This window comes from Sinohyriopsis cumingii, chromosome 11, assembly GCF_028554795.1.
Source record: "Sinohyriopsis cumingii isolate HCF-2022 chromosome 11, ASM2855479v2, whole genome shotgun sequence".
Taxonomy (NCBI): domain Eukaryota; kingdom Metazoa; phylum Mollusca; class Bivalvia; order Unionida; family Unionidae; genus Sinohyriopsis; species Sinohyriopsis cumingii.
Genome location: NC_142971.1, coordinates 23332171 through 23404259, shown reverse-complemented (window position 1 = coordinate 23404259; position 72089 = coordinate 23332171). Strand labels below are relative to the sequence as shown.

Below are 72089 nucleotides of genomic sequence, written 5' to 3'. Positions count from 1 at the left end.
TAAGTCTACTACTCATTTCAACAGCTGCATTGTAATAAGGTCAGTGGTGTACATGAGTACAATTTTTCAGTTCTACAAGTAACACAAGTAGATCATTAAGTGCCGGTGTATTCTGGAGTAGAGTGCCTTGCCCAAGGACACACCATCGTAGTCAACCCGGACTAATTCGATGGTAACACGAGATATGACAGGCTCCTCAACATGTCTTGATGTTATCGGTATCATAGCAATAGCTGTCATCGACGATGTGACCTTTGACCTGATAAAACTCCAGCCACACAAATAAACTCCTAGAAAGACCGTAACAGAAATCAATAAAACCACAAATCAAGATGGCATTAGCATTGAATATAAATGAACTTTATTATGGAATAAATAATTCTTTCCTAGAAATCACATCAGTGCGTAGCTGTACGTAGTTATCACATATCAAGTACTTGAAGAAGACGCAAACTGGGATCCAAAACATTATGTTTCCTTTACACGAATTAAACGGTAGGTGAGGTAAGTAGAAAGTCATATGAAGACGGAAATAGGGACAGAGTAGAACAAATTATACTGTATGCACTGGCTTGTAACTGTACAGACCCTGATTGCATAACGCGCCGGCAGATCTGGCTCTGTGCAGTTTGTTATGAGTATTCAGTCGAACAATCGACATAGACCCTGATAGGCAGGCGTAGTATGCTTTGGTTGATCAGAATCTTTTTTATTTGTAGTTTGACTCGACCAATAAGCAAGTACAATCCGTACCTTAAAACCTAAATACCAATTTCTATCATATGTTTTGTTATGCAGTAAATTACTATGACGATATCAGAAAAATATAAAACTACACAATAATATGACGATTTATCATATTTTATTATTATAAACATGATTATCTGTCAAAGGTATATTTTCAGTTATCAATTCCAACTGTTTGAATTTTAGATGTGCATTTTTTTTGGGGGGTGGGGGGGGTGGGGGGGTGTATATTTCATTTTCCAACAAGTACTTGTTTGTTTTGAGAATCAAAATAGCGTTAAATGAACACGTCACTTGCAACAATAACGGGCAGAGAGAGAGAGAGAGAGAGATGGACACGTCATTACCAACAAGAGAGTATTCAATCGTGATTCAGTGTCGACGCGAAAGGGACGGGGTACAAATGCTCCTGAGAAAAAGGCGAAGGAAGGCAGAGAGCATGGTCGGGAGCATTTTCTTTCTTTCTTTTTTTTTTACAGCTGAAATTTTCTTCATATTTCACCATTGCTTTAGTATAACGGGGGCAATTCTTCACAAAACTTATATTTGGGGTGTGGGTAACTGATATAAAAACTGCTTTCTGTAGTAAAGTAGGGGCGCCACGAAAGAATATTTCTCGCGTGTGCCTCAGACTACTGGGTCGAATTCTGATGATGTATATGAGCATTGCCTTTCATCGCATTTTAAGCCAAGGTATTGCCTTCAGGCAATGTAAATGATACATTTTAAACCAAGGTTTTGCCTTCAGACGATGTAAATGATACATTTTAAACCATATTATGCCTTCAGGCAATATAAATGATACATTTTAAACCAAGGTATTGCCTTCAGGCAATGCAAATGATAGATTTTAAACCAAGGTATTGCCTTCAGGCAATGTAAATGTTACATTTTAAACGAAGGCATTGCCTGCAGGCAATGGAAATGATACATTAAAATCTCAGGTCATTTTGTACCTTAATCTTTTTTTTTACTCAGGATAGACATTTATTTAGGGAAGATAGTTATTTTTTCAGAATAAGTTATGGGGATGGTGTGTGTGTGTGTGTGTGTGTGTGTGCTGAGGCGGAGAGGGCAAGAATAACAACGTTGTGATGAAGACGCAACATTTTAACAGCAGTACAGGATCATTTCATATCAAAGGAAAATCATTTCATCCCCATAATTACAAAGAATACTTTGATGAGCGATATCGATGCATATTAATTATCTGGTCATATGTTTAGCTCAGGACCGAATATTTTGGGCTGATTGTACTAGAGTCAATAGCAAATCAAGGTATTTAACTGCAGAGATTTTTCCGAAATCAGGTGTTTGTTTTTTTTTAAATCTTCTCTTAAATGTTGATGTCTCAGTACACATTATAAATGTCAACATAGTTCTTAGCTAAAAAGTTTGGATTATTAGTTACGGAATAAAAGACAAATTTGTATGAGTTTGATTGCTATGACTTTCGTCCCTTGTAGACTGTAATAAACAGCTACATTTCCTACACAAAATGTACCGTACAAAACATATTTTTATACAGTCGCAATTAAATGAGGGTGAAAAACATTTGAGATCATTATTTTCGGATATTCACTCCAGAGAAAAAGAAATGGTGTATGTATGTATGTATGTATGTATGCATGCATGCATGCATGCGTGTGTGTGTGTGTGACTTATTTTATCCATGCCACATGCTTTGTGGGTAAGGTGTTCATTACATCATACACGTCTTGTTCTGTTATTGATAAAATAAATGTTAATTTTTAATAGTTTTCAAGTGTGTATCCGGAAGACTGACATTGGTCTCAGAAACTTTCTCTGTAGCAGGAAAAAAAGAACATCTAAAAACGCTACGTGTAGCGAACCTTTCGGATTAATGCTCCTTAACAGAGGTACTGATGTCGAAAACATCTCGTTGACAAGTTTACAATAATCTTTCAAGTTGAAACCAACATAATCAGTATTCTCCAAGCTACGAAAAATGTTTTGTTATGTCATATATATATGTGACCCTATTGCTGTATTTGTTCTTCGTTCTTTTACCATAGCTGTGAAGTCGCTTCCAACATAATATTCGAGTTTCTATTCAGATTTTGGCATAAACATCAGATGGTTAAATGCCGCGTGGGAAGTTACCCACGATGAATATTATTTACTGTAAATTAAGACTCATTTGTGGCAATTATGATTCGCCATTTATTTCAACGTTAACAAAGCATCAATAGTGCAGGCTACATTGCCCTACAAACTTATTATTTCAAACCATCGTAGTTATTGCGTACCTTGGTATTCGTACCTAATGTCTAACTAAAACTGTGTACATAAGAGAACATAAACCTGTAATCTAGATTTCATCAATAGGCACCAAACCGTTCAATACCTTTTAAGGGGAAAGCAAACCAACTAGCTGCTCTTACAAACAACAAATTACCGTTCGAAACCCTAGTCCAGATTTGTGTTATTGACAAAAATCAGAAGCTTAGTGATAGGTAATGTTCAATAATATAGATTTGGCAAACACGATTATTTTACATTATAAGTAAAGTGTAGGCTGTATTGATATATATGGCTGTACGGAGATATATAGCTGTATTGAGACATATATATATATATATATATATATATATATATATATATATATATATATATATATATATATATATATATATATATATATATATATATATATATAGCTGTGCTGAGATATATAGCTGTCTTGAGACATATCTGTACTGCGATGTGTTGATATATAGTTGTACTGAGATAAATAGCTAAGTATATTTTACCCAGATAACCACATGAGAGATGATAAAAATCACAGAGAAAACCTTATACGCTAAAAGTGGAACAATGCCAGATTTATAAAGCTACAGGTGTGTTTTCGTTTGATGTACATATTTTATATTCAGCAAAGTACCACATTTCCCAGGGGAATATTGAAACAACTATTTCATCATGACCGTATATGCACACAAAATGTATTCCACTTAAAACTGATTGCAAGCGATTATCTGCATTTTTGGTCTACTCGTGTGCGTATAGTTCTAAACTATTTTGTCTGGATGATGTATATAATATACTGCAAAGTTTAGTAATGTCAGCCAATGAAAATGTGTCTGTTACAGTTCATAAAACGCGTAAGTACAAGTTTGAAATACAAACGAAATGATTGACGGAACAGTAATTGAACGAAAACCACAGAACAACATTTTAGGGAATGCAGACCGAACGAAGATTGAACCATTAACGGTATATACCTAACGCTCCTTACCGCAAACAACAAACATGAAATCAGAAACGTTAAACAATGAAAGGTAAAAGATGACTCATAAAAAACATAATGTATGATAACGCTGATGTAGCTTCCTTTGTCTATTCTCAGAAAAGTTTGCAAATGTATTTTTAAACGCATTCTTTATGGTACGTGTCTGAACGATATCAAATGTGAACTATGAGATGATGAACGATAAAAGTTGAGATAGTTGATTGAAATGCTCTTGCAAAAGAAATGTTTCAAATGGATTTTAAATATATTATGGGATATATTATGGGGATATCAAAATGTTCTTGGACCAGCAGCCATACACCTATCTATGATAGCAAATGACTTTTTTTCCAGTTATAGAACTTTAGATGCTGAGCCAAGAGTTCTTCTATTTGTAAGTAGACATGGAAATGTATAAAGATCCAGATTAAAAAGCGCATGCGTGGGTCTGCCTATAAGTCAAAATTTAACCAACAGAAATTAATAAGTCAGGGCATCGGATGAAAATTGATAGCTGACTCTATAAAAGAATTGCAACAGATAACTTAACCAACAATGAATTACCTGACCTAGAAAGAGCTAAATTAATGAAAATCAGACAAGACCTAGAAATGAAAATCATTTTAAGCACGAGATAGGTTTTTGCCCTGATATTCAATTAGCATTTTCTATTTATGAGGGATGTCACGATGATAAATGGGATTCAGTCGTTATGGCAACCATAACAAACAATATTGCACATGAATGAGGTGTCATTCTCTTTCATTTTAAAAGAAATATAATATGTCAATAATAGGAAGTCCAAATCGATCGATGATCATGCATGTAATATGAATCCTGTCTTTATTGGTATTGTCTTATTCTCTTTCATGTTATACAATGTTTTGCCAACGCTTTTCGAACTGTGAAATATACACTATTCAAATGGCAGCCCTTTTTAACATTGAAGCCATACAACTACTTTTTCTTCTACCCTATCAATTTAAGCATCTCTTTTGCTGACCATTTTAATTAATAGTTGAACATAATTGTCAGCTGCCTGACAGCGTTTGAAAGGTATGCACAAATTTGTCAGCTGCCTGACAGTCTGTGAATGCCGTGCAAACATTTTTCACTTGCCGGTCTGAGTTTTAATACTGTTATATCTGAATATTAATCGCATACCTAAAACGAAGCATATAATGAAAATAAGCTTATGTGAAACTTCCCGTATTATCTATAAACAAACAAGCTCTTGTACATCTGTGCAAGAAAAATGAAGTCAAAGGCATAAAATTCACTTTTCGATGATTATTCTAGTTTAAATAATTGAAGAGCTGATATTTTATGTATTGACGGTGTTATTGTCTTTTTCCATCTTGCTCTCGCACCTTTCATTAATCAATCGGCTGTACGTAATACGATGCTAAATTGGTTGATAAGCGCAAATAATCCGTTAGATGATCGTAAATGAGAGTGACCATCTTGAACCTTTGTTGGTATTTGTATTATGGTGCGTAAGGATGTCGACATGTGCATAAAAAGCTCACGCACAAAAGACTTTCATTAATTTCGAAACAACACGTATTTGCTTTTATATTAGATTTTATATCTTATGACATACATAGTTTGTTCGCAGTAAATTGGCGTTCTCTGTATGACAAAAACTGAACATCAACAAAGACACTTCATTTTGCGAATAAAATCCGTGCAGATGAAATACAATTGTATTACACTAATTCATCCGGACAGATTACACCACAATTCCGGTTTATAAATACATGTGCTGCGAATATAAGGGAGAACACGGTCTATAAATCATACTCAGAAGGGTTCAACTTCTATACTTGCATCATAAAGTAAGTAAATGAGGGTCTTGAAATCACTGACGTAAAATACACAGCATTTAAACACAGGTCTCGCGCGATATTTGCTGATTAATATAATCATGGCAACCATTTAATATGTAGAGCATATGGTAATTAACGTTGGTAAAAGATGACATGGAGTGAAAGAATACACATATGTATGTAGTTGTATAGAAGACAGCGTACGTTATATATACATTATGTATATATATATATATATATATATATATATATATATATATATATATATATATATATATATATATATATATATATATATATATATATATATATATATATATATATATATATATATTTATATTGTTACGTGTTTAGGCTCGAATAAACAATAACACAAAAAGAGTGAAAACAACAATCTTTGGAAAATATAACAAATAATTTATTTCCCTGGAAAAATACTGTAAAAATGAAAAAAATATGAGAACTTACGGTTTCCAGAATCAAATCCAAAATTAATACAAGAATAATCCACGAATAAAGTGTTTGCAGTCCTAATATTGAAATGTTCTAATAATTCCAAGTTCGAGTATTGACGAAGAATCCAAGATGAAAGGCGATGATACTGTGGCCTATACTGTGTTGGCGTCTACAGTTCCTTGTACAGACATAATAATTTAACCTCCGGTCTTGGAAATAAGAACAGAATTTTCAATAAATGTCCTTGTTCAAGAATTCTGTATGAATACAATAATATTTCCAGAGAAACGAATTAATCTTTTAGAGTCCAAATAATAAAAAGAAACTTAACAAGTAACTTAAAAAGTCATAAAACAAACATCAAGTGCTTAAAAGCCCTGGACACATACACTCTCTCTCTCTCTCTCTCTCTCTCTCTCTCTCTCTCTCTCTCTCAACATTACTATTAATACGAAGTATTTCGCAATTTCGGAAATGCCTAATTGCGAAATAGAGGACGACGTGATAGTCGTTACATGTAAAAGTCACATAGCTCCTGTATGGCCTTGATAAGAACCAATCATTTTACACCCAGAAAAAGTTCTATTATTAGGTATCTAAGTCAACACTCGGGTCAAACTGAATTTTCTGGAAAATATCAAATTCTTGTAAATAAAATTACATTATATTGACATGTAAAGAAAATAAAAAGATTCCAGAACCCAGACACGATCAAATCAGATTAAATACAATTTAAATTAAATATAAATTAAATCTAATATATGTAACAATATATATATATATATATATATATATATATATATATATATATATATATATATATATATATATATATATATATATATATATATATATATATATATATATGTATATGTATATATATATATATATATATATATATATATATATATATATATATATATATATATATATATATATATATATATATATATATATATATTGTCTTTTGTCTTTTTGTCTATTCACCTGCTTCGTCTTTCAGTGGCATTATTCCTTCTCCTGCTAATTTTCCTCACGCTCATCCGTTTAGTCGTAGTAGTATAATTATCGTAATTAAAGCAGTGTTCATATACACCAGAAAATGGCTTCTATATGATGATAATAATAATAATAATAATAATAATAATAATAATAATAATAATAATAATAATAATAATAATAATAATTATTATTATTATTATTATTATTATTATTATTATTATTATTATTATTAGAACAATGGAACGCTGACTGTTACTTGTATCCCACAAAAGATGTAATCACTACAGAAATGTTCGAGGATACTCTGTGAGACATGTGCATGCCAATTTGTTGTGGAGACTATTTTCTTGAACATGTAATGATTCCCTTTATTGCGTATAATTTAAAGGTTTTGTTACGCTTTAAGAGAGTAATTAACTGTGATATGGCACTTTGGATTACGACATTAGACATTGACCGCTTAAGTTGTTAGAGCATCCGCCTTGTGTGCTGGAGGCTGCATGTTCGATCCCCGGCCGAGTTATCCCAGAAACTGATTAAAATGATACTAGCAACTGCCTCACTTGGCGCTCAGCATTAAGAGGTTAGTTATGACTGGTTGTACAGGTGTCAGGATAATTTGACTGGGTGGGAAATCATGCTACATGTTACGTGCTAAACATCACTATAAACTGCCACATTGCAGATTTCGTAGCGATATGACTCAAATTGTTGCAGTTACATTAAAATTCTCTCTCTCTCTCTCTCTCTCTCTCTCTCTCTCTCTCTCACACACACACACACACACACACACACACACACACAACATTAGACTCTGCTGGAATAAAAAATACTAGCATGGAATCATGGTTAGCAGTAGATAAGATGAAATGAGGGACCGTGTATTGTGTGAGTACCAACGATATCCTCATTTTGTTCAAGTGAACCCGTTTTATAACTCAACAAAATTTATTTTTTAGGTATAAGACAAATGCTAGTGAAGCACAACTATAATTATTTGCGTGGCAATTAATAAATTGCCTGAAATTAACTCTTATATCTTTTTAAATTGCACGAATTTTATAAAACCGCATCTATTATCCATTGTGTGGTCAATGTAGTGTATACAGAATAACTTCTTTATCTTTCGTCTCTCTTCTCTTCTTCTTGTCTTTGCTCTCTAACATTAAACCAGTCTATATTAATGACTGTTTGACATATATAGCAACATTGATAGGTAAATCAGTCAAATGATTGCTATCGCTAAAACTAAGTCAAATATTCGATTCATGTTGAAATATTAATTGAACGTACGGAATGTGTGACTTGAGTACCAGTCCATCAACAGATAGACACCGGACCGACTTCGTTGTGTTACATAGGTCTATTGCGACTTTGATCTTTGTAACAAGTATAACTCTTTCCAAATTTGTCAATGCATTTGCATAGGGCAAGTGTACAAGAAAGCTTTGCATATCACATAGAGTATGCATAAAACATTTCACTTATAGAAGTACTACTACTACTATTAATAATAATAATAATAATAATAATAATAATAATAATAATAATAATAATAATTACTTTGTAAATATTATCACAATAATTGTTGCGTACGGGTAAAAATCTAATTACTGACTGTCGATTTGATAAGAATGCAACTGGAAGGTTAGATTATTTGTTATTTAGGCCGAATCTCCCATGACTTATCAACTGTACTATCCAATATCGTTCCTTTCGTGTGCGTTCTATGTCAGTCCATCCCAGGTTCAATTCAATTGGTAACATCTCAAAGGACTCGACTCAATATCCACCGAGTTGTATTGTTGTCGACTGAAATATCCATCGAGTTGTATGGATGTCAACTGAATATCCATCGAGTTGTATGGTTGTCGACTTTCGCGTTAACTTTGTTGCTAATGTGGATTTTATGATTATTCATTAATTTTCTGAAATCAACGGCTTAGCCAACATATCAGGTGGCAAAGAAATGCATGTCAAAAGATGGGCTGCATGTTTGGCTCGACATCCTAGCATCTGACTGATCGTGTAGCTAACTCCTGTTGACGAACTTCTGAAAAATTCGGTCTCCAGCAAATGTTTACAAATTAGGCAGCGGTATATGCCTGAACCCGTGGTCTTCTTTCCAGTTAACATGGCACATACCAGATAGTTTTAAGATTTTACGTCTATGGTGTGCAACCATAAAAACTTCTTGAAAAAGACCCTTCATACGTTTGGACGAGCAACCTCAGGCCACAAGCAGGTCGGATGCCACAGAGTGTCCTTAGCAGGACTAGTGATACTGATTCAGTACTCACAGTAAACCTATGTAAATACCATGATATTAATAATTTAATAACTTTAAGTTTCTGAGAGCATCCAAGATAACAACCTCTGTTCAGAGAAAACCATAAGAGCCGCGGCATTTTCTGGATCTACGTCAGTTTGAAACACGTGTTTTCTATTTCGCGTCAAAGAAACATGTGCTAATTTCAGTAATGAGTGTTCCAAACTCAAGTTTGTTAAAGAACTGAAATTCCACCAATAAAACAATATATCTTGGTTTTTCTGTTCCAACTAGGATAAACTCTCGAAAGATTCTTTTTACTAAAGTCTAACTTTCATTATCAACCAATTCTGGCCTGCCAGACCCATACATATCCTATTTTATGTTCATCAATTCCCAGACTGGTTCCAGTTTTTCAATACCATTATTACAGCGAGTCCCGCAAATATACTGAGCTCCCATTTCCTGGGCAAATATTTCCTCCAGAGTTAGAGCACCGTTTTATGAGGAGCAAATACAAGGCATCTATTTTGCTCCAGAGCTCTGACAATGTGAACAAGTTAACACGCACTTACGTGTCTACTATATACGTTGAATGATATGTATTGTGATCATATTTAGTAAAACTATGTGATGTACGAAGCACAGCGTTGATTAAAATGAATAATGGTTTATGTTGGAGAAATGTACTTGAAATAGCACGAATTACATCAACTTTGCATGTCTTGGGATTTAAAAACATTGTTTCACGGTATAGATATCACAAGTTTTTATATAAAAAAAATGAAATTTTAAAAGAAAAAAGTTTTCGCTCCTTTCGTCCTAATCTACCTCACATGTTTTGGAAATTTAAATAGCCAGAGAGAACAATGTTCTATAGGAAATGTAAATACCTATGCAGATATAGCAATGATCTACGGGAACTATACATAGCCATGATGAGACGGCAATGTTCAATAGGAAATGTAAATATCCATGCAGAGATAGCAATGTTCTATAGGAAATGTAAATATACATGCAGAGATAGCAAAGTTTTATAGGCAATGTAAATAGCCATGCGGAGATAGCAGTGTTCTATAGAAAATGTAAATAGCCATGATGAGACAGCAATGTTCTATAGGAAATTTAACTATCCATGCAGAGATAGCAATGTTCTATAGGAAACGTAAATATCCATGTAGATATAGCAATGTTCTATAGGAAATGTAAATATACATGCAGAGATAGTAAAGTTTTATATGCATTGTCAATAGCCATAATGAGACAGCAATGTTCTATAAGATGAATATCAGAAAGTATGGCTGTGTACTCTCAAACCCAAGTCAATTCCCATCATTCAGACAAAAAAACAAAGGAAACTGAATATTTATGAAAACACCAATATTGTTTACACATAACTGTTTTTATAGCAATGATAGAAAGTGGGGAAAATCAGGGGAATACCTTATCTTTAATTTTGAAACATGTGCAAAATTGCGAAACTATGGAACGGACTAAATTGTCAAAAGCGCCTTTAAAAATCAACGGAACAACAAACATTTTACAATAGAGAAAAGAGGGATTATTTCAAGCCATGCAACTTTTGTGTTTACCTTTCATTAAATTTAATTCATTCCGCTATTTCTACCACTGCCATTTTTTAAAATCTACAATCGACATCTTGTATCCACCATCGCTATTTTGTATCACACCATGTATGAACTAAATAGAAGACTAAATGTTTAACGCCTGACGGCATTCATCTATTTCGACTTTTTCATTAGTTTTATATTGACATTTTTAAAAATCTTTTATTATGTCTGTCATTTATGCATTGTATAACATTTCTAGCAATTTATGTCCATACTCGATTAGTTGATTGTTTTTACTTTTATTGCTATATTTGTTACATGGAAAGCATGATTGTTTATTAATGGAACCTGCTCAGAAATGGTTATGTAATGCGAAGAAGGTTAAATTAATCCAATTGTTACACGCGTAGTCAGAATGGCAATAGAACTTATATCGTATTTCACGGGAATAAATGCTAGACATGATGCTTTCCAAATAACATGTCAAGACAGAGCTGGACATTTCTGTTGCGGGAAAAGTTACTTGGAAAAATAACAACAACTTTGTGAAATGGAAAATTGCAAGCACAAACGAGTTGTGAAAGTGCTTTTATACTCCATGTAACACATTAATAGTATGACTACCCGAGGAACGTAATTAAAACTAGAACATAGGGACCACAATACCACCATGATGAAAACACGAGGAGCCACTGTGTCTGAGTAGTTAGCGCTGACTGAGAGGGGATGGTTCGAACTCTACCATTGAATCCTCCCGGTCGGCTAACACGTGGTATGCCATTGGGCAAGGCACCTGTACATTATGTTGCCTTAGAGGCTTTCTGTGGTAAGAAAGCCATAAGTAAGGTGGACAGCTGCCTGACACAACTGCTTTATTGTGCGGGGTAGCTGTGATATATCTAGATAATAACACTGTATAAATTTTATTAACTTCTAATCTATTTGTAGTCTTTATGCGGTATATGTTAAACTTCTAGATACTGTACTAAGTATATGTATATTTGTTTTAATTGCAAGGTCAAAATTCAAACTGTTAGATTAACATGTCACTCTGCATAAATAAAAGATATTATTATTATTATTATTATTATTATTATTATTATTATTATTATTATTATTATTATTATTATTATTGTTATATGAGAGAAAAGAAAATGAGTATTGGAAAAATGTTTAAGGGATAATATCATGGATTGGCCCTACAGCACTATTATATATTATGAGATGGGGGTTTGGGTTGGGTAGTGAACTGCCAGACGCACAAAAAAACAGACTCTACAGCACATGTAGTTGAAGAAGGTAGGACACAGAGTGACACATTTCTTTCATGGCATATATATATATATATATATATATATATATATATATATATATATATATATATATATATATATATATATATATATATATATATATATGTATATATATGTATATGTATGTATATATATATATATATATATATATATATATATATATATATATATATATATATATATATATATATATGTATGTATATATATATATATATGCATATACATATCTATATATACATATATATATGTATATATATATATGCATATACATATATATGTATATATATATGCATATACATATATATATATATATATATATATATATATATATATATATATATATATATATATATCTATATATATATCTATATATATATATCTATATATATATATATATATATATATATATATATATATATATATATATACTATTATTTAAGGTGGGTCGTGGGCAGTTTTGTCGTCCTCAGACGGTTTCGTGGGCAGATAAAAGTTCGTGGGCAGATTTCCATCTGCCCACGAAGCACGTCGTCCTTTTCTGCACTCTTGCCACAAATATCAATAAAATAAATGCATATTTACGCTGCTGAATGTTAAATATTCGATAAATATTCATCTGCAAAATAAATAATTGCCTTTTTACCTATTTATTTCCATTTTTTCATTAATGAATTGAATTGAATAGCACAACTTGAGTTACCTCCCATTATGTACTAGTATATATTGCACCTTAAAAATAGATTGACCCGGAAGTAGTATGTTTCAAATTTACTGCCCATGATGGCAGGGGGTCGTTACAAAGAAAATCAAGGGATGGGGTTCTAACCTGTAACAATATAATATGTTAATAGTGTTACAGGTTAGAACCCAAATCTGTTGATTTTCTTTGTAACGAGCCACTATGCCCGTGATTATTATTGTGAGAGATCAAAACTGCCCGGGAACCAGGATGTGGAGTGAATAATCTGCCAATGTCGCCAACAAGCACCATACATATATACTATTTATTTTGATATCTAAGAAGTTTTCAATAATGCTAATTAGTAACATTATAATGAGTGAGCTGTTATATGTCTTTCGAAATACCTCTATTCACTATTGCTGGTCTTGAGCCCAAACTAAGAGGATTGTGGCTGTCATTAGAAATACAAGTGATACCATTTATTTAAATCCAGGCTTAGTAAGTTCATAACTTCACTTAAGTTCATATTATATGCTGCTGCATTTTCTTCTCTCAGTCTACCATTAACAACGACAACAAAAGAAAAATGGTGTTTACTCAGAATTTGTTCCTATATTTATCAAAAAATTTGTTTTGGAACAGATATTTTGTTGGAAAAGCTGAAAGAATAAAATTGGGGGAAAATCATGATGGTATAATAATACAATTGTTTACTTATAATAAAAGAATACTGGATTTAGTGTACAACATCCTTGCAATAATTAAATGGCATTGTGAATATGCAGAACCCCAATTCTTTAATGTACATGTACTGTTTAAGGTACAAAACTGTTTTGCATACTTCATAACTTATTTCTCTAATAGTGCAAATAATAGGAGACAGAAGACATTTAGAAAGAATTAATTTGTCAAAATAAGTTAAATATCAAGATTAGTTTAATGGACGTTTGAAAATTTACTATTAAAGTAAAATTGCCTTTTTTTTGAGAGAAAAATCCTAATAGTAATACACGTAATTTTATTTAAATTAGCAGTAATGTAGAGGATGCTGATTTATTTATGAAATATACCATAAACGTGTGTTTCATGTTCATTACTCCAAAGTAAAATACCCAAGAACCACCTCAGAAAATCAGTAATGACATATTCACGTAAAACACAAAACACAATTCTAAAAAAGTGATGGAGATGCAGTTATCAGCTGTGAGTCACATAGCTAACACATGTTGAGTAGCAGACTGGATGATTGGTATGGAACGAATTGTATTTGCCTTGTCAGAATAGTTGGTAAAGATTTTAAGAGGACTTCCTGGTTGGAAAAAAGTGAATTGGAGAAATGTATTATTTTTTTCATCGTATGTGTCCTTGTTTCACTTCATTAATAATAATGATATGACTTTTGACAAATCTTTTTGTCCGAGTGACTCAATGCTGATAAGTGTAAAAAAATGTCGAGGCTGCGACAGATGTGTCCTCTGTAGAAATGGGTGTTTATTAAACTAGGTCAAAATTAGGTAGTGTAAAATTAGGAAGTGGAACAATACACAATATGGAAAACGCTCGCTGTGGAAGACATTGGGCGGACATACAGACACATCAAGATGTATTTAATAAGATTCATACACATATTATATACTGTTGTATAGCTCTCCTTGTATGTTTCAGATTTATACTATAAACATTGAAGTTTGTGATACCGAGACAAACGGCAATGGAAGATGCACGTATCAAGGTTATGAAGATTGTTAAATTCACAAGCGATACAGAGTCAAATATACCAAAACTTTCATATTGCATTTTCTTACATTTCTACTATCACAGATCGATTTAGACTGATGCGAAACCTATCAATTTATATCAAATTTGTCAAAATCGGGGTTTATTTACTATTGTTATGAGTTATTCACCTGTATGGAAAACGATCGTATAGGAAGACATTAGGCGAAATGACAGACAAAGGAAGATATACTTAATAAGATACATACACATACTATTTACAGTTGTACGGCTTTAATTATATGCTTTAGATATATAGCAATAGCATCGAAATATGTAGTACGATCGCAAAACGGCAATGGTAGATTCACGTAGCAAGGATATGCAGATCGGTAAAGTCGCACCCGATATTCAGTAAAAAGAACAAAACCTTCTATTTTGCATTTTCACACATGTCTATTGGCACAGATCGATTTAGTATGATTAGAAACATATCAATTAAAATCAAATTTGTCATCTGATATCAAATGTGTCAAAACCGTTGTTTTTGCGATTGTTATGACTTATTCGCCCATATGAAAAACTTTCGTATAGGTCGGATCTAGGCGCACGGACAGACAAATAAAGACGTGCTTATTAAGATATATACACACATTTTATAATATTGTATAGTTTTAATTCTATACTTCAGATCTCTAATATTAGCATCGAAGTATGTGCTACAATCACAAAACGGGAAGGGTGTATTAAAGTAGCAAGCATATGAAGATCGGTAAAGTCGCACCCGATATTCCGTAAAAAGTGGAACTTTTTTATTTTGTATTTTCACACACGTCTATTGGCACAAATCGATTTAGGCAGATGAGAACCTATATATTAATATGAAATTTGTCAAAAGCTGTGTTTGTTTACTATTGGTATAAATTATTCACCTATATGGAAACCGTTCGGATAGGAAGGCATCGGGTGCACAAACAGACATATGAAACCGTACTTAATAAGATACATACACATATTATTTAATGTTGTACATCTTAAATTATATGCTTCAAATCTATAGTATTAGCATCCAAGTATGTGCTACTATCGTAAAACGGGAAGGGTAGATGCACATATCAAGGATATGAAGATCGGTAAAGTCGCAAGCAATAATGAGTCATAAATACCAACTTTTTTGTTATTAATTTTCTCGACCTTTTTTGGCACAGATCGATTTAAACTGATGAGAAACCTATACATTGATATTATATATGTCGAAATATATGGTTGTTTAAGATTGGTACAACTAATTTACCTATATGGAAAATCTTTGTGTTGGAAGGTATTTGGCGCACGGAAAGACAAATGAAGACGTACTTAATAATATATGTAAACATGTTATATGCTGTTGTTTAGCTTTAATTTTATGCTTGAAATCAGTAGTATTAGCATCGAAGTATGTTGTAACCCCCCTCCCCTTAGTACGCTACTGCAAGCAAACTTTGTTAAATGCTAAGAGACACTAATTGCTCGAAAATTATAATTTAAAAAATATTTATGTATTTATGGACTCGTATATTATAACCTTATAATGCGCCTTCATTTTCCATCAGGTAGGTCTCCAGGTCGAGTTGTCATGAAAAACAGGAACCAGTATCGTACATTCTTTACTAAGCGACTTCTCCGATGGTGCAATGTGTCTATAGAGCGTCCGCCTCGGATGCGAGGGGTCGCGTATTCAAACCCCGGCCGAATCATACTAAAGACATAAAAATGGTACTAGCAGCTGCCTCTTTTGGTGCCGATCATTAAGAGGTTAGTGTTCGGATTAGTCGGCCTGGTGTCAGGATAGTGTGACTGGGTGGGACAAGTTTGTCTTATGTCCGCTAAAATGCAAAAGCCTACTGAACCAAGTCGAACAGGTTACGTATTATACAACTTATTTTCGAGGTTTCAGCGCCCCCCCCCCCCCTTAAATGCGTACATATATTATCAGTATACCTCCATGCTCAAGCCTATGCATTTGGGTTACCCCCACCCCACCCTTCTATGCGTACATACTAAATGGACGGCCCCTAACCATTCATGAGATGGTATTGATTCAAATTTACGAGTGCGATTGTGATGTACGCATTTCCCTACACAAACACGGGATGGTATTATTCAACCGTACATGTCCACAAAACTATATATATTTATAGATATATGTATACAACCATGGTACATCAATTAGGTATCTAATTACATAATGACAGTGTAGTGGTTAGCAAATTTGAGAAATATACTTTTTTATTCAGACACCATGCCAAAAGGAAAGAACTAACTTACAGTTTACGCTGAACTAAATTAAATTTACTATTTTTGTTTCCAGCATGGTCGGAATATGTTTACATGTTTCATATTAGGAAACAATTTACATTATGGCTAAGTATATCTAAGAAGGAAATAAGATGTTCTTACAAACTCTTATTTTGTTGGTGTATTGGTTACCTCTCAACATATGAACCATTCTTTGCCATCTCACGATTATAATCCGTATGTACTTAAGCGTTGTCTCATTTGTAGTGTTAATTTTTAAATGTATACTTTGCTTGTAAAATGATCCCACTTTATATAAATGTACAAACACCGCAATCGTGATGTGCTTACAGGAATACATTCTTCTGAGTTCTACTGAAGTCAGTTATTCAGTATAATTTGTAAAACGATATGGACTGATTGATAAAAGTGACTGTTTTCTTTACTTTGGTTTGTCGCAATATTTTTCTAACACAGTACTAATATACACTGGTCACACATGACGCCCCAAAGAAGCAGTTGTAGTTAATTCTTTTTTACCTGTAGTAATGGGATTTTTACAATATATGGCTGTGGCAGATGTACGTCGATTATCAGACAATGGTCGGCTTTTGCACTATTCGCTTATTTCCCTACTTCGAGTGCGGACTGATTGACCGTTAAGCAAAATCTCAATTAATCTCTGCGATTTATGTGCAACGTACGATATTGTCCCCAGTGTTTATTTAATTCCATCATCGTTTAACAAAACTTCTTTTCTTATCCTCTCTAAATCAACTTTTGTTGACCAAAGACAATACATTTTATAAGCAAGGCAGAACGCAAAATCACATTACCCATCCACGAGTACAATGAAAATATGTAAACAAAAATAGTTAATAAAATTCCAAGATATGTATAATATTGTAATATATTTTGGAGTATGCGCATTTGTTTACCGCTCTCCATTTTAAGGATTCCTTATATACTTGCTTGAATATGGGAAGTCGGTGCTGGGATTATAGTCTTTAGACCAAAATAATTAGCCAATTACTAGGGGCAAACGTTACGGAGTGAAGTGTAAGTGAGTTTCAAGATGACATGGTTTACTTTTGGTGAATTCAGGTAAGAGCCGCATGAGTATCCCTGTCACTCAGTAGTCCCTATTCAAATCTAATTGCGTGAATTGATCGTGTGACTCCAGCTGCAGTATTTATGACTGGAGATTGGTAAATTATACAATGGAATCAACAGAAAAGGACTGTTCCGCCGTCGGCGGGCGCCATTTATTGTTGCTGTGGTGGTAAATATGTTACAAAGTTACAGGCGAAATGAAGCTAAAAATCATGATTTAAAAGGCCTAAGGTGGCGTAGTAAAAACGGTTCCCTGTATTAGGTTGTTGAGTTGTGTAGTTTCACGGCGTGAAATACTGGCGGTAAGTTACGGAAAGTTAACGAAGAGAAGCTTTGCAGTTGTGACATTGACATACAATTGGGAAGTTGGGATTTGTGGTCATGTATTAATTAGAGTAACATTACTGATAGATTGGACGCGTTGGACTTTCCAGTTTGCAGAAGTAGTTGTACAGGATTCCTTTGAATCGGGGAAACCTATGACTCGTAGCGGGATTCGCGCAAGGGCTTGACATCGCTCGGTCAAGAAACCCATTTGGTTGATACAATATTTCTTGCGTGAGCATAATGCAAATGTGTATATTGGCTTGCACTGTTTGCAGCTATGATGTACGATGTTAAGATCTCAGTCGGTCAGGATATTCTTTAACAACGGTATCTTTTTCCTAACACGTCTTTCAATACGGTACCATTTACCCCTTGCAATAAAGTATATCAGTTGGAGGTTGAGGATGAACTAATCGATATTGAATTTCTCTAAGTACTGTTTGGTCAATGTTCGGATCTCATTATCTTGTTATTGCAAAAAATATATATTGGTTATAATCAATTACACCTTTAGTTTTATGATTATTTAGACATTCTATATAAATCCAGCATGGTATCAGTTAATATTTCGACGATATTGTTATATGTGACCAGTACATTTGAACATGTATGATTATAAAAAGTAAAATTAGGCATTTAAACTGTAGGAAAAAAAATTCTACTGAAAAATGTTTCATCAGCATAAAAAACTAAGGCTTGTCAAATCCGAGACTAGCAATATTTTATAGTACCTATATTTGCTCTTTTCAGGCCAAGTTCTCACGTAATGGCTTGTTTTAGTAGATTGCTTGTTTTTGTGTGGGGTTTTTTTTGGTGCTCCCACACAAAATGCGCATGCGCGGAATTTATTTTCCGTTGCCATGACGTATAAAAGTTACCGGCCATGCACCAACATTTTTCTTTATACATCAGATTTGCATAACATGATTAAAAGTAGTTATACTTGAACAAAAAGAACCAAAAAAAACCTATAAAGTGTACAGAAAAAATAATTTAATTTCTCGAAATAAAAGTATACATCACTGTTACTTAGATACGATTTTCCACCTATAGAGGACGCCAGCAGGAAATGACGTACATTTACCCCCACAAGACGAAGTACTGGGGGGGGGGGCCGGCACCAGACAGACCCCCCACCCCACTTTTCCAAAACATTATAGTGTTTTATGTGTATTTATCCACCCCCCCCCCATGTGTTGTATGTTTTATATTATGCAAAAGAATTTAGGTCAAAAAAATTTAATTCTCCTTTTTAACGGGGTATTTCTTTTAAAACCTAGTTTTATCTATAGGGTTGTTTTTCCGAATAGGTTTCTATCTTTCCATCACCTGACTTGAAATCCCTTCGCTATACTCTTGGTTGACCTTGGCTAGAGGTTGCCTATATCCCGTGTGTGCTATATATATATATGCTATAGTTTGTGTATGCTATATTTTGCTTCCATGTTGGGATAGCCTTTATTTTTTCCCAAATCTCCCCAGTAATCTTAGGACCTTATAATCGGATCAAGAAAAGGTTTATTTTTATTTATTTAATATATTTTTGAATTTTGGCTAAGTAACGGTGTATTATAATTTAATTAAGAAAAAAAAAACTTAATGTGTTCTGTGTGCAAATATATTGTGTCATTATTCACATATTGGATTTGTAAATTGAAATCCGCTGTACTCGAGTTGGAGTCCATACACTTTTTTATTTGCTTGTATTTCTCCCACCTAGAGTTAGGCCGTCTCAAATTATTTATTGGATTTCTGCCAAAATCTCTAAAAATGGTTGTTCTTCCCACACACACACACACACATACACACACACAGTGGGGATTTACCGTGCAGTGCGAGAGCTGCACATTTTGAGCAAATAGAATTAGAAGAGAGACTTATTAGATCCTTTGTTTTCGTGTATGTATGTAAAGTTTCCTATATGAGGTGTTTTTCCCGACTCTTTCATAGCCCCATGACGTCATTATCTCGTTCTTTTCCCATATAGTTTCTCTGTCCCGATAATTAGGATTTGTGATAGTTTACGTAATATAATTAAAGTCTATTTAATTGTTTAATTTTAATTGTAATGGATAATAAAAAGAAACTGAAGCTGTTTAGGAAAATTTATAAGAATCTAAAAGGGTGGCGGCTACAGCAGATTCCAATCCGGGGTGGGGGTATGAGGGCAAGGGTTCACTTTGTGATGGTCCCCTTTAAGGGGAGATTATCCATTGCCCCATCTCCCTCCCCTTCTTTTCACCCTTTGCAGCCCCGTCCCTCCCATTCACAAATCTTCCTAGAAGTTCTTTTTTCTAATTAATTTGAAAGGATTACAAAAAAATTTGCCTATTCATTTTTTTATGTTTATGACTTGGTCACACGCCATCATGGTTTTAGTTATGTTATCTGTTATTTTTCCTATTAAAGTTTTGTTAAAGTTGCCGTCTTGATATAAAACTTGGTTTCTTCTGTATTTTTATTTCTTGGATATCTCCATAATTAATTGTATCCTGTCTTGTTTCCTAAACTCGCACTGTGCCATCGCATGATATTTTGTGAAGTTCGCACATTTGCACATGAGATAATTTACATGTATGCATATGTCGTGTAGATATCTGAATATCAAGCTTTGTATTTTTGGAGAGCCGATGTTGGTCCAATACCTCTAAGGTCTGTCCCAATTAACCGAGATATTTCCTCCTCTACTTTATTTTTAATTTTAGAGGTTAAATTTTCCCTTATCCAATTATATGTTTCCTTAGTTTCAATTCCCCAAAGTTCCTCATTTTCCCTATATTTACATAAAAGTTCCTTTATACTTCTAAAGGTCCTTGTTGTTTCTAGTCTTTTTACCAGTTTATTATTTTTGTAGATGTCACTTATGTTTTTCATGCTAAAACCAAACCAGTAAATGTATAAAGCTTTCTAAGGGGTTTTGGGTTGGATATTTACTTCTTTTACATTATAAATTAAATACTAGAGAGGAGGCCTAACTCGAATCGGGAGAAACACAAATAAATAAAGAAAGAAAGTGCGGACCCTGACTCGAATACAGCCTACCTCATTTTGAAAATAGACTTTAATGTGAGAAACACCACACCATAGTCAATCACATAAAACAAAAGGTTTTATTTTAATTTCAAATGGTAGTATACCGTTCATCTCGCCGGAATTCTAAATTGCAAATTAATTCAAAAGCAACTAAATTTATACCAGGACAAACAAATAAATTTGAAAAGTCCATAGAAAAATATATATTAAGACAACAGAGACAAATTTGACATAGTATTGCTGTCCCTACACACAGACTATATAGCATACACACACCATAGCATTGATACACATAGCATACACGGAACATAGAAAATTCTTGACAAAGATCACTAAAAATCAAGGATATGAAATCTGAAAATGGGAATAAGACCCATGTTTCAGACTACTACCCTTTAGAAAACACTAGGACTAATTATAAACTAAAAGTTTGATCAAAATTCCTTTTTTAAACTTTAAACAAGCACACACATCTTGGGGTATACAAGAGTACATGAAAACACTTTATTTTTTGTGTGGTGGGGGTCATCTGTCTGGTGCCCCCCCCCCCCATGATACTTTCGTAACTCATACCTGCGAAAGATTATCATTTGCACTCACATTGTATGTTCTTTAAAATAATGATTTTTTTTTTATTTGCGAGATATCGTCGTATAGTTAACCTGGATACAATATAATCTTGGTCCGTTTGCACCTTGAAACTTATCATGCGTGAATGGCAGGCGCCTTCAAGCAATCTGGTGATATTTTCGTCTCTTTTGCGATATTTTTTTTATCTGACATTAGCGATACACACACAGTAAGGATGCATACGCATGCTGGCATCCGCTACATTTACGGAGTTCGTTGATATATTTTGTTCTGTAAATTTCGCATGATGAAAAAAGAAGGAATACATTATAACAATGCAAGGTTAGTTTCTTTTATTTTATTTTCAATCAAGTGTTTGTTTATTGTACCGTGCCGGGGCGGGGTGGGATGGGGGGGGGGGGGCACAAATTCAACACAAAATTAGTTCCTTTCTTATCTGCATGGAATAATGGAGCAAATATGATTGACGATATTGACTGGTAATAACAAGCTTTCAATTTACGCGCGCACACACGAAGACAACTTGAAAAATAGAAACAAACAATAAAATTAACTGGTAACTTCGCACTTGCTCAAGGCTTTGTAGTTACAGTGGGGGGGGGTCTGTGCTATTATCTGGTTAGGCATGACTATTTCGCAGAAATGCAAACAAATCTTTTGAGATGAGCATAAAATACAATTATTTCTTTTCCTCCATACATTTACGATGCTCTCAAAGGACCCACATATTTAGGTAAAAGTATGACCGTTACCAGGCGTTACCGAGTTGAAAATATGCCGAGTAAACTTACGAATTACGCCACGTACAATGCATAAACAACACTTGGCAACTTTTAATGATAAAAGATGGTGTTTTTATTTATTTACTTATTTATTTAGTTATCAGAACTCTTTCAGAATAACAATGTAACTGCCGATTATACAGCTCGCCTCTAAGAAGATTTTCGTAGTTTCCAACTGCCATGCATAAAATAAGTTTATGCCAAAGTGATCGTGACCTACAAAATGTTGGCCATTGTCACAGGGCATAAAATTCATAAAACAATAAAGAACATTCCTTTTTGTTCTACCAAAGCAGCGGAACCATAATGAGTTGATAAAACACAAGGATATTTGTTGTTATTTTGCAAACCATTGCTAATAAAATCAGCTTCAGAAACTATTATTATTGTCCGCCCTAGAGGAAAGATTTTACAAGGTGGAAATCACTGACTGTCAGTATCCCTGGAATGACAACCAGTATGACAACTATAACTAGTTTGTGCATCAGTAAATAATCTTGAGTAGCCACTGCACCTGAAATGCGTGCAGTCCATTCATCGAATACCTCCTATTCATTCATTGTATAATACACATTTTACTTACTAAGAATACCCTATCACAGTATAAATGTTTAGTCATAAATCGGGAAAGTTTACAACTGTATATGCATATTTATTTCTATTTTAACCGTACTGTCATAAAGGTACTTCTGTGGAGGCTAGTGTGTATATGTCATGATGAAAGCTTATGTCATTAATAGTTTTCTTTCTTTGCTCTTTACAAAAAATCAAAATAATAAGACTTTCGTTATCTTTTGTCAGATTTCATATTTTCTTGAGAATTTTTTAAAAAATGTATCTGGAAAGTAAACATAAAAAATACGATAATTTAAAAAATGAAATTTGGGTCTCCATCTAAAGAATTTATATATTCTTAGTTACTACTCAGTAATTTTTAATTATTCATAAATGATTGTAAGATAAATTAGTTTTACAGTGTAAAAGTGCGAGTTTGCTCCATTTACAGAAGGGTTTACTTGCTATTCTCTTTGTATAATTCTCCCAGCTTTAAACTACAGATACAGAACATTACATAAGACAGCGAATTTCAGTCTTAACCTAAAGCTCGAGGCTGGAGAAGAGGTCACTAAATTACCGTTTCCATAGTTACACACTGGTCAGATAGAGCAGTCTCCCGCAGGTATCATTCCCTATAGATGAATTAGAGGCCAAGTAAACTGCCTTCATTTCATGAGCTATACTAGTGTAGTATAGATGAAATAAGTTTTAAATTGCAAAAGTTGTCTCTTTTGTAACCAAAGTGCAAATCAATAAAGAAATATAATGACATGTAAAATTATATGAACAGCAATGAAGGATCTTTTCACGAGAGTCGCTAAAGATTGAAACTATTTAACGAATTTCATAAATTTCATTTTAAATAAACTTAAATGTAAGATTATGTTATGTGTATCACATGACAGAAATGATATTCAATAAAAAGCATAAAAATAGGTTACATAATTGACTTTAAATTACATTCGTCATTACACCTTCAATTCATATGTCGTCATGCCGGCATTTGCTGAGTTACTGGGTGTTATTAAACGTATCATATAGTTACGTATGATACTGGAAAATATCATATGGGTATATTAATCTTAAGAGGAGCAACATTGGCTCAGTGGTTAGCGTCTCAGACCTGCGACCGAAAGGATGCAGGTTCAACCCCTGCCATCGGATCAAATCCTCGACCTTATTGGAAAATAATGAGATAACAAGTACATTCTACAAAGACATGGAACCTATTACCTCCACTGAAACGTACGAAATGATCATCTAAATTTGCAACAAGTGATCAGGAGAAGTGCGACCTGTTGAACTCGGAAGTTTGATATGTTACACGTTTAAAAAATTATGATAAACAGTTACCGCATTTTGAAGTTAGAAATGAAACTTTTATTTCTGCCATCATTATATATAAACAAGAAATTATAGATGTAGTAACTAGTCTTGACCTAAACAAAACCGCTGGAACCAATCCAATAAGTAATAAACTTGTACAAGTATAGTTGAAGAAATGTATGTTCCATTGCAAATACATTTAAATAAATCACTCCCAGCCAGCGTGTTCCTAACACAGTGCAAGCTAGCGTATGACATACCGATGTATAAGAAAGGAGATAAAACACTACCGTCTAAATGCAGACTAATTGTTGACTTCAGCTAAATTATATACACTATTCATAAGTCCAACCTTAGAATATACTTCTGGAGTCTGGGATAATTGTTCTATTGAAGATTCGGAAAGATCAGAATAAAGGGGGAAAAATCAGATGGAAGATGCACGGATCGTTCCAGATCTATACCCATTAATTCTTCTAGACAGTCTCTTTATGCGGAAACTGCTTGGTTTGCACAACGAAGGAAAAGGAAGAGATTATGCATTATGTATTCGATTATAAATACTCAAGTACCTAACTATTTAAACGAACTTCTTCCACAAAGGAGATATGAGGCATCTAATTATCGTCTACGTTACTCTCAAAGTATCACACCAATCTCAACCAAACTTTATATTTTCACACGACCTTTTACCATATACGATTCGTCTTTAGAACTCTCTGCCTGATGATATCCGAAATCCTCCAAATCTTTCTATTTTTAAGAAACGTTTCTCTAATTTAACTAACGGGTCATCACACAAGCAGAAAGACATCTTATTGTAGGTGAGTAGTCACGTCACTTTTCAATGATAAATCTAGACTTAACCAAGAAGTGTATTGAAAGGTAGAGCGAAAGAGCTGGGATCTTTGGCATTAGGTAAGGGGCAATAGACAAAGTGTTCAACTTCTTCATTATCATAAGCACATGCACACGTGAAAGAGTTAACTAAATTCACCATGTAAAGGTCGGATTTCAGGAGACTACCTGCTTGTCTAAGTTTAGTATGTATGATATTAAGGTGACATTTGTCAGTAGCGTAATTTTAGCGTGATGACCCGTTAGTTGAATTAGAAAAACGTTTCTTAAAAACAGAAAGATTTGGAGGATGAGAAACCTATAAACTAATATCAAATGTGTTAACATCGGTGGTTCTTTACAATTGGCATGACTTATTTGGTTATATACAAACCATCAAAAAACGGCAAGGGTAGAAGCGGGTAGCAAAGATATGAAGATCGGTAAGTCGCAAGCAATACCGAGACAAAAAAGGCAACTTTCAAGGTAGCATTTTCACACATTTATATTGACACGGGTCGTTTTAGACTAATGAGAAACCAATGACTGGATATCAAATAGGTCCAAATCTTTGTAGCTTTTTTTACGATTAACATGACATATTTAGCCTTATAGAAAACGATCATGTTGCACGGATATAGGCGCACGGACAGAGAAATGAAGATGTACTTAATAAGATACATACACATAATTTTTACTGTTTTATTGCTTAAGTATATGCTTCATATCACTAGTATCAGCATCGAGGTATGTGATACCATCGCAAAACAGCAATACTAGAGGCACGTAACAAGGATATGAAGATTGGTAATGGTAAAGTCGCAAAGGATACTGGGTAAAATATATAAACTTTTCTAGGTTGCATTTTCACACATTTCTGTAGGCATAGATCAATTTAGACTGATGAGAAACCTACCAAATAATACCAGATTTGTCAAAATCTGTGTGTGCTTACGATTGGTATGACTTATTCGACTCTAAGATAAACGTTCGTGTTGTAAAGATCTAGGAGCACTAACATTCAAATGATTATCATCGAATTATATGGTACCATCTCAAAGCGGCAAGGGTAGAGGCACGTAGGTAGAATATAGAATATGATGATCCGTTGATGATCCGTAATATCGCAAGCGACACCAAGTAAAAAATATCAACTTTTTTACTTGCATTTTCACACATTTATATATTTCACAGATCAATTTAGACTGATGAGAAACCTATCAATTGATATCAAATTCGTCTAAATCGCGTTTTTAAAAAATTACTAATGTTATAACTTATTTGCCTATATGGAAAACGCTCATTGAGGAAGACATTGAGCGGACATACAGACACACAAAGATGTACTTTATAAGATGCATACACATATTATATATTGTTGTATAGCTTTCCTTATATGTTTGAGATCTATAACATTAAAATTGAAATATGTGGTACCGTGGCAAACTGCAATGGTAGAGGCACGTATAAGTCGCAACCGATATCGAGTCAAAAATACAAACTATTTTATTTTCATTTTCACACATTTCTGTTGGCACATATCGATTTAGACTGACGAGAAACCTAACAATTGATATCAAATTTTGCTAAATCGGTGTTTATTACTATTGTAATGACTTATTCACCTGTTTGTTAAACGATCGTATAGAAGACATTAGGAGAAAAGACAGACAAATGAAGACGTACTTAATAAGATACACACACATATTATTTACTGTTGTACAGCTTTAATTATATTCTTCAAATTTATAGTATTAGTATCGAAATATGTGGTACAATCGCAAAACGGCAATGGTAGTTTCACGTACCAAGGATATGAAGATCGGTAATGTCGCACCCGATATTCAGTAAAAAGAACAATCTTTTTTATTTTGCATTTTCACACATGTCTATTGGCAGAGATCGACTTAGAATCATGAGAAACGTATCAATTGATATCAAACTTGTCAACATCGTTGGTTGTTTGCAATTGGTATGACTTATTCGCCTATATGGAAAATATTCGGTTAGGAAGGCACTAAACGCAAGGACGTACAAATGAAGACGTACTTCATAAGACGCATACACATTATTTACCGTTGAACAGCTTTTATTATATGTGTCAGGTTTATAGAATTAGCATCGAAAAAATGTGATACGATCGCAAAACGGGAATGGCAGATGGACGTAGCAAGGATACGATGACCGGTAACGTTGCAAGCGATACTGAGTGAAAAATACCAACTTTTCTATTTTGCATTTTCACCCATTTATATTGGCACAGATCTATTTAGACTGATAAAAATTTATCAACTGATATCAAACGTGTCAAAATCGTTCTTTGCGATTGGTATGACTTATTCGCCCATATGGAAAACTTTCGTATAGGTCAGATGTAGGCACACGGAAAGACAGATAAAGACGTGCTTAATAAGATACATACACATATTTTATAATTATGTACAGCTTTAATTCTATGCTTCAGATCTATAGTATTAGCATGGACGTATGTGCTACCATCGCAGAACGGGAACGGTATATGAACGTAGCAAGGATATGAAGATCAGTAAAGTCGAACCCAATATTCAGTAAAAAGTACACTTTTTGTATTCTGCATGTTCACACATGTCTGTTGGCACAGATCGAGTTTGACAGATGAGAAACCTATATATTAATATGAAATTTGTCAAAATCGGTGTTTATTTACTATTGGTATGACTTATTCGTGTATATCGAAACCGTTCGTAGAGGAAGGCATTGGGCGCACGAACATACATTATGAAGACGTACTTAATAAGAAGATACATAAACATATTATTTACTGTTGTACAGCTTTAATTATATGCTTCAAATCTATAGTATTAGCATCCAAGTAGGTGCTACCATCCCTAAACGGGAAGGATGGAAGCATCAAGGATACAAAGATCGGTAAAATCGCAAGCGACAATGAGTCGCAAATAGCAACTTTTTTATTATTCATTTTCACACATTTTTTTTAATTATTTTTTTTTTTTTTTTTTTTTTTTGCACAGATCGATTTAAACTGATGAGAAACCTATAAATTGATATCATATATGTCGAAATCGGTGGTTGTTTACGATTGGTACAACTTATTTACCTATATGGAACATGTTCGTGTAGGAAGGCATTTTGGCGCACGGAAAGACAAATGAAGACGTATTTAATAAGATATATAAACATGTTATGCTGTTGTTTAGTTTTAATTTTATGCTTCAAATCAGTAGTCAGCATCGAAGTATGTTGTAAACTCCCCCTCCCCTTAGTATGCAACTGCAAGCACACTTTGTCAAATGCTAAAAGGCACTAACTTTCTTGAAAATTATAATAATCAAAAAAAATTCCGGATTCGTATATTATAACGTTATAATGCGCTTTCATTTTCCGTCAGGTGGGTCTCCAGGTCGAGTTGTTATGAACAACAGGAAACAGTATCGTACATTCTTTGCTAAGCGATCGCTCAGGTGGTGCAGTGTCTGTACAGAGCGTCCGCCTTGGATGCGAGAGGTCGCGGATTCAAACCCCTGCCGAATCACACTAAAGACATAAAAATGGTACTAGCAGCTGCCTCTTTTGGCGCCCATCATTAAGATATTGGTGTGAGGATAATGTGATTGGGTGGGACAAAATGCTGTATGTTTGTGGCATGATGCCACATTGCTAGACATCATTATAAACTGTCACAATGCAGACATGGTAGCGATATGATTGCATTTTTTTTTAAAGCTACGTTAAAAATTACACACACACACACACACACACACACACACACACACTTTGCTTAGTTATTTGCTATTTGAAGAGATGGAATATTGTTCATATTTCAACCGCTTTTTATTAATGATCATCGATGTGACCAACATATACGATAATAATACTCCCGATGATGATGATGATGGTTGTTGTTCTGATTTCTGTATTACTACTGCTCCATGGGTATATTATATATCGAACTTGAAAACAGAAGCACTACCAGCAATAAAGCAGCTTTGAAAACAAATCGCACTTAATCGATATCAATATATATTGACATCAAAATGAACGTCAAATGCTCTGTGCAACTGTATCGAAATGAACTATTACATGCTGGGTTTTTTTTCTTTTTTTTTTGGGACAGTTTTAGACCGAAAAAAGTAGTACTTCAAGGCTCTGTCTATGGTATAAATATGTTCATGTACACTTTTCCATTGTAACTTTAAGTGTATAGACTGCAAATACGATGAAGCACAAATCGAGGACGTCGAGTGTTAGCATTGGAACAATGTTACTACTTCGGTCGAGAAGGATAACGACCTATATATGTATTCCTGCCCACTACCATGTAGGATGTATCAAACTGTATATTACTCAAGCGCTCTTTGTCGAGCGTGCTGGTGTGTGTGTACAAAAACAAATGGAATATAATAACTTTAACTGAAATATATACAATTAAATTCTATATAAAAGTGATGCGGCACCTGGGAGTAAAGCAAAAACGGAAGAAACAAATTTCCGGATCGCTACTATCAACAGCAATGGGATAGACAAAGCGAAAGCAGACAAAGTAGCCAAAGAAACAAACTTTGGTGTAATAATGATACAAGAAACACACTATAGAATTAAGCCAGAGTTCGAAATTTTAGTAGAAGACAAACTTAACGCAATAAAGATATGCAACAATTTTGCAAATAATGATATTAGAGTTGGTTGCAACAATAATATTTTTAAAAAGCTGGGAAAGGTTTGAGGAGGGGGGAATTTTTTAAGGGACGGTTGCTACGTGTTAAAATGTTTAATTGGCATATTATAAATGTGTACATGCCAGCTAATAGAAATAAGAAACTAATTTTAAAGAAAACTTATACACCTACCTACAACAATATTCGATGGAAAATCTAATCATAGGGGGAGATTTCAACTGGGTAACTATAAATTAAACCAGTCTAGCAGGATTGATAAATTTTACGGAAATTTTTATGATCCATTAATATATATTAATACTGCAATAACCAACCAAAAGCTATCAGACCATTTCATGCTCACTATTGACCTAAAAATGAAAAAAATAGAAAAATGTGGGTCAGGACTATGGAAACTAAATAATAAGATTTTAAATGACAAAGAATATGTCGAAATAATAATTAAAAAAAGAAATTGAAACCGTCAAAAATGAAGAAAATATTAATATAATAATTGATTGGGATGTTTTAAAAAACAAAATAAAAGGAATAAATATTCAGTACTCAAACAGAGGGCGGAAAAACCCCAGAAAAAAAAGACAAACACGAACTCAAATTAGAACTAAGCAAAACAACAAACGACGATGGAGAAAGAAAAAAAAAACGATTGACAGACAAAATTAAAATCGTTGAAGAAGACGAAAATCAGGGGAGAATAATAAGGGCGGGAAAATTTACAAAGATCTACAACGAGGCAAAAAACGTATATAAGCGAGAAGAATTTAGAAAAGGGGGTGATACAATTTTAAACAATATCAAAATAAACAATGTAACCCATACTGTAAAAGAAGATATCCTAAATAATATTTCCAAATATTATAAAGAACTATACACCACACACCACACAGAACATATACTTCAGCACAATCGACAGCTACTTAAAAAATGTCGACTGTGAGATGACATCAGCAGTACATAGAGACCAATGTGATGATGTCATCTCAGATGAAGAAATCACAAAAAGTATATCAACACTCACAAAAGTCACCAGGGAAAGATGGACTCATCGTGGAATTCTACCAAAAGTTCCACGGTGAACTGACGCCGATCTTAAACGCTTTGTATAATAATATAGTTTTAAGTAAAAATAAAATAACTAAATCTATGAGGGAGGGAGTTATCACAATTATATACAAAGGGAAAGGGAATAGAGACGAGATTAAAAACTGGAGGCCTATATCACTTTTAAACACGGACTATAAGATTTTAAGTAGGATTTCAACAAATACAGTAAAGGGTAGGATAAACAAGATAATTAATGTAAATCAAACTTGTGGGGGAGGGATATACAAAACAATATTTTAAACATTAAAACTATAATTAACTACATAAATGAAACTGGTATGAAAAATAAAAAAAAAAAATAAAATTAAAAATAAAAAAAATAAATAATATTTAAAAAATTAAAATACTAAAAAAAAAATAAAATTTAAAATTAACAAAACTGTATAAAGAATGTTTTAAAATAAATCCTACACACTGGGATAATAAACGGGAAATGCACGAAAGAATTTTGAAATACAACGATCAGTGATACAAGGATGTCCACTATCAATTACGTAATGGCAATATAAATCCTACGTCACACGATAAGAAACAACCCAGATGTGCAAGCAGGGGCGTATTAACCATTAAGCAGACTAAGCACGTGCATAGGACACCAGGGCCAAAGGGGGCACCACAAAGTTGAGAAAAGGGTGAAAAGAAAGAAAGAAAAAAGAATGAAGATTTGTAAAAAAAACTGATACAACTAGTGCAAATTGATCATGATGTTCTGTTTCTTGATCATGGTACACCCTAGGGTTATCTTCTCAGGTGTACGTGGAAAAGAGGGGCGCGCCAAGATTTGTCAGTGCTTAGGGCACCAGTGAGCCTTAATCCGCCCCTGATTATACAAGGCATACAAATACCAAACCTAAAAAAGAATTAAAAAATGCTCTAACATGCATATGATTGCAACATCTTTAGAAGAGAGGGGAAATGCTATAAGCGTCGGGTTCCAAAATAAACCACAACAAGCACGAAATCTTAAAAATAGTTAACTGGAGGGGCAACCACCCTGGATTATCGCCCCCCCCCCCCCCCCCACACACACACTTACTGAGAGACACTGTAAAGGCTCTAGGGGTTTACTTTGGTAATAAAAAAAAGAAGCTGTAGAAAATTATGAACATATTATCAATAAAATAAGAGAAAATGTGAAAATCTGGCCATGGCGCCATTACCTATCATGGAGCGGGCCCAAGTGGCCAAGACTTATTTATACTCAAATATTAACTACATAATTAAATCCATAGATATGGATAATACAATTTTAAACAAAACAGACAACGAAATAATAGATTATATATGGAATCATAAAATGCATCATGTAAAAAAAGAGACATTATATAGGGCCAAAAGTAGAGGGGGCTTGGGGTTGCCGAGCCCTCTACTACTATAATTAACTAACATAATCAATAGATTAAAAAAAAAAAATGCACTCAGACCCGGCTACAGCGTGAGAAGCACCGTACATCTACTGGTTCGGCTTCACCTTGAGAAACCGACCAGAGATATACAAAAATAACAAATTAATATAAAAAAATCGAAGTGCCACGCAAACATATGAGAACTAATTTTAAAATATAGAGACAAAACAGATTTATGCAAAATTTAATAAGTAAAAGTCACGCTTGGATTAGGGAGGAGGTAACCAAAAATATAAAATGTAGAGTAGAGCAGGACAACTGAGGGTGTAAATTGGACAAAAAAATTGGAAAAATTGGGGAAAATAAGATCTGTCAAAACACAAAGTATAATTTTTAAATACCTGCACAACACCTGGCTAACAGGCGAAGAAACAATCAAACATCGTATGCTGAGGATAATGCCGAAATGCCCTTTATGTAAAACAGCGAACTTCACCAAACTACATACGATTGTCCAATGTGATAAAACTAAACATAATAGGATAAAGTTAATAATGAAAATTTGCAAAAAATATAAGTATAACAAAAATAACATTTTATTCATAGATTTAGACTACGAAAACAAAATCGTTCTAAAATGTATAGACTATATAGTAACTACGATGATATCCTGTGGACAGGTGATAAAGATTTTTAAATAAGATACGTGGTAAAAATAAGAATATTAACCACAACAAGAACTCAGTACGTCTTACGACGAATAGATACTTACAGTCAGGTTGATATAACGCAATTGATGTTGGAATTGGGGGAGAGAGGGGGAGGGAGGAATAGGTATTACAGACCGAAGGGTCGCGTAGCGCAATTGCGAGCTGATGCCATACCCATACCCCCTCCTCGCACCCCACAACAGCCATATTTCAAAGAAAATTTCAAATTCTATTTCAAATATTTCAAAGAAACCCATATAACTTTTTTTTTTTAAAAGAGAAAAGGGAAGAAAGGAAGAAAGAAAAAAATAAAAGAATTTTGTAATTTAATTTTTTTTCTTTTTTCTCTGAAAGAAAATTCTAAAGACATATATAGGAAGGGATACAGGGAAAATATAAGGGGGAAGTAAATGGCGATGACATCATGGGGCTAAGTCACAGGGCTCAGTGAAGTGCATAGGCCCATCATGAGTCTTTGAAAACACCCAATGTAGAACATAAACAGACAAAATAAAGACACAAATACATACTGTATAACACTTAGTTTAAAACCCTACTAACTTCTCCCGCACTGTATGGTTGACCACTATAGAATAATGTGGTCTCATAAATACGTTTGGATCTTTCAATAAAGCATAATCAGATAAACTAAATAAAGGAGGCCTAACGCGACCCAGGAAAAACACATAGAGAATAAAGAAGCGTGAACCTTGGATCGAGCGTAACCTACCTATCAACATCTTTAAAGACTATTATGAGGAACGACACATATTATCACTCGAATAATAAAATAGGAAATTATTTTTTTTAAACAAAATCTAAATAGTACACCATTCCATCGTCAAAATTAGAAAACCATAAAACAAATTAAAAGATACAATATAACATCATAAAGGAAGAAATACAACTGGGAAAGATATTTGATCTATACTTGCTGTCTCAAACATAAAGAAAATATAGCATACACACAATATAACACCATTACATATAGCAAACACTGAGACCTAGGCGACATATAGCAAAGGTTACAAAACATTTCAAGGGAATGAACTTCGAGCAAGGTAAGGGAAACCAGACTCGGACGAACAACCCTTTAGATAACACTATGGAAACATAAATACCCCATCAAAAATTCTAAAAACTAAATTTTTTATATAAAATTTTGTTTTAATAAAACGTAGAACACATCTGAGGGGGAAATACACAAATATAAAATACTTTTTATTTTTTTGGGGAAATGGGGGCATCTGTCCGTTGCCCCCCCCCCCAAAAAAAAATGTGTGTGTGTGTGTGTGTGTGTGTGTGTGTGTTATTATACCCATTACATTACTTGCAAAATATATATGGTGCTGACATTTTTGGCAAGAGGGAGACCTACCGATATTCTGCATATAATTATTTTAATGTTTTTCAGAGCGAGAGTATTGGGGCCTGATCTGTTCAATATATTTCTCAACTGATACAGCAGGTATAATCAGAGGCGTAGCTGGGGGGGGGGGGGGAAGGGGAGTACATATGTCCCCGGGCGCCAAGGTACAGGGGCGCCAAAATGAGGCTTACAACGTTACATTATAATAAGTAAACAAGGGTAATATTCAAAAATGTGATTAAACGGGGAGGGGGCTGGGGCGCCAATTTTATAGTTCGTCCCCGGGCGCAAAATATCATAGCTACGCCTCTGGGTATAATAGAGACCCGCCCCCCCCCCCCCCGAGTTTGCCACAGAGCGCTCGTGTAATATACGGTTTAATACAAAATACATGATTGTGGGCAGGAATATACAAAATTTGGTCGATATACATGATCGTTGGTATCTATTCAAACGAGGGCCATGAAATACATTAGCAAATTCCTACAGTATTTTAAGGCAGGCGATTACGAATTATTTAAACCACGTTTTTCATCTGTCACAGATTTTATAATCATTTTGAAGTGGCTGCTTTATCTCGAGGAAAACGAGCGGTAAGTGTTATACAAAACAAAATCTTAATAGCAATTTGATCACTTTTGCGTCATTTGACAGTAAGAATAGTAATAAATAGAGGATAATTTCTTTTCCTACGTTAGGCCTAATACCTGGTATGTTTTTTAGTGTGGTACACACACAAAAAACAACCCCAAAACAACACTAACAACATTTTAAAAAACCCACAAAAACGAGTGCCGTGCCGAAGCCACGGGCTAAAATGCTTTATTATCATTTTTTTTTATTTATAGCATCAATCACAAATTGAAATATATACAGTATTAGCGTTGGAAAAGAAAGTTTTCTTTTTGTTATATTTTTTTTTCTCACCCTAGCGAAACACTTTCTGCAAATGACCTTAATAAAGAAAAATAATAAATTAACCTAAACCACTTTGAATGTCGACCGTATCTTTTATTTACACGGCATCATGCGCGGAAGAAAATACCAACTGAACCGGGATTTCAGACAGCAGATGAATTGAAGTTGATTCATTGAACATCATTAGCAATTGTACAATCAAACAGATGCAACAATGAAAAGTGGAACTATGAAAAATCGAGAATGTTAGATTTGCGAAGGATTTATTCCGAATCATTGTCTGCTAATAGAGAATTCATGTCAGTTGCTGTGTCGGCGATGCCCACACAGCGCGCCGTCCAAATGTGAAGTTGCGTTTTGCTGACAGACATAACACTGTGCCATAATTTATCTGATGGCATGTAAAGAAGCTGCTTAAATTATAGTATTTAAAAGTTTCTTCATTTTGTAAGAGCTCAAGAAATTAATTCTGGTTTGAAAGACAAGATGACGGTAAAACTCAGAAGACGTAACTGTACAGTACCGTTGGTGTTGGAGACATCATAATAAAGGTAACTGCGTTAACTTCGCTTTTTGTTTGGTAATTTGTTGGATATTATCTTTTGCTGATCTTCTTTGAGCTTGGAGTAAATTTTACATTCTGAACATTTTTATTTGCACTTATCTGCTTAATATGTATTGCTGGGATATCATATAGAATATGAAGTCAGTATAATGGTACTATATTACATATTTGAATGATAAAAGACTGGTAAATGATATAATGATAAACTACAAAATAAATAATTTGCCCAATATCCCAAATATGTTAATTAAAACAAACATTGAATGTAAATTCAGATATAATGAGCAGTTGTAAGAAGTAAGAAATAACATTTTATCCATTGAACCTGTTATGTGTTATCATCATCAGTTTTAAAATAAACACATGGAGACAAGTTTGCTTAAATTCTAAAATTAACACACACACACACACACACACATGGTATTTTAATCTAATACAGAAATGGTGACATTGATATATGCAGACCAATAGTTTTTTTCTTCTACAGATATAAATTAAAAAGCCTAATTCTGAGAGTTTCACCTACAACATTCATGATGGGAAAGGGCCACTAATTAAGAGCTGACATATGTGGAAGAAAAATACCATCCATGTTGAAAAGGGCTAGAGGTAATGTGAGAAAACATAATTTATCAATCTTATTTAACATTATTGTTGATATTTTATCTCAACTGGTCAAAAGGCTAAGTGGGTTTATGTAATGGTCCAGAGTGTGTTATTTATTTCACATCCCCTTCTGTCTTTCAACAGTAAGAAATTAGCTACTTTGGAGTCCATAGTTCTGATCAATTTGTTTATATAAAACTTGGTTTTGGGCTTAAATCAACATCTTGGATAAATCTAATAATGAGGAAAATCCAAGTATATACATGTGATCATGTATAAGATTAGTTGAGTTTTTTAACCAGCCTAAAAGCCATACTTCCACAATATAGGCTAAAATCATTAAGTTGTCCTTGAAGTTTGATGAGTGTTAACCATTAATAATAATAAGGTGATCTTTCATCTGAGTATGTTACCACCGCATGCAATATTTATACATGTAGTGCAGTTTTTACTAAACTTAGAATACATGCTTATATAAATGAGATCTAGATTGAAGAAGTGAAGATGCATACAAATACATGAGGTTATAACCACTACTGCTGATTCAAGTTTGATCATGCTTGGCCATTGGGCTTATAGAGTCAAGTTTCACAATGATGCTTATTATGAGTGTGATAAAGGTATGGTAGTGAAGTGACCTTGCATCTGATTGGCAGAGTTTCTTATGATTTGCACAACAGTGTTTATGATCCAATTTAGATCTGACTTGTTTAATTATTTGCTTGTATGTCTGAGGCTATAAGCAAAATCTATGCATATAATGTGGTGGTTCTACATCTCACTAGCCATTCTTGCTACTGCTCTTAAAACTATTTCTCATTAATTTCATCAGACTTGGTGAATAGATTTATCTCATCAAGATATAGCAAAAGAGCAATTTTGTAAAAAAAATATTCATTCATATTAAACTCAAATTCTGCATCTGATTGGTTGACCTTGCAAATACTATAAGGGCTCTATTTCTGACAAAAAGATTATTTTGATTTAATGTAGCAGAAATGCTTATATGATCAAAACATTGAACATATTTGATGACAAATAAGAAATAGTTTTTCATGCAAATTTGATAAACATTGATAAATCGGTTCATATCATTAAAAGCTTGGAAGAGTTTGATTACATGCGAGACCATCACATATTAATCATTCTTTATTTAGAGAATTATTTTTGTCAGGATTTAGTAAAATATGTAAAATCAATATGGACTGGTTTTGTTATGTACAGCAACACTAGTTGTTTACTGAGTACTGAGGGAATTGGAGTAAGGCAAGGGTACATTGCAGTAGGTAACCTGGTTGACTTGATAACAGGATTTTAACACAAACATTTTTATCAGGAGTCTAGCATACTAACCATTGATTCACTGCAGATCCTGCCCCCATTAGTTACCTTTTAATACATAAAGCATTTGGGTTTTTTATGTCACAAATCCCATAGGGATTAAAATTAACATCATAGGTCTCACTGGATAGTTTCGTATTTTGACATCCCTCTAATTTTTAAGGTAGAAGGCATGAACCTAATTATCACAAGCCTAGCATTTATAAATTTACACATAAGCTAAATCTATAATGTGGTTCAGATTTACTTTGAGTTAGGCATGGAAATAGGTTGGCTTGTTGGTGACTGCCTGTCACAGTTAGATGAGCATTGGAGATCATATGCGTAACTTAGTCTGCAAATGAGCTGCCGACTTTTATTTGTGTCTGCTACAGAGGTAAATATAAAAAAATCTTGATGGTAGAGGGGTGATGAAAAGTATGCTAATTTGTTATAGTACTAGTGAACTTTATTCATGCATAAGGCACATACTGATTCTTTTAGTTGCCTTGTCACAGAAAAATATTGAAAATAGCTATTTCTAGTAAAAAATTAATGTAAAATGTACCTGCATCCTTTGACCCTACCAGAACCAAACTAAAAGCTCAAATTTGTGCAGCTGCTTTTGCTCATCACAAACATAATTGGGAGTATAACTGCTAACCCTACCCTCTAGCACACATTTCATTCATTCATTGGATTAAAGTCACGTGCACCTTTCGGTATGTGCGACTGTTTAGTTTGTACACGTTTGTGTACTTTTTGAATTTAGCGATTAACTTATACAATGCCCCCAAGCAAGCAAGCCGAAGCCCAGGTGCCCCAAAAGGTCCCGCCCAGGCTCTCGTCGCTGCAACCTTCTCCATCGTTGTACTCCGTTGGTGGTCTGTTTCTGCATCCTGCATCTCCTTCCTCTCTCATTTCAGGCAGTAACCGAAGCACACCAGCAGCAGTATTATTAAATTTTCGTTGCAATCAATGCCCAGTTCCCTATATTTATTGGGCTATTCCTGTACTATCTTGCCAAACATGTGATTGTCACATACGCTTCAGATATTCCTGAGTTGTGAATTTTCCTATCTTTTGTAAGGTCTATTAAATTTTGTGTACTTTGCGTACTTGAATTTTCCGGAAATTTTTTCACATCTAGTAGGCTTTTAGTAGCCCTTTATTTTGTTTTGGAGATCTCAATTTGGTTAAGTATTTCGTACGTGTGGCTTTAAACCAATCAGTGTGTTTCAGGGCCAGTAAGTTGTTGGTCAAAAGAGGGCTTTCGTGGGTCAGAATGAAAGCCCTATGTGGTAAAATTTGTTTGTAAAAAAGAAAAAAAAAAAGAAAAGAAAAGAAAAAAAAGGTGGGTAGGGAGTGTGTATGCTATATTTGTGTGATGGCTATAGACGTTTTTGTTCGTTTTTCTGCTTTTCCCACATATCCCGACAACACACATTCACGCTCACTTTCTCATTCACACTTATAAGTAGATGTGGGGGGGGGGGTGGCCTTATTTATTTTGTTTGATTTCGGGAAGGCAATTCTTTTCATACTGGGGGGTGGGGGTGGTTTGATTATTTGAGGCATACTCTTTTCATTGTTTCTGCCTTCATTCCCCAAGGTCTGCAAGTGTCCTGTTCTTTCTTCTTTTACTGCCTTAGGACGTTTAACTTCATTCTGTGCCTTTTCCTGCTCTTCTTTATTTCAGCTCTTTCTGCCTTATCCCGTGTCCGTTTCTGTTTTGGTCTTCTCGTCCTTTTGATACTGCCATGTTCGCCGTGAGATGTTTTCTTCGAGGGAGGTGGTTTGATTGCCTTTGTTTCCCTTCGCTTTGACCACTTGGCTATTTACCTGTTATTTTTGTTTAGCTTAGCTATTTGTGATTTATTTTAATGTATATTTTTTTTATTTTTATTTTTTTATATTTTTTTTTTTTTTTTTTGAACCTACGGGGCCTAGCATGCCATTATAATTCCAAAACAGTGATTTTGTAATATTCGTCCTTATCTGGTTTTTATTGTTCGGGTTATGAGCGGCGGTGTCAGTCTGTGAACCCACTAGCCCGAGCCGGCCGTCACAATTCCCAAACAGTGATTTGTAATATTTTGATTGGTTTTTTTCTTTTTTGGTTCGATCTTTTAGGTTTATTGGTTTTAATTTCTTTACATGGTCTCTCTTTATACCCAACCCTTCATTCGGTTTAGATTTGTCCCCTTTTGCCTATTTTGTTAATGAATGTCATGATGTTATTATAGGTCATTCCTATGTTATTGTTTTTTGCCACAAGTAACTCCGGGTATGTCCACCGTTCTCCTATTTGTTCCTGTTGAGATTTTAGTTCGGCCCTTTCCTGGTTGTATTTGGGGCATATATTTATTAAGTGTGCGATTGTTTCTGGAGTTGGGCAGTAGGGGCAGTTTTCGGTTGGTCCCCTTTTTATGTGTTTCCCTGCGCATCCTGCCAATAGTGTTTTACCTGTTCTTATTCTGTTTATTATTGTTATATCGTATGGATTTTTGAAGGTCGGACTTTCGACTTTTCTACTTACTTTTTTCATCATCGTGTGTATTAGACTGTTTGCATCCGATTTTTCCCATAGCTCTTGCCACATGTCATTGATCTTGTCCCATGTTATTGATTTCAGTGACGCTGTATGCTATATTTTGGGCTTTTGGTTCGTTTGTGGCGTTTTTTGCTTCTGCATCTGCTTTGTCATTGCCTGGGATTATGGATGTGAGAGGGTATCCATACGAATTCAACGTGTTTGTTGTTTTTTTCAATCTCTTTAAGTAGCGATCTTGCATGATTAATCATATTAGGTCTGCTCTTGGATTGGTCCGTTGCTAACGATTGTAGTACACTGTAAGAGTCGCTTAGAATGACTGCCTTAGTTGTGGGGTATGTTTTGACGTATGTTAATGCCATTAGTATTGCCATGAATTCTACCGTGTATATAGCGCATTGGTCTGGGAGTCTTTTTCCAACGGTGACATCTAATTTTGGGATCACTATCCCTGCTGCAGTTTTATTTGGATTTTTGGTTTTTGATCCATCTGCGAAGATTTGCGTGTATGTCTCGTATTTGTTGTCAATGTACGTTAGTATTGATGCTCTTAGTCCTATCGGGTCATTTTGTTTTTGTCCTAGTTTACGTAAGCTAAGATCTATTTGTGGTGTGGGACAGGTCCACGGGGGGTCTGGGTAGTACCTTATTTTTTCTGGGTTGATATTTGCGATTTGAAATTTCCTTTTTAATTCTATAATTATTTTCCCACTAGGTATTTTTTTATTTTTTCCTTTTGTATCGAATGGTTTGTCGCATGCTAAGAGGGCTTGTAGCGTGAGGTGGTTGGGTTGGTGTATTGATATTCGAGTCGAGTATCGCAGCATCAATTCCTTCCGCCTTAGGTCTAGCGGGGGTTCTCCTACTATTATTAAGATATCTTGTGTGGGGGTACCATTTAGGACGCTGGTGCATACCCTTAGCGCTTTTGATTGGACTGTGTCTAGTTTCTTTAGTAACGTGGCGTTCGCCGCTCCATATACCTGGCAACCGTAGTCCAATTTTGCTCTTATAAGTGCTCTATATAGGGTAACGAGTGTTTTTTGATCAACCCCCCAATTCACCCCTCTGAGGTTTCTGTGGAGGTTGATGTCTCGTTTGCACTTCGTTACGAGTTCTTGGATATGAGCTGCCCACGTGAGTTCGTGGTCGAATACCATACCTAGGAGTGTCACTTGTTTTTCGAATTTGATGGGTACCCCCTTTAGGGTTAAGTTTGGAGTGGGTGGGGGGTGGCCACCTCCTGGATTGGAAACTATGCCTACTGTTTTTAGAGGTGACAATTTAAATCCCCATTTATCTGTCCAATTTCCTGTATCGTTTAGTCCTTTTTGTAAGTGCTTGGTCGTTTCTCTGCTGGCCGGGTTGCCAGTTTTCCATACGGCGCTGTCATCGGCGAATTGGGATAAGTCAAGGTGGTTGGGTTTTACCGCTGTTTCCAGGTCGTTTATCATTATATTAAATAAAGTTGGGCTGATTACGCTTCATTGTGGCGTGCCATTTTCCAGTTTGTATCGTTCGGAGTAGTCTTGTCCTAGTCTGACTTGTATCTTTCTATCGGTTAGGAAGTTAGCAATAAATTTGTATATATTGCCAGTTATTCCGTATGGTTTAAGTTTACTTATCAGTCCCTTAGTCCACATTAGATCATATGCTTTTTCCATGTCTAAGAAGATGGCTGTAACATATCTGGATTTTTAAAATTTTTCTCTAGATGCTAATTTGACAGCGGTTTCTAGTCTCATGAGTTAGTCTATTGTGCTTCGGTAGTTGCGAAACCCGCTCTGTGTATTAGCTAGTAGTCCTTTGCTTTCTAAATGGTATTTCAGCCTGTTGTTTACCATAATTTCCATTATTTTACATATATTGTCTGTTAGTGATATGGGCCTGTATGATTTTATATCGCTTGAGGGTTTTCCAGGCTTAAGAATCGGGACCACTACTGCCTTTTTCCATCTTATAGGTATGGTACCGGTTTCCCATATTTTATTAATGAGGTTAAGTGCAATTGTGACAAGTTTTTTGGGTAGGTTCTTGTACATTTCATACCCCAAAGTGTCCTCCCCGGGGGATGTGGTCTTTTTGCCGGCGAGGGCCTTTCTCCATTCGGCTTCTGTAAACGGAAGGTTTAGTGGGCCGTCATTATTTCCTGCTTCCTTTATGTTGTCAGAGTTGCTTTCCTCAAATTGCCTTTTATGATTTTTAAACTTATCCTCTAAGTTGGTATTGCTACACATGTTGGCGAAATAGTTTGCGAATAATTCTGCCTTATGTTTGTTGTTTTGTCCAGGTATGTTGGGGGTTATTGATTTAGTTTTGCCTCTCATTTTTTTAATTCTTTGCCACACCTCCTTCGATTTTGTGTTAATATCTAGTTTTGATCAGAATTCTCTCCATGAGTTTTGTTTAGCTATCATAATAGTTTGTTTGGCAGTTTTTTCCTTTTCCTTGTAGTAGTTAAAGTCCCTATTATTTTTAGTTCTTTTGAATTTGTTTAGAGCTCTTTTTTTCTCTTTAATTGCTATTTTACATTCATTATTCCACCAGGGCACTGTGGGTTTGGGTGCTACTCCTTTAGTTTTAGGAATTGTTTCTTGGGCCATTGTGTTAATGGTTTCTATTAATTTGTCATTAAAGGTGTCAATGTCCCGGTGATATATGGTTTCTGGGTCGATCGAGTCACCTATCTGTTTGAACCTAATCCAGTTGGCCTGTTCGTATTTCCATCTTGGTGTGAAGGACGCTTTATTTTGAGGTATTCTAATTTGTATTTCTATATTTATAAGGTAATGGTCACTTCCCATAGGGTCGCTTTCATCAACTTGCCAATCAGAAATGCCTGCTAATCTTGGTGTGCATAGAGATAGGTCTATTGCTGATGTGTGGCCTGTTCTGTCATCTATCCGGGTGTGCATTCCGTTGTTTAGAAAAACTAAGTTGCATTTTTGTGCCCATTTTTCTACAATTTTTCCTTTAATGTCCGCCTTTTGACTCCCCCATAGTTCATTGTGCGCATTGAAGTCCCCGCATATTACCACCCATTCTCCACAGTCTTTAATCATTTTGATTGTTTCGTCTGCACTTAAATTGCGCTGCTCATTTGTTTCATAGAGGTTAACGATTAGTACCTGCTTAGTTTGAGCGGTTATTTTGACTATCTGTATTTCGAAGTCATTGGGCGGTCTACTATCTGTTAATTTATGCATTTCTGATGTAATTCCATCTCTAACAAAGGTTGCTAACCCCCCTCCTCTTGCTGTGGGGGATCGATGCTTTAGGTATTTGGTGTTGTAGCCTATGATGTTTGGGATACGTGAGGTATCATTTAGGTGGGTGTCCTGTATGCATATAACATCTGGTTTTCTTTCCTGTTCAAGTATTTTGTTATTTAGTTGGTCAGCGTGGGCCCTAAGGCCGCGTGCATTCCATTGCCATATTTTGATTTCTGCTCTGGAATCCATCTCTAGTGCAAAAAGTCTTAATAGTTTGTTTAATTTACTGTTGTTTTCATTTTATGCGTGTTTCCTACCAGTGAGGGTGCTACCTATTTATTTTGTTTTTGGTATCCTGATTTTTGTTTTGGCCTGCTTATAGTTTACCCCATGGGAGATCATATATTCGACTATTAGGGCTTCTCTAAGAGCCCTGGGGCATTCTGCGTGGTTTGGTTTGTGGTTACCACTACAGTTAGCGCAGTGCTGATTGGTGGCGCTACATGTTTTCCGGTCTGGGTGGTGAAGACCACATTGATTGCACCGGAATAGGTTTCCGCAACTCTTAGAGTAATGCCCCCAATTTTTGCAGTTGCCACAGAACCGTGGTTTGTTTTTGAAAGCAAAAATTTTTTTAGCCTCGAGTTTTTCGGCTATTTTGATAGTTTCTTGGGTGGCGCCCTTAAAAAAGAGTACCACTGCAGTGCTATCCTTTCCCCTTCTTGTTTTTAGGCGGATTGCTTTCTCTACTTCCTGTCCTTTACTCCTTATGTAGTCTACTATTTCATTGGTTTTATTTTGAGTTGATATGTATATGACTCCTTTGTTGTGTGTTTTTGGGGGGTTTGGGTCTATGTGTTGTTTTGTTCTGTTGTGTCTAGTGACCTGAACATTTATTTGGCCTATTCTTTCAATTTCCATATATTTGGCAATCTGTTGTTCAGTGGTGCATTTGATTATCAGCAAGTCGTCTCTAGTGCTTTTAAGCGTGAATTCTCCTTGGTGATGTTTGTTCAATTGCCATGCTATGGTTTTAAAGGCTAACTTCGTTATTTTGGAATTTACTCCCTTGACGAAGAGAGTCAGTTCAGCGGGGTGTTTCTTGTTTTGGATATTTTGCAGACTGGTCTTTTTTCCCCTGGTGTTTGTCTCTTTAGCTGACTTTATTTCGTTGTCCATAACCGGCTTGCTGGGTCTTGTATTGACAGTTAGTGTGTTCCTTATTCTTTCTAACTGGTATTTGGGATTTGGTTTTCCTATTATTCTTACCTTTTGTTGAGTCGTGTGTGACTGCTTTATTTGTGGTAGGGTGAGGGCGTTCTGTTTCATCTAGTAGGTTCTCAGTTTGAGTCCCCTGGCTGCTAGTGTTTTTAACCAGCGTGGTCTGGGTTGTTTTTGTGCTTGTTGAGTATTGTTCCTCAGTTTGGGTACTCATGTCGGATGTAGTTTTGCGGTTACTCGGTAGATTGTCCACATTCTCGTTTACGCTTGGTGACAGGTAGAGTCTACTCATCGAGTCAGTTGGGGTCGAGTTGAAAATTGGCGTTAAGAACTGTATCTGTCGTTTTTCTCTTGGGGGGATGAGACTGCTTCGGAGTAAGTTTGCCTTAGTTTATCTGCCTTTAGGTTGACCAGGCAGCTGAGATAACTATTTGATGATGTGACATTAATTTTGTTGTTATCCATCTTGAGTTTCTTTATTTGATGTAAGGTATATATGACGGGATATTTCTTTATCTGTCTTAACTATACTTTATTCTACTTAGTACTATGAAAAAGCAACAGCTGTAAGGGGATATGCAAATAGCTTTTATTCTGATTTGTGTAATTAATTATTATATTACTATTATCCAATTTAAACTTATTGAAAATTATTTTCTAGCCAAATGGTCAAAGTAAAAGGTTTTACTTACCCCGATCCAATTTTCTTTTTAAGATCTTTAGAGTTTTTAAATACAGCCTTCTAATTATACAAGTTTCATTACATTGGTCAATAATTAGTCACATGTGATGACACTTGTAACTAATCAAACCACAGCAACAGAGAGCAGACTAAGCACTGATATTTATATGGTACAGTGGCAATATACAGTCTGTCTGCTGCAACACATGAAACAAACTGGACAAATCTGAAAGCCTTGAATTTGACTTTAGTTATCTGTATGGTAGAACAGAACCTGAGTTGAAAAGCTTTTAAAGAAAGACCTTGATATCAAACCTAATAATAACTGCAGGAGTTATATTATGGATAATTAACCATTCTCTCAGTTTCAAACTGGGCATTCCATCCCATGGGGTTCTAAATGTAAACCAAGTGTAACTGATATCCTAATGAACTGTAAAGACCATAGCAGCACAACAGCAGGGGACCAGGTATGTCCAGATCCAGAAATCACAGACCAGTTTCAAACTGATGATGAACCACATAAAAATTACACATCTGCTAGAACTTATGTTATGAAGATAACTTAAATTGCATTATTATTAATCCTCCTCCTCACATTCATCATAATTGAGATGCATCATATGTGTTTTACTGTAAAATAGTTTATGCAACATAATTCAGTGAAGACCTTTGCTGCCAATTTACCAGTGAACCATTTGTTTCAATGAACATATTTTATGTTGTAACAAGGAGCATCATTTAAACATTATGATACACTTATCATACCTGTATATGAAATCTTAATACTAACACTTATACTTGCAATACTACTACTAATAAAAACACCTGCATTGATAATTTGATTATGTTCAATTGGACTTGTATCTAAATGATCACCAGCTGTATAAAAAGACATATTTTAATATATAGATATTGGATGGAATACTAGTTACCACAATTGAATAGTCATATGATAAATGATATATTATTTTAAACAATTTATATTTGCAGTGAAACATACTTTTACATTATTTTCACTTAAATTTCATTTATAGAGCAGTATACTCTGCATTCATTAAATTACTGAAATGGTTATAATACAACAACAAATACTGCAACTTCCAGAATCACAAGAATCAAAAGATATAAACAAAAACTTCCCTACATGTATCAACAGTTGTCACTTAATAGACAGAACTCTGAAGATTTAGAATAGGATGTTAACAAATTAGGTATTCAAGTTAAAAAGAAAAAAATACCAAGTAAGCTTACTACCAAAAAATCAAACAATAACAGTGAATTTTAGTACATTCCCAGGAAACAGAATATATGATTTTTCTTAACTTGATCTGATACATCTTAAATCTATAGAAAATGATTCATATTGTATGACTAAAATATTATGTAAACAAAAATTCCATCACTTTTTTCAGATGCAACATGCATACCCCAACCCATCCTTCTTGATCATAAAGTATACCAGCATTCCACTATAAGATGGGGAGCTGTAGTGGCTCAGTGGTTAGCTTTCTGGACCTGTGAAATAAGGTAGGTTCAAATTCTACCATCAGACCAACCTGGGTTAGCTACCATGGTGTGTCCTTGGGCAAGGCACTATACTTAAAGTGCCTTGGCACTAAATAACTTACTTGTGTTGGTTTACCATAAAAGGCCAAACCAAACACAAAAAAACAACAACTTTAAAATATGAGTTTTGTCAATACTAAGTAATTGAAAATCATACTGAAGAAATGTTTTTGTTAATACAGATTAATGGATCTAAAAAATCTCTTTCTTCTGCAGGAGTTTAAAATGTTAAATTAGAAAGGTCATGGTACACATTGCCTTGTTCGTACACATCAGGCTCCGTAACCCATATCCAACTAAAAATTTTAGTAGAGTCTGAATAAAACATATTTTAATCTGGATGATAATATTCTTTCTCCATTCATATATTACACCACCAAGATTGATCCAAATAAGATTACATTTTACTATAACACTGAGGATGAGTATGCCTCTTAACAACTTACAAATGTGGAGAGAATGGAGTTAAACTGAACTTTGATTTCTTTTCAACCATAGCACAAGATGATCATTTATTATGAAAAAACCTGAATAAAGTTGGAGTTCATAACCATGACAGTCTTGATACAATATAAATTCAATATATTATTGTTGTCTTGAGGTATAGTTCTGTATATTACAATCTCACACAAGATCAGGGTATATTTTAGTACCATACATTTAATTCGGGATTGTATTAATACCTATTCTGGTGAATGAACATTAAATAAGATTTACTATTTTGGAACCAGTTGCAATAAAGTTTACTAAACAAGAGAAAATATGACTTTACTATAATATCTAAAATGTAAAATCTGCAAACAGAATACTTGCTTGACTTTACACTTCAACTATATCATAATATTTATTTGAAATGAATTTATACAAATGGCATTAAATTGGGTTTCAGGCTGGTAATGACAATGGTAGTAGTGAATAGGGACAGTCTAGGGACTAGGGAACTTCCATGTTAAAAAGGGTATATCCACTCTGGGGACTATGTAATTTAACATCAGAGAAAGAAAAAAAAATATCCATTCTAGGGACAAGGGGAATTTAACATGGGAGAAAGAAAAAAAACTATTCACTCTAGGGACAAGGGAAATTGAACATGGGGAATAAATCGTGGGACTGTCTTGGGACTAGGGGAAATGGAACAGGGTCGGGACCCTATTTTAATAAGGTCCCGACCTGATGGGTCTATGAAAATGGAACAGGCGAAAATTGAAACAGGGAGGGGTCTCTATTTTTTTATTATTTTTTTAAACAAAAAAATAAAAAAAGGGGTAGGCAATTGAAAGTCAAGATCTTTTCGAGAGATAGGAATGGCCCTGAAAAGGGCCTTTGGTTTTATGTTAATATACCCTTAACATAAAGGGCATCTGTGACATCTTCTTCTTGACCTTAGGCTGTGCCTGACTGCAGGACCATAGATTAAGACTCTTTTGAGGCATCCTTGATGCTCCACATAAGATTCTTCGCATCCACAGGCTGGTGTCTGTCCTGTGGATAACTGTCCAGTTGGATCGGACATACATTGATATGTCCGTCCGGAACATCATCGAAGACACAAGCGTTGAAGATTGTACATCGGTCCACATGTTGGGGTGCTGAGTAACAGGTGAAGGAATGCAGTGAACTGTACTTATTTATAGGGGGAGGAAGGATTGAAACGGATTGAGTTTGTTGACCAATCCAAACACACGTTACAAAATTCAGTCAGCCCACGTCCAATCCGAAGAGAGCAGTCTGTGACGTCACATAGTCTATATAGATTCGCTAGCGCCTGTGCGTAGTCAATCTAAGCGACAGTTTTTCAACATGACGGAAACTCAGAAAACGATCAGTTTGGGTGCACTGATGGTGGAGACTACCCAAGGGAACCCAGACTTACTTTCAGAAGAGGTGAATTGGGATTTTGTGGATTTTTTTACCTTGCAAGAATTTGTTCCTGAACCTTCGTCACCTTCTCCTTCATTACCGCACATGGAAAATTTTAGACAGAGACAGAAAGAAGAATTGGAGAAATTTATACAACAGCAAAAGGAAGCGGAACAAGCTTTTCTCCTACAGCAACAGCAGCAAGAAGAAGAGGTAAGAAAAAAACAACTTCTTTATTACGGCCGAAGAGAATACGACCTTCCCAAGCTAAACACTCCAACCCTGTGACTACGCCTACTGCACCATCCTTAGTGATTTCAACGAAATCATCATCAACAGTACGCAGTCCAGAAGTAGGCCTTGGCCATGGCAAAGGCTTAAGACAGTTAAAGTTGATTGTTTAAACTCACCCCTTACACCAAAAAAGGCCCTTTTCAGGGCCATCCACGTCTCTCGAAAAGAGATAGGCTTTCAATTGCCAATAACTAATAAAAACCATTTTACCCAATAGTACCCGTCTGTGTATGAGTGTGCGTGAGTGTAGGTTCTTATTTTAAAATCAAAACCCAAAGACACTTACCTTTTATAATTAATTTATTCTTTTATAAATATTTACAATTCACAATTCACAACAGAGCACTTTAAAAAGTTCATAGACTTATTCTGTCTCATTGTTCACTCTCAGTTTTTTTAATTTCTTCACCGTCATAGTCTTTTCCTCCTCTTCCTCTTCACTTTCTTCCCTTCTTTTCTTCTCCTGTTTCTTTTTCTTCACCTGTCTGTTTTCTTCCTCTTCTTCTTCCTCTTCCTCTGAAGAATCCCTCTCTTCTTCTGACTCCTCTTGTTTCTTTTTTGGGCAGTCTGGTGACCAATGTCCTTTTTCTTGACAATAATAACAGGTATCTTGACTTTTGTCTCTTCTAACCCCTTTTTTTTCTTTTTTGACGGTCTGGACACTCTGAAGACCAATGCCCTTTCTTCTGACAGATATAGCAAGTATCTTGACTTTTATCTTGAAAGGAAGGAGAGTAGTCCCTCGGCTGGTCTGAAGAGAATTTTCTAATGACCCCTCGCAAAGCTCTGATGAAACGTTTGATCTTGGTAGTCTCTTCCATTGTTGTGCTCAGTTTGAGAGTGAAATGAATAGTGAAAGGACAAGACACATACCCTTTATATACGCTGGTCTGCTATGACTATAAATTAATCCATGGTGTTTAAACTTTAGTCATTTGACTTTTTGCTATCGAGATGAAATGATCCAATTCATTTGAGAAGAAAGAAGAAGAAAGTAAGAGGCAGAAACGTGATCTATCGCCTCGTACTAGGGCTGAAGTCTTGGCACAAATTCATGCCAGTGATTTTGAAGAGGACATGAGTGAACCAGAATCCAAACCCTCTAAACAAAGTTTACCACCCTTAGTCAACCCTGAAAAGTACTATGACATTCGAGAGACGGAAAAGCGTCCCTCTAGAAAATTTAGAACTACGGCTTACAAATACACAGTGAAGTTTAAAGATTTCAAGTCTGAAGTACTGTTAGAGAAAGCAAAAGGGTTCATCACCGACATGTGGGATTCTTTGCTCACCACACTCAAGCGACAATGTCAACCCAAAGAAGATGATCGCTTGAGACTTTCCATACAACATGATGGCTTGAAATCCCCTGTTTGGATCGAGTTTAGCAGCCCTGCAGAATTGACCACTTCCAAAGTCATGGACAAGATTCAACACGTGCAACAATCTAATGACCAGTTTGACATCACCGATGGAAAAGCCACACTGGACATGACCCACGTCTCTCCTCCTCAAGGGACCGGACAATGCAGAAAGACCTTATTGGTCAACAACCTTCGCATTACCAAAACAAGTCTTGTCCAAATTAACAATTTTCAAGACCACATGTGTTTAGCCCGAGCCATCGTGGTGGGATGAACCTATGCCGACAAGAACGACACGGTAGAATGGAAAAGAGCCTGGGAGAACATTCGAAAATCGAACCGAGCCAAACAACGAAATGAAGCAGAACTTCTGTTACAACAAGCATGCCTGTCCAAAGACACATCCTGTGGCATTCCTGAGATGCAAAAATTGCAAGATGCCCTAGCTCCACGATACACCTTGAAAGTGCACCCTCAAGAAGTGCGCGGGTCTCTGTTGTTTCGAGGGAAAGACTTTAAGGATGGAAAATACATTCACCTCTATCATCACGATGACCATTTCGATACCATTACCACTATCACTGGATTCCTGGGATACAAATATTACTGTGAGAAATGTGACTTATGATGGTTATAATAATCGAGAGCAACACAAACATTGTGGATCGAAATGCTCAGGATGTTTGGCCTCTCAACCCTGTCTGAGCGAAGGGCAAGAACCAGTGCATTGTCCTGCTTGTCTGCGCACATTTGTCAGCCCTGCCTGTTACCAACAACATCTGAAGATGCAAGGTTCACAGAAGAAATGTGCTTGTCAACTCCTGAGATTGTGCCCAATGTGTGGACAAGGTCTATGTATCAACAGTACCAAGGCACACGTATGTTCAGGAAAGAAAAAATGTCACATTTGTCACTGCATTGTGGACTTGGAACACCAATGCTACATACAAAAATACCAATCCCAACCAGAGAAAGAGGATGGTCACAAGAAGAAGAAAGGCAATTTCATTTTTTTCGATTTCGAATGCATGCAAGAGACCAGTATTCACATTCCTAATTTCTGCGTGGCTCATCGAGCATGCGAGAAGTGATTCAAGAACCTATCTTGAGTTATTGCCCTCACTGCAGTAAGATTCCTGGAGGGCGTGAAAAAATCTTTCAAAGACTGAACACACTAGCCGATTTCACACAATGGGTCTTAGACCCCATCGACAAGACGTGGAGCCAAGAGGACATCGAACATTATTATGGAGATTGTCATCACCATGCCACGGTGATGGCTCACAATTTCTCCGGATACGATGGACAGTTTCTTTTGAGATGTTATACGGAACGTGGCATCGAGCGTCCTAAAATCACTTTGAACGGAGCCAAAATCATTTTCATGCAAGTGGGACAAGTGCAGTTTAAAGATTCGATGAGCTACTTAGCCATGCCTTTGAGTCGAATGCCTAAAATGTTTGGAATGACAGAAATGGCTAAAGGGTACTTTCCACACTTTTTCAATACAGAAGCCAATCAACACGCCATTCTACCCCATTTGCCTCAGGCTCACTATTACGACCCTGACAACATGCGTACTGAACGAGAAACTTTCTACGCTTGGTACCAGGCTCACGCCTCCAACCCTTTCGACTTTCAGGAAGAAATGCTAAAGTATCGTCGTTCCGACATGGACATTTTACGGCGATGCTGTGGAAAATTTTGAGAACTGTTCATGGAACACGGAGGGGTTGATCATTTAAAAGAGGCTTGCACCATTGCCAAAGCTTGTTCCTTAGTCTACCGACAACGATTCATGCTTGAAAACACTGTGGCTGTCATCAGTCCTCAAACGGCCAACTATGTCAAACGTCAATACTCGGTCAAAGCCCCATGCTGGTTGCATTACTTGTGCGACAAGGAAGACAAATGGATTCAGCATGCCCGCAACGGACAGGGCGAAAGATCATCGGAATGCATTCGGTCAATGGCTGGGACTTAGAAAACCCCAAGATCATGTACGAGTTTAACGGTTGCTTATTTCACGGATGTCCCGTCTGTTACCCTGACCGCGGCACTAAAAATCAGTTCTTACAACGAACCATGGAAGACTTGTACCAGGCCATTTGTCAGCCACGCCTAAAGTTAGAACAGGAAGGATACCAAGTGGTGGAAATGTGGGAACACAAATACAATCACCGTTTGAACACCGATCCTGAGTTTAAACGCCTCATAGAAAGTTACCAGTTCATGGACCCCCTGAACCCAAGTAATAGTTTGTACGGAGGAAGGACCAATGCCACCTGTTTGCTGTACCAAGCTGACGAAGAGAAAGGAGAAGAAATCAAATACTTGGACGTGTGTTCACTGTATCCCTATGTGTGCAAATATTGTTGCTTTCCTGCAGGGCACCCACAATTGTTCACCGAACACATCGACCTAAAAAACATTCGACAATACGAAGGCTTGATCAAGTGCAAAGTTTTGCCTCCCACGAACCTATACCATCCCGTCTTACCTCGCCATTGCCAAGGCAAACTTGTGTTTCCTTTGTGCCGTACTTGTGCTGAAACGTGCAACCAAGATCAACCTTGTCATCACACCCAGGAAGAACGGGCCTTGACGGGGACATGGGTCAGCGTAGAATTGTTCAAAGCTCTGAACATGGGATACCAACTGTTAGAAGTGTACGAAATTTGCCACTTTCCCAAGACACAATAATTCCACAAGGGTGACCCCACGCAGAAAGGCATTTTCGCAGACTACGTGGATGCCTTTTTGAAACTGAGCAAGAAGCCAGTGGCTATCTGTCCTGGTGTCACACTCCCGAAGACCAAAAGACATTCAGAGAGAAATTCTGGGCACAAGAAGGCATTACTTTAAATCACATTCAGAAAAACGAAGGCAGGCGATCGTTTGCCAAAGTGATGTTAAATTGCTTGTGGGGTAAAATGGCACAATGACCGTGTTTACCCAAGACGGAGTATTTGACCGAACCTTCCCGCTACTTTCAGATGATTCACGACAAAGCCAAATTCATGAAACACGTGGACGTCGTTCGTGAGGATTTGATCTTGGTGAATTACGAAGAAGATCTGAACTTTGTAGAAGATGACCCCTTTGGAAATGTCATCATTGCAGCTTACATGACAGCTCATGCTCGCTTAAAATTGTACGAAGCTTTAGAACTGTTAGGGGAACGTGTCTTGTACTTTGACATGGACAGTTGCATTTATATCGATCACCCGAGTCAACAGCACCCTGACATCGAAGGAGACCGTTTAGGAGCCTGGACAGACAAGCACCCCGATGACAAGATTCTATGTTTCGTTAGTGGTGGTCCCAAAAATTACGGCTACGAATACTGGGACAAACAAGGAGAAGTGCACACGAAGTGTAAAGTGAAAGGACTTACTCTGAATTATCGTACCAGTCGAGTGGTCAACTTTGGCATATTGAAAGAAGCCTTGCAGTCTAGAGAAAGTGACCACCTATCAACCCAACAAGATTGTACGTTTACCCACACACCACATCGTCAGTCGACCCTTGGAAAAAGTCTATCAAATCGTGTAGCAGAAGCGAGTGCGGCTTCCCACCCACTTTACTTTGCCGTATGGACATGTCGGTATAAAACATTGGTTGTAAGAGGATAGCCACCCACCAGAAGGATGACTTCGCCGCAGCAAGAATCGAGTGAGAAATCCAGTGAGAACTCCAAGTTCAAACCCTACCATTTTCCAGTCTTCTTACCTGACTATTGTGATTGTGCCCGTCGATTGGACACGTTTCAAAAATGGCCTACGGATAGGGAAGGATTACCTTCTTCGTATGTTTTAGCTAGAACAGGATTTGTCTACTTCGGACCCGAGTCAGGATTGGGATACGAAGTACAGTGTTTCGCTTGCGGACTGAAGTTACGAATGGATCTATGTATCTACAAAGATTCAGCTATTCTGGAACATACTCGATGGTCTCCGCACTGCCCTTACCTTTCAATGGCCTTTCCACCCATTAAACTACGGTACAATTATGACGGTACCTTCCAAAACTAGACGTAAACACATTGCATCCTATTTCATTGTTGTTTCTTTTCCACATAATAGCTTATTTTTTATAAAATGTTAAACTTTACTAATCTTTTTTCAAGATCACTTTAGTTTGCAAAAATATATCTTGTCATTTATTGGCATTCTACATTGAATTTTGTAAACTAGCTATAAACCTGACCTAATTACTCAACTTAACTGCTGACAGAAACAGTCTACAGTAAATGTATTTCATTTCTATAGCTCGATGGATAAACATTACATCTTTCAAAGCTGTGCACAGAATAGGCCGACATATCACGAGTCAGGAAAACATGGGGGTGGTATCCCCTGTGTCCAAAATTAATATCATTTTGAATAGAATATTCTAGTGACAATTGCCTCTTTTCAAATGGTAAGCATTGCTTTTTTTTATTTTCATCAATCTGTCAAATTCGGTATGCATTTTGCTTTAATATTTGAGATGGAAACCTTAGGTGCATAGAAATGTCAGACAGCATTGTACATCATGGATGGTGTCCAACATACTTTTATGATCATAAAACAAAATCCCATTTTTTGGTTATGGCCACTGATTTAAAAAATATTCATCCAAGCTAAATATAATAATAATAATAATGAGGACTTTGTATAGCGCCTAATCTTTAGAAGCTCTAAGCGCTTTGCAACATTAGACAACATAAAAACATACACAATGATATGATTACAAAAACAAACACCATGAAATTAGAAAACATAAAAAACATGCTGAGAATATTTAAGGTAGTTAACATTATTAAGTCATTAAGTTTGTTTTTGTAGTCAGAATAAGTAGTTTTGAGAGCACTCTTGAATGGGATCACTGCGTCTTTGTGTCTAAGTTCAGTGGGCAATTCATTCCATGTTGCTGGGCCCTGGTATGCAAAAGAATGCTGTCCATGTGACTTTGTTTTCATAGTGAGAATAATGAGTATATGATTGTCGGAAGAGGAGTGTAAGTATCTTGCTTGTGTGTACACATAGGTGAGGTCGGATAGGTATGTTGGACTAGAGTCTGTCAGTGAAACGTAGCACAGAGAACTAATGTTGTGTTTGATTCTGGATCGAATGGATAGCCAGTGTTGGGTACAGAGCAGCGGGGAGGTGTGCTCTGATTGTGGTACTCTAAGTATGATCCAAGCAGCTATGTTTTGAACTTTTTGAAGTCTCTGCAGTAGATATTAAGATGAACCAGACAGAATTGAGTTACCATAGTCCAGTCTTGAAAGCAGTAATGAACACACAAGTGTTTTAGTGGCATCAACTGAAAGATATCTGAGAATGGAGCTGATGCGTCTCAGCTCAAGATACGCAGCCTTGCATATGTTCATGACATGTTGGTGCAATGTGAGAGTACTGTCCAGAGTAACACCTAGGTTTTGTACTGATTGTGTGAATTTAATGTTGGTGTTGCTGATATTTATTGTGTGAGGTAATGGATGTGAATGAGAAAGTCTTTGATAAGTAAGTATGGCTTGATTTAAATTGTGTTTTTCATGTGACTTGCCAGAGATTTTTAAATGAATTGATAAAGTAACTTGAGACACATTTCAAAGTACATGTTTTAAAAATATTCCATTGATTATTGCTGGCATTTAGAAAAATGCAATGCATCCTTTGTTGTGAAACTTATTTTAAAACATTGTATTACTCATGCAGAAGCCTGCTTGAAAACTAATGGCAAAGCAAAGGCAAATGGAATGGAAGAGACCATATCAGAGACCCTCAAATATGCACCCAACCAACGCAGAATGATAAAAAACAAGGTAATCCAAATGACTCTTATTTCATCAATATTGGATTCAGTTTCGTCTTTTAAAGCATAGTATTTGCAAAGCGGATGCATTTCTAAACTGATAACAAAATCAGCTTATCCTATTGCCCAGGACTATCAGAGCTAGAGTCCAGCTAACTACAATATGCATATATCTTGTCTGATCGGACAAGTGCCTCCATTTGGAATTTTTATTCACATGAAATATTTGGATGAAATAAATTCATCTTTGTGCAAATTGATTGCACCATCCACTTGCCAGAAATGACAAGTAAGTGCAAAGTTATCTTGTATCATGGCTTAACGATAGTAAGGGAAGCACAAGTGCAGTGAAGAAAATTTCATACATTTTTATAATGCTGATTAACATGACTTCTGCATATGTAACTAGTGCTGAGATGATATGACTTTATTTAAGCATTACAATTTTGTTTTAATTTGCAGGTGCCTGAGCAGAAGAAGTAATAGATAAACTTTACAGTGGAGTTGGAGACTGATTCTGATTCATAATCTTAATTAAATCTAGAAAATAAACATTAAAGTCATATTAAAATATCTGTTGTATTGTTTCCTTCTTTCATTTTTCTCTTAAAAACAAATGTCTGAACCTTTAGTCTGTAAATTCAGTGGATTCCTTATCAGCCCATCTACTTTTACTTTACACCATGCTACTTTAAAAAAAAAATGAATTATCCCCATTGGGGTAGGTCCCCCCAACCCCCCACCCTACTTTGTCAACTTACCTGCCGCATTTAAATCTAATGGAAGGCCCTGCTGTAAAGCCTGTTAGTAAAACTACCCAACAAGAGGATTTCATACATTTGCAACTCCTAGATGGATGGTAATGTTTTCATTTTTGTAATGTAGATTTGGACATTCTTGCCACCAGTATGGAATATGTGTTTCAGAAACACAAGCAGCTTTCATCAGATTTGCATATAGGTTTTATATGTTGTGAGTATGTTGTAGGAAGTTTTTTTAAATAACATCATATGAGATGATGCCAGTGGAAATGGCAGAAAAGTGTCTGTATTGTTCACCAACTACACCTTGTTCTTACAAAATGTGGCTGTTACACATTCCCATGATGATGTCACTGACAGCCATCAGTGAGGAATGCCCCAACAAGCATAATACAAATTGCTTCCATTGTAATTGTTACAATTCCATTCTGACCACTCCGGTGTCCTAGTGGTTAGAGCGTCCGCCTCAGAAGCGGGAGGTCATGGGTTCAAACCCCAGCCAAGTCATACCAAAGACTTACAAAAATGGTATTAACAGCTACCTCGCTAGATGCTCAGCATTAAGAGGTTAGTGTTAGGACTGATTGGCCTGGTGTCAGGATAATGTGACTGGGTGCAACATCATACTACATGTTTGCAGCATGATGCCCCAGTGCTATACATCACTATAAACTGCCACACTGCAGACATCGTAGCAATATGACTGAAAAATTATTCAAGCTACGTTAAAAATCCAATCACACACACACAATTCCATTCTACGATCCAGAACCAACACTAATTCCGTACTACAGTTCTTGCATTTCAATCCAATTTTGCTTTTGAAATGTAGTGCCACTCAATTCATAATGAACCCATTCATTTCAAACACTCGCAAATACTTATTATTCCTGTCTACAACTGAAAAATATCTATATAAAAAAATGTGTAACTGTGTTTTATGCAAGGGCATGGAGATGCACAAAAACTTGCACCTGAAGCTTGAATAAAACCCCGACTGTGGATAAGACTTTACCCATCGATTACCCCAGCTTGGGGATAAATTCCGACCGTGGCGATTTATTATATATCCTATGACTGCTCCAGCTTGAGGGCAAAATCCAAGCACATCCCTAAAAAGATAACAAGTATAGCGGCTCTTTACCTTCTGTAAATGCCACTTGAGCTTCCTGATGCTGTTGTATCTGCCATTTGACAGAATCACGAATGTGGATATATTTCTTAATTGCCTCTAGTTGTTGAGCTAGTTTAGCTGTATGAAATTCCTTTGTGCAGACTCACTCATTATTAATATTACAACAGTGATTTAATTACACATCACCTGTCAGCACACCGATGATAAGTCAGTTATTTTATAACACACCAACAAGCTTGCCCCTTGCACCCCCCCCCCCTTTTTATTTTATTTGGGCACCTGTGGACATGAATCTGCAAGGCTCAAATTGTCATTTTTAATATAAGATCTCAACATTTTTAAGGCCTTAATTTTAAAGACATCCTTAAAACCCCCAAAAGGTTATCAACTGGATCACCAGCCTTCGTTTAGAGTAACAGCAAGTATATATATATATTTAGGTCTAAGGAAACACAATAAAAATGTTTGATTTAACAATGACATATTTGCCTCAGGTCTGTGATCCTGAAGTGAATATTAACTGTCCATTTATTTTCTTGGCTTTTCTTTACTAGGAAATTGATTATAGAGATTTCTGCAATGGTGAAGGCAATGTAAAAATTGGTTACTATAACATACTTTTTACGCCATGTTTGAAAAAATAAATCCAATGGAAAGGTTATAGTCTGAAAATCTTCATTAAATTAAGTTAATATAGGGGAAAAAACTTTAAGAGTTCATAAATATTTTTCAGTGCTGAATAAAGATATAACATAACACTTTCTGCTGTGATTTTAATAGTTTCTGAGAGCATGAAAAATTTCTAGAACTATAATGTATAAATGTTTTCAAAAGATTATATTAATATGAGGGAAAAGTCTGTTATGAAATAAACTGACAAGATCTTGTATGAATTCATGTTATCTTTAAATATGATATTTGTGTGAAAATATCTGGAAGAAAAAACAAGATGGTGCCACTCACACATACAATGTGGTTGCCACAGTAGCCATATTAAGAAACTTTTTATCGCTACTTCTGAATGGATAATTGTGTCAGCGTGTCAACATGTGTACAAAATACTTATGTTGATGTCTAGCAGGTCCTGAATGAGAATTATGGTGCTGTACAGACATCCTATAAGGCCACCAATGTGGCCATCCTGAAAATCTTGGTATAACTACTTCTCCTGAATGAATCGTCATATCAGTGAAAGACTTCTTATGTCTAGTTGGACGTAAATGAAAATAGTGCCAATCTAACCTCCAATATGGCTGTTTTAATGGGCATCTGGAAAACCCCTTCCTTGCTACTTCTCCTAGATGGCTGGTCATTTTGACATTGTGCTTTCACTAGATGACCTATTTGATGTCTGGTTGGCCGTAAATGGAACTATGCATATGGTTTTGATGTCTAGTTGGTCCTAAATGTGGTTTTTGCTGCTCATAAACTTTTAATGGTATTATAGTTGGTTCCTTAATGAAACTGCTGTACAAAATTAAAAGGCCTTCTCACTTTCTGTCAAGTTGGATACAATTATCTTTACCAGCTAGGATTTCTTGATCCTCTTTTTTATACATCAACCCTTCGCATATGTAGTTAGCTAAAACAGTATTTTGAACAATTAATTGCCCTCTTGCAAATACAATCCCAATTGCATGCTTTTACCAGTGTGAGAGCTCCTTATATAAGTAGCTAAGTATTCAGTAACTGAATTTCCACATCCACATGCATCAACTCAGAATTAAAAGTTGCAAAACATATACAAATTTGAAAATCTTGAGACATGTGTCACTTTGCATGGTGGGTGTTATGATTTAAATGCAACAAGGAAATTGAATTAGGGTTAATTTCTTTAAGCTGTATTCAATCATGGGGCCCTGGATTATAGAATGGTCTAGGCATACACATCACTAATCAACTCTCTCTAGTCCAACCAATGTGTGTATATGAGAAAGCTTGCCAGTAGCGTTATGTGTGTTGATTTCTTCCAATAAATATGTTGGCTGCCATGTAAAGTCTATGATGTCCTGAAAAATGGTGTTAAGCTCCATACAAGCAAGCTAAACAATCAATGATATAATGGAACAGTAGACACCATTTTAGCTAAATATGCCAAGAATTGATTTAGAGACTTGGTTAGTGATGATGACTTAAAATTGGCAAGGGATTAAAAAGATAAAAGAAATGACCTTTCATGGCACTGTAATATAACAAATGAGGAAAAACAAAAGTTTATTGCATTTGAACCTTTTGTTTTTTCACAGTTTCAATTTAAGTCATAAGGCCCCTTATTTTGCCTTACCAAACATATAGCAAGTTATTACCTCAAGCCCTAGCACTAATAATGCCTCACAAGTAAGCAGTCTTTTATGAAGTCTCAGGTCTGAGTATATGTCTAGCAATACTTATGTCCAGTTTGTTTATAAAATTCTTTCTCACATGGTACAGTTTTCAGAGAGACACGATAAATTCAACAAGTGTGGTAATGAAGGGACAGGCATTCTTTATTTATGCACACATCCCAAAGGGACATTGCTATGTTTGAATCAACACTGAACTGAAGAATGGAGCATCAGCTGCATCAATTAAAATATTGTGGCCCACACAAAATACTGCAAGGACTATAATCAATTTATGAGTGCAATGGGCATGAATTACTGTAGCAGACTGGAGGAAGTAATCCGAATTTATTAATATCTTGAAGCTAAATATAGTAAAGTTTTCATCTATAATCTGTGGAATCATTTTTGCACACAGTTTGCAGGATTTGTCTTTGGGTCATCGTTTTTCTTTTTCTTCATCTTTCTAGCTTATGGTATCTTGATAAGTCTTATGGTGCCGTGCAACTGCACTTGATGATTACCACAGCCAGTGACATTGTATCAAATCTTCTGGGATCAGATGATTCAATGCAAATTCCACATAACCTATCACCATCCTCATGTTTGCCATCTGACTTACTAAGTTATTTTGCCTAAATAATAATAAAAACAATCTGGTCTGATGTATTGATAGCGTTCTGAATGACCATAATATATTCTCTGTATCTATCCTAGAAAATCCTGAGTGGATTGCTGTTTGGTTTTAATAAACCAAAGTAATCCAATGAAAGGCATTTTACAGACACAAGTGTCTGTTTCCTGTATGCAGTGATTAAATGATAGTATTATGTCTTTATTTTTTTAAAACTGATGATACATATGATCACCTTCAATGTGCAATATTAGTTATGTTAATTAACGAGTGGGCAATATTTGAATTTCAAAGATAAAAGTGTATGCCATGATCACTTTAGTAGGATGATTTGTCAAGTGAGGTTATCTTTTCTGTTTGAATAAATATTGTTAACTAAACTATTTTTGCAAGTTATGACATAAGAATGATTCAAAGAAAGAAAATTCATTAAATTGAACATATAAAATGTAATACTGCAACAGAGTCTAGATGAACTATTTCTTCAGAGACACAATCCAGACTCTGTGGCAGCAAAATTATCAAATAGGACACAACTAAGAGACAATCACATTTTCAGTCACAATGGTTTGACAATTATCAATGGCTTGAATTCATTGACTGTGAAGGCAAAGTGATTTGCAGTTACTGCAAAAAAAGTTCCCAAACTGTCACAGATTTTAAATTCTACCAGTGGACTTGTAAGTGTAACTGACAAATTCAGGATTTAATCAAGCAAGTCTCATGATAGTATTATACCTAATAAAGCAAAATGTAGCACAGTATATTCATGACACTTAGGCCAACATGTACAAAATATTCCTCAAGTTACAGTTGCTAGCACTCCACTAAGAAATGTCATTTTATAATAAATAAAAATGTAATGGAAAAAAAAATCGATAAAGTGATTGCACTCTTTAACATAGCCTACTACCTAACTCAATAATGAAAATGATTTGGTTCATTATATCTTTGTGTTTTATGGAATAAATGCATACATCTGATTGAATTTTAGGCAAGAGACTGAACTTTTGGGTTAAGTTAAAATGTATGTGGAACAAATGCATTTTCTAAAACTACTTGTATCAGTGTGCATTGTGACTTTTCTTTAAGATAACTCTAAATGGTACTGGGTATATATCATTTTCTTCAACTGCACACTGTTGTCTTCCATTTGATTTGATGACTTACAGCTATACTGTCTACACAGTAGGCCTCAACGTCAGGAAAAATTCTGTATACTTCAGTTACAGCTGAAATAAGTTTTGCATTAGTACCTGAATCAGACAAAAAAGGTTGTGTTCTGGTGTGTGAATAGAAATGGCTAAAAGTAATATAGACAAAAGCCATAAGAGTACACAAGTTACATATGAAAACCACCAATTCACTTGCATGTGTGGCATACAAGTTCAAAGATTTGCTTCAAGTTTATTTGTGTACACAGATTGTTCAACTCATAAGATATTTTAAGAGCTATTTCTCTATTGTATGCATAATTCATTTACAAATGTGATTAGTGGGCCACACCGAAGGCCATACTATTAGTTCACTTGGCAATATGGTAACGTCAGCTGAAAAGCATAATCATCCATTAAAAGAGCATTATGATATGAACATTAGGTATTTAGGACATATAGATTTTTCTTTTCCAAATGGAGTCCAAGTAATTATTGCCCAATCCAGGTATAATTTTGTACACAAGTAAAGAACAAAATAAGATAAATCTTCATTTATTTGCAATTGACAATACACTTCTTAATGAATATACTCTTTTGCATTTATTTTGTATCACTTGAATAAACAATATTTCTTTCAGTTCATTTTAAACTTTTATTTTATATCACTTGAGTAAACAATATCTCTTTCGTTTCATTTAACACTTAGAAACAGGTTCTTCCAGTTACAATAATCAACTCTGGAAACAATAAACAAACTGGAACTTTTGACCTAATTATATTACATTTACTAGGGTTAAAACAATAAATTCCTTAACATAATAAATTAACAGTTCCAGTTAATCAAACACAAAATCACCTTTTATACAGGGTGTGAACTGTTAATATTTACAGGATAAAGCTTATAGTTTCCAAATTGATTGAAGCTTACATGTTGCAGTTGCTGGCACATATCTATTTCCAGCATGGTTTGCATACATTCCACCTTTAATAATTTTGTTACTTCCCTACCCCACCCCATTCAGTAACAAGTATCAAAAATCAGGCTCATTCTAAGGCAAAGTCTGTAACTTGTGTACCACAGTCATCAGAGAGACAAAGATGCAAAACTTTATGATGCCTGTCAAAGGAAGAAAACAGTTTGTTGTTTACCCAAGTTTTGAACCAGTTAACTTGAATTCTCAGACCATCAATTGCTACAGCCCCACTAATTACAATTGTTAGGGAATAATGAGAACTCACCTTCAGTTATCTGTGTATATATATAATTTTAATAACCAAGAATACCGGATGTCTGGGAACATTATAGCATTCAATGGTAACGTCAGAACTGAGATGAGAGAATTAAACAAGCATAGTACATGACATAATATATCCATAAACTATTGACTGGGAAAAATACTACAGAACACCATTTCTGCTGGCAGTAAGATGTTGAACCTATATGTCATAAATATCAGGTTGGACATCTAGGACCAGTAATATTCATAATGGGCAGTACCCACCCCCCACCCCCCACCCCCAAGTGAGAAGGGCCTGATTTGTAATCTAAGCCACCCAACCTATCACAGCCTTTATAGTACTTGAAACAAATATTGAGTAATAGTAAAACAAACTCTGAAAGTTATTAAAACCAATTTGTTATATTTCCATAACTCTGCATAGTTAACTGTGCAAGCAGACTTAAACATATCAGTGTATGACAGTTAAATTGAGCTATAGCATCGATTAACAGAAGCTACGAATTCATCAACAAGCAGTGAACAATCATCTTCACAATAAATGTCAAACATTAGCATCCATAAGCTGTCAAGACAAGTTGTTACACTGGATATATAATCATCCATTTATTTCAAACAAGCTGTGAAAAACGAACCTCACGTCCGCTATATGTACGCTGGCCATTGCAAAGGATGCCTTAATAGATTAATGTTTATCGTCGTGTCTTGACAACCATTTTGCGCGCGCACACCGGAAAGTCATGCTATATATTTGTTACTTGTGAACGTATTCGTGGGCAGTACGCTATATATTGTTCCCATGGCCGTATTCACGGGCAGAATGCTATATGTTTGTTCTTCGTGAACGTATTTTTGGGCAGTTACTTTGTCATCTTCAACCTAAAGGTCAAAACTGCCCATGAAATATATATATCTGCCCACGAACCGAAAACATGAATAGGACTATAACATAAGTGTATATACTTATTTTCAACATATACATAATTACTATGTAAGAAATACAACCTATGTATATGTATTTTGATTTGAAATGTAAACTATATCATGTCCTTCCCGTAAACCCACTTTCGGGATGACTGCCCACAACGCACCTAAAACGTGTATATATATATATATATATATATATATATATATATATATATATATATATATATATATATATATATATATATATATATATATATATATATATATATATATATCATGTTACAAAATACTTTTCTGCTAAATACAATAAATTCCTAATCTTGCGACTTTTGTGGATATGCATTGTATAAGAATTTTGTTTGTACTGTATATTTCCGGTGTATTTACATTACATAAATTAACCACTTCAACAACGTATCTAAAGCAAACATGCTAAAAGTTGAACACTGAATCATACAGAGTTTTAATGAATTTTGAGGCTACATCTACCATAACAAATGTTTCCGCAATGCATGTGAAATAAATATGCTTAATGTTGAACACTGAATAATACAGGATCAATACTTGAAATTGGTTGCATCAAACGAATTACTTTACGGCTGGTTACACCTTAACGTGTTTTGATCTCGTATTACAGGATAAATTAAACGAATTCATATTAAAGGAAGTATACAAGCACATAAAAGTTCTAACGATGATAATGGAATAAACCTGGGATATGTGCTACTTGAATGTACGGCCCATTTACAGTTTTGTTAGATTTTAGTGATTGTTTGATTATGGGAGGCGGCTTTGGAAAGATATTTATCAAACCGAGTAATTAGAGAAGGGATCTGGTGAGATATCATAGTGTACAGTATTGACGAAACTTTATCACAGCTTGGACTAATTTCGTAAAATGGACCCTTCCTAATGTATTACGATAGTGAATTCTCCTGATATTTTAGGTATACGTATTTAGTAATTTGATATAGGAACAATTCTTTATATCTGGTTTTTGAGGCCGTCTCTTAAGGTGCATAATAATCTTGAGCTTGGAAAGGCTTAATGATGAGTCGATTGAGGAAACACCATGCTTCGTGATGTGTGATCATTAGGTGATTAGAGAAAATTATTTGTAGCATTTGTAGTATTGCTGAATTTAAGAACCCTTCAGTTGACATGGATTGTTGTCATGAAGTCCTTGGAAATGGGGAAACAATATACTTTAAGCCAGGTGTTTGTTTTGTTTTACTTATTGAGATCCCTTACGTGTAACGTTATTTTGTTTTGGTGAAAATTAAACCCCTAATTATTGGAGAAGACTAAAAATGTCAATAATACAAAGATAACTGTTCAGTTATTCACAATGGAAATTATATACCAGACATTATATACAAGGAGGTATGATGTGGTGGTTGATTGATGCCTTTATGGAATAAACATAAAATGTCTTGCCAATTGCAAGGACTTAGCTCAGTTTTTCCCCTTAATTCCCTGTGTGAGTGACTCCTTTTCATAAGAATAAATCGGGAAGTGAAAGCTAATTGTCTGATAGGAACGCATGACCTGAAACTTTAAATAAATGTTCCATTATAACTGGGCAACGCACCGAAAGCTGGCGGGGCAAAAAGGTGACCCCATCACACTTTCCATTAACTTCTTTGGAGCATAATAAAGACGTTAGAACAGATGATAGACTAAAAAAAATCGAATGTATGTAGACAGTAATGAAAGGGAGGCAAGCATAGGTGAGATCATTCTTTGAATATTTATGATGAGATGGGGAGACTGATAGAGAACTGCATGGCACACTAGCACACCACAGCATAATTAGTTGAAGACGAAAGGGAGATAGAGTGAAAACAGAAATGTCACGTATCAGATTATTCATAATAAATATAGAAAGTTTAAAAGAATAATTGCAACAAAAAGTCCCATTTTTTGTATTATGCTGGCCACTTTCTGCCTTTGTATTAAAGGATAATTATACGTACAACCATTACACTTACACAGAATTAAAGTTACTGTTTCGACAAAGCATGTAAGTAAATAAGCTAAAAGTTGAACACTAAGTAATACATACATAAAACTGCATACGTGTTTTTTTCTAAGGCGGCGGAAAGAACGAGTTGGGTGGGTATTGCGTAGGAATATGTCGGTACCGTCAGACTGAAATGTATTCATAAGCCATGTCAAACGATTTGTCTCCCCTGCCCCACCTACTCAGAACAATACACGAATGCATTACATGCCTCTTCTTTTACGCTTTCTACCAATTTTTAGTTTTACTGCTTGCATGAAGTTGAAAATTTAATTTCGATTTATAGAAGTTAGAGTTACTGCTTCTAAAAATACTTACTAGCGAACGTTAAAGAAGATAGCTACGCATTTCAGATCTCTGTGGGTGATAAATGGGTTTGTAATAAAGCATACTAAGGATTCTTTTGGGGGTTGCAGATGTAGTAAATCTAAATATGTAAAACTGACCCTTGTCATATCTCTGGCAGATCATAGAGAATAAGATGGCGTGTATGAAACTAAACTTCGTACCAATGTAAAAATAAACGTAATCGACGTTTGTTAGTAACAAACACATCTGCCTTGGACACCTTTATAGCAAGGCAATATTAAGAGAATTGAAAACAAATCACACGGTTTCAATGTAACTCTTTGCTGGCCACCTGATAAATCCATTAACAGAGTTTAATTAATTTTCTATTCCATGCCTAAATGTTGTTCTAGAAGAAGAAAAGGGAAACAAGATTTATAATTGTTATTTGTTTGACGACATGGCAATCAACGTTTTTATTAATCTTAATAATATCTTATTTACAGAATTATTTGTAATCTATTCACTGGAATCGAGATCACAATTTTCCTCACATCCAAGCACTGTATCTATGAAAACCTATTATGATGTTGAGTTATAATTACTTTAACCATACAGGAACCAAAAATAATATTTGTCTGAAAATTATTTTTCCAGTATCATGTAGCAATGCGAACAATATGGAGGATAAACGGGCATTTAAAGTTAAAATATTGCTTTATATTGCATTCAGAATGAAGCATGTGACTCCTCCAATTAGGAAGGATAATAAATTGTTTCAAATTTCGTTTGTCTATAAATGATCTTGCATACTGCTTTTCACATAGCATTATATAAATCAACATTCCCCCTTTAATGAATAACATTCGTTTCTTGTTTCTAAGGTACAATTTCCATTTTCTTAATTAATATTAGAAGCGATTACTTTTATTGGGTTGACCTCGTCTCAAATGTTTTTAGTCACTAATAGTAAAATTATAAACAGAAACTCTGAGTCATCTTCGTTTAAGTCTGTGTTAGCAAAATTAAAAAATAAATACAGAACGCTTTGATAAAACCAAATTTTTTTTAAAAGTTCACAAGAGGGATAAAATTTATTTTTAAACTACTTTTCTCCATTATTTGAAAAGCAGAATCAAACTAGATCAAGTTTGATTACCCGCTATCTGAAATTCTCTTGCCTTTGACATACTGCTTACTTTCAAATAGCAATATTTCAGAAATTTACGTCCGCCAAACACATATGTGCAGGACAGAGCTTCACGCGGCGTAACAAGAAATCCATTTTATATATTGTTACGTGATGTAACAAGAAATCCACTGTGTGTATTTGATATTTGATTGTCATTATAAAGTAAAGAAAACATGGTGTAACAATAAGGTGGCTTTAACTGAGCTATCGTAAATGTTATCTTTGCGCTAGTCTTCATATCCCCCCAACCCACACACACACACACACTTTGTGCCTTTCCTTAATGGAAAAGTAACATTTTCATGAATTTACACCAAGCGGATTAGGCTAAATAGAGGCGAGGAAAGACATGTGGTTCATCATAATTTTTTGAAAAAGGGTGGGAAAAATGAAAATGTAATGAGATGGAAGCATTAATTCATGGAAAGACATTTTCACCATTGTGACAAAATTTTGTCAAAGATCGGTTCAATAATAATAATAATAATAATAATAATAATAATGAGGACTTTGTATAGCGCCTAATCTTTAGAAGCTCTAAGCGCTTTACAACATTAGACAACACATATAAGATTAAAAAAACATATAATGATATGATTACAAAAACAAACACCTTGAAATTATAAAACATAAAAAAACATGCTGAGAATATTTAAGGTAGGAAACATTATTAGGTTTTTAAGTTTGTTCTTGCAGTCGAAATAAGTGAGTTTTGAGAGCACTCTTGAATGGGATCGCTGTGTCTTTGTGTCTAAGTTCAGTGGGCATTTCATTTCACGTTGCTGGGCCCTGGTATGCAAAAGAACGCTGTCCATATGACTTTGTTTTCATAGTGGGAATAATGAGTATACGATTGTCAAAAGAGGAGCGTAAGTATCTTGCTGGTGTGTACACATGGGTGAGGTCGGATAGGTATGTTGGACTAGAGTCCGACAGTGAAATGTAACACAGAGAATAAGTTTTGTGTTTGATTCTGGATCGAATGAATAGCCAGTGTATGGTACAGAGCAGCGGGGAGGTGTGTTCTGATCGTGGTACTCTAAGTATGATCCGAGCTGCTGTGTTTTGAACTTTTTGAAGTTTCTGGAGCAGATATTGAGATGAACCAGACATAATTGAGTTACAATAGTCCAGTCTTGAAAGTCCTAATGAACACACAAATCATCTTAAATTACACGTAGAGCAAAGATTAACAACTTATTAGATTTATACAACGTGTTAAAGTCTGTTAATTAAAAAATGATTTTATAGCTTCAAACATATTTTACATTATCAAGTCTGGGATTGGTTAATAACAATTATCGAATCGACCAAAATGCAGAAAACGCCTGCTGGTAGTGTATTTCTGCATTCTCTTTCCTTAGTTTTACGTAATTTCTGTTTTTATCAAATACAACCATTATCAGTGAGAAATTGCAATTTATTACATATTTTCCGAAGTTTAGTCATAGGGCCATTATTCTGAATCAAGTACCTGATATCAATCAGAAATGCAAAGCACAATGTAATGCGTGCTTTGATCTCCTTGTTTGCTTGCCATTTCGCTGTGGAATAACAGCTTCATTGCATTAGACACTATTCGTGCTGCTAAGTAATTCGAGCAAATATTTAAAAAACTTCGGCATGTCATGGTAAATTCGAAGAAAACACATTCTCATAAACAGTCACGCAGGGAGGTTTACAAGATTTATGAATTATTGACCTTGGTTGTTAGGAAAATAATTATAGCGAAGCAAGTACCGCAGGGAATTAAAATAAGCTTTTCGAGTGCTGAGCCATTTGAAGGAGCCGGATTGTATTGTACATTTAATCGGTGCCTGTGGTAGTACTATAACGAATTTATTACCAGTCTGTATTTGACGCCTAATCAGCCTGACGTATAATTCAAATTTCCCTTTCTACCCCGCTGCGCACCACTGCCAGAGCTGAAAGGTATTTTTTAATCTGGTTTGCAGAAAAGGTGGAGACATAGAAATAACCCACCATGTTCATCGATTATGGTGTCTGATTTGTAATAAAAGGCAGTCATAATTCGTATCAGCATCAACAGGCATAACTGATGGAGTTTATAGATTTACGTGAATTACTACGGAGATGTAGTAACTAAATGTGCTCAGCTGCGTGAGTTCTAGTATTTATTTGGCTCTAGATGTGACAATGGCATTGGAATATGGTCAGTATAAATGATAGAGATTTCTTTTAGTTAGACTTTTTAAGCCATGGATTATTTTTCATTTTATAGTAAGTTAAAATGTTAGTTTTTTCATTTTGTTTTAGAGTTTTTAAGACACGAAATATGGTAATTATAAATGTTAGAGGTTGTCTTTTTTCGTTTTTGTTTGGGACTTTTAAGCCATGATATTTTGTTTCCATTTTATGGCAAGTAAAAGTGTACGAGATTTTGTTCCATTTTTGTTTTGGAGAATAAATACATTTATGAGTGATTTATTTTGGCAACTGAATGCTTTTTATTAATCGATCAAACACAAATCGGGAAAGTTGTGACGGCTGGAACTGTGGATTTTTAGTTTTAGATTAAGAAACGTCTGACCCACCAAAATCTTCTTGTGATAACTTCTATTCTAGCTGTTTCAAATGTCAAGTGTATAAATGTCATAACTAACCATGTTCGTATATGAAAATAACAAAAGGGTTTCTTATAAATTGGATATGACTATGACGTAGGAATATAAAATACAAATATATATATATATATATATATATATATATATATATGAATGAATGATATTTCCATTTTTGTTTTCGAATGGAAAACTTCGTTCTCATATTTGGTTTCAAAATTGGATGCATTTTAGTGATCCGTTTAGCACAGATGGAAGAAAACGTAAAGTACCATATTGCTAGTCTCTGATAATCGGTAGATTTTGCAAAAGGTTCTCACTCAACAAGTTATTTGTGAAATTACTGCTATTGCAAAATGTGCACATACAAACAGACACAATTCTCATCTGAAAACATGAATGAACCATAGTCCTGGTTCTCCACTTTGTTTCCTGTATGATATTTAGAGCAAATAATATAAACCAATCAAAATCGTTTTCTTAAAGAATACCGTGATTAATATGGGTACGACCTGGATGACCAGTTTTAAGAAGAAGAAAAATAAATTAAATTCTCTTCACCATGGCTATCTCGATGTGAAAGTTTTAAATGCCAATTTTACGTATAATCACACATGTATATAAAAAGAATTTATACATGTAAATTCGTAACGTGTAAAATTGTAATCATCACAGAGGGATTCGAACTTGTGGAAATGAATATATATATATATATATATATATATATATATATATATATATATATATATATATATATATAGAGAGAGAGAGAGAGAGAGAGAGAGAGAGAGAGAGAGAGAGAGAGAGAAGCGGTTACGTTATTACACATATATTAAGATAATTTTTCAAAAGGAATGAGCGTTTCTTTCAAGGCCAAATTAAGCTGATTCGGATAGTTTGGACGCGTGTGGGTAATTATCTCACAGCTCTATGTTTAGTTCATGACATCTATGCAGAAATATTGCATAATTATAATA

At 35.1% G+C, this 72089-nt stretch overlaps 1 protein-coding gene and 1 long non-coding RNA gene across 2 annotated transcripts in view; both read left to right on the top strand.

Moving 5' to 3' along the window:
* Positions 1-35913: 35913 nt before the first annotated feature.
* Positions 35914-56945, top strand: LOC149787773 (uncharacterized). Its single transcript, XR_016424097.1, has 4 exons — positions 35914-36356; positions 36858-36979; positions 47381-47495; positions 56758-56945. It is a non-coding gene; the product is annotated as an uncharacterized LOC149787773 (long non-coding RNA).
* Positions 56946-70571: 13626 nt separating this feature from the next.
* Positions 70572-72089, top strand: part of LOC149787772 (uncharacterized) — a 77465-nt gene continuing 75947 nt past the window's right edge. Inside the window, exon 1 of the mRNA XM_089973969.1 lies at positions 70572-70703. Within this exon, the coding sequence (XP_089830095.1) occupies positions 70688-70703 (16 nt within the window). The 5' untranslated portion in view covers positions 70572-70687. The remainder of the gene's footprint in view (positions 70704-72089) is intronic.